Source organism: Acomys minous (assembly GCF_964271855.1).
Source record: "Acomys minous genome assembly, chromosome: 9".
NCBI classification, from domain to species: Eukaryota; Metazoa; Chordata; class Mammalia; order Rodentia; family Muridae; genus Acomys; species Acomys minous.
This window is the reverse complement of record NC_140490.1, coordinates 31,823,059-31,895,147: the sequence shown is the minus strand read 5'-3', so window position 1 is coordinate 31,895,147 and position 72,089 is coordinate 31,823,059.

Here is a 72,089-nt window from a genome sequence, read left to right as displayed (position 1 = left end):
GGCCTCCACACCACTAGTCAAAAACAGAAGTCAAACAAAAGCTCAGAGGAAGTGGCACATTCTGCGCTTATTCTCTTCCTCCACTCCTTTCCCCCAAGCTGAGACATCTGTCCTGTTCTTGGACCTCACAAACCCAGGTCCCTGAGTCTTGGTACTCTGGGACTAGCTCCCGCCACCACTCATAGACCCATTGCTAATTCTCTGACCTTGCTGGTTCTGAGGTCTGTGCACTTGGACTGAGCTATGCTACTGGCTACTATGCACAGCCTCTGCATGCCTGTGTCACCTCTCCTAACGAGACCCTCCTATCTGCCTATCTCTGTCTCCTTCTCTTCCCTTCTCTTTTTCTTGCCTTTGCATTACTTCCTCTTTCGAGAGCCCCCAAGTAATTTAAAAAAAAAAAAATTAACATGCCAGGGCCCAGGACAGAGGATGGAATTAGCAGCTCAGTGTTCGCTGTAGAGCCATGGAGGGTCACTGATGGGATCTGGGCCAACCAGTGCCGTACGCTTGAGCCGCAGGGTCTTCATGTAGTAGACAGAAACAATACTAGAACAAAGCCATGTACCAGGGTGAGACAGGAGAAGAACAAAAATGTAATAGAGTGCTCCAACCAGCAGTGTAAGAGAAACAATATTTTCCTATAGTCTTCTTAAATCAAACTGATAATCCACAACTACGTGTGTGTGTGTGTGTGTGTGTGTGTGTGTGTGTGTGTGTGTGTAAATAAGAATTTATTGGAAGCATGGCCCAAAATAGACTCAAGTAAGTGAAGTAGAATTGGTCACAATTTATCCTTATTTTAAATACTGAGAGTTTATTCAACGTGATTTTTTTTTCATTACTTTTGAGTTTGTAAAGCATTGCATGACAACACTGTTTTCTTGGATGAGTGCATCTTTGGGTATTCACTCGCCTTGCCCTTGTTCTCACCTATGAATGTCTACCTCAGTAGGAAGATCTCTCCTCACCCAGTCAGCTGAAGGCCGGAACTGAGGAAGAGGACCAAAGGAAAGGTGAGTTTGCAGACACTCCCATCCCTCCTTTCATGTTCCTAGGGAGATTTAGAGACTGCCTTCTGGGCATTTCCTCATTCCATGTGCCCCGCCTTGCAGTGAACACTAATGGTCATGGAAGGCTATCAGTCTTTGAACTAGGAGCCTGTCTCCTTTGTCTGTGAGTTTAATAGCTGGGGTGGGGTGGGGGTGTCAGTCAACCAAAGAGGCCCATTCAATATATAATGCTTTCTTTCCAAAGACTGAGGCTACTGTAAGAACCACAGTGAGGCGAATAAAGTGCTTGTCCCCCAAGCAAAATTTAAGGAGATGCCAAAGTTCCAGGTTCCAGGCAACATCGTGTCAGGTGTCAGTTTTTCTTTATGGTTGTGAGCCTAGCCTTTAACGGCTGAGCCATCTCTCCAGCCCTTTCTTTAAAATCGTGAGTAGAAAAGCTTACAGATAGCTTGGAGTCGCGCTTCTCGGGGTGGAGTTGGAATGCAGGCGATCTTAAGTAGAAAACACTTGGGATTCAACAAATGTAGAAAGAAGGCTTCTCAGTGCAACCCTTATCCAACTAACAGCAGAAACTTCTGGGAAATGAGAATGCCATCAATTCCCTCTCCAGGGCAGCTTTCATACACAGGAAGAAGACTAAGAGCAAACCCACGGTAAGTCCCCTCTGGGGAGCATTGCGTCAATGTAGACGATGGACAAGCCAGGTTTGCAGGTAAGGAACAGAGCAAGCCCTGGTTTTTCACTCATTTCTCTAGGAACTCATTCCTACTTCACAGAGAGCCCAATTTGGTCCCGCTGGAGCCTTTTCTCCACTTTTATTTTCTATCCCAAGAGGTGTATAGTAAGTCTTTAACCTTCCTGTCTACCATTCCTTGCCCATGACCTACTACTTCCGTCCTAACCCATGACCAATAAATGTCCTTCCATTGTCCATTGGTCTGTGGTCATGAGAACTCACAGACACCCAGCTGATCATTCCCAGAGGGGAGAAGACTTTCCTCCTCCTTCTTCTTCCTGTGCTTATTTGGGAATCTGCAACCGCTTCAAGCTGAGATTGGTCTGAGGAAGGCAGAGAACTCCTGGCCTCACACATCACCCCAGTAAGGAAGTCAAGCTAGAAACATAAGGGTCTCAAAATTGAACCACAGACACAGGGTGCAGAGAGACACCCCACCTTGCCAGGGACCATCTTCTTTTGTCACTCTCAACTTCCCCAATGGCGTATTGCCTCGCCTATGAAATTATAATGTTTTTGCAATGCAGATAAAGAGGTATAACCAAACAAACTTGGCTCAAAACGCATTTTCCCCTTCAGCTGAAAAGGTATTCTTGCTCTCTTGTTAACAGGCAAAAGGAGATCCAAATACCTGAAAGGGATCACGTGTGTTTTAAATGATCTGTTTCTCCAGTTCAACTTTTTTTTGAAGGAAGCCGGGTGAAGCCTGTTTAAAAAGCACACACATATGGAATGCTTCCTTCTGTGTCTGTGAGGAAAAATGTTGCCTGTCTATAAGGAGCGTCCTACAACACAGAAAACCTAAACATCAGATTTTTTTTTTCTCTCCTTAAATCTTCACAGCAAACAAGACTTTAATCTCTCTTAGCCTGGCTACCGCTTACCTCATTCCTTCCAGAGACAAGTGCTTAGGAAAAGCAGTGGCCGCAGCCCAGAACAGCTGTAGAGGCTGCGTGGAGCTGAGAGGCAAGGAACTGGAGTTTTGCACTTTGCTCTGAGGCTTCCATAAAGGGCATGCTTTCCTAAACCAAATAATCCCGGAGGGCTGGGGAGATCGCTTGCAGTTCTTTGCTCTGTTGGGCTGCAGCTTCTTCTACTGCTTGCTGTCTCTGCCCTTTCCTAGGAAGACTGAATTCGCCCCAGCAGATGTGCCTCACTGAGCTTCTTTCCTCCGGTCCCCACTTACACGGGCCTTTCCCCATGCCTGCTTCTGAGATCAGCCCAGAAGACCATGCTCCAGCCAGGATAGCGTTCACTGCTGCGCTCAGTTGTCAGTCAAACAGTCAAACTGACCTTAGCTTCATCCTATTTGCATACAAATTCTAGGGACCCAGTCCAACTGAGACTCAATACAGAGAAACAGTAGCACCCTAAATTCAGCCACGTTCTACCAGCCTTCCCTGGAATCAGTGCAACCCATCTGGGTAAATTTCAACATTTTAAAAATCGAAACTCGGTGAAAAAGACGGCAACAACAAAAACAAAAATTTAAAGATGAACAAGGGTTTCCTTCCCCTCGGCAAATATATCCTATTAAGCTATGTGAACTTAATGTAAAAGGAAGCCTGCGCTATCCAAGTTAGAAGTCACAATTAAATAAATTTCAAAGGAGCAGGAAAAAAATGCATTAGTTAAAGGGCTAACCACAATTTGTGAGAGTGAAGCAAGCGGGTGCTGGGTTACCCAAATGCATAAAAACTCAACAAGATTACCCAAGCACAAAAGCTGCCTCTGAATAAAATATTAAATAAGTTTATACACCACAAAACGCTAGCCGTTCCAGTGTCGGCTAAATCAGCTGTGAAGAAAATGAGTTGGAAAATTGGCCTTAAAAACAAGTGATGGCTGAGCTGGGAAAGCAAGGTGACTGTCTTGCAAACAGAAAGACTCAAGTTCTAGTCCCAGAATCTATGTTAAAAGAAAGAAAGAAAGAAAGAAAGGAAGGAAGAAAGAAAGAAAGAAAGAAGCTGGGCTTTGTGGTCCACTGTTCTAGCTTGTTTGTTGTGATAAAACACCTATCTAGCAAACCTGAGGGAGAAAGGGGTTATTCAGCTTACATTTCCATGTCACAGCCCTGTCATTGAAGGGAGCCAATCACTGAGCAGGAACTCAGAGCAGGAACTTGAAGCAGAAGCCATGGAGGAACTCTGCCTGTTGGCTCACTCGCCCTGGCTTGCATGGCTACCTCTCTTACACAGCCTACCTACTCACTCAGGCATGGCACTGCACACAGTGGCCTGAGCCCTCCCACATCAAGGAGCAGTAGACACAACTCTCCACAGGCTGGCCCACTTATCTGAGAGAGACCGGTTCTCAGCTGACAGTCACTCCCTCTCTCCTGGTATGTTGAAGCGTGTGTTTTATCTGTTTTATGTATGTTGCATTTTATCACAGCAACAGAAAGCAAACTAGTGAGTCCCATGTTGACAAAAATATGGCTTGTGGTCCCCATGCTGGGAGGGTGGGGGTGGTGGTAAAGACAGGTAGATCAGTGGGGTTCACCATCCAGCCAGCTGAGCCTATTTTGGAGGGCTCCAGGCCAGTGAGAGACCCTCTAGCAAAAAGTAAGTGGCCTGGTGAATAAAAGCACGTGTTGCTCTTGCAGAGGACCTGACGTAATTCCGAGCACGCATATGACATCTCACAACTGTAACTCCAATCCCAAGGAAACTGATGCTATCTTCTGTTCTCTGCAGGTACCAGGCATGTGCTGCACATACAAACATGCAGGCGAAATAGTCATCCACATGAAATAATAAAATAAATCTAAAAAAAATTTTTTTAAATAAAATATATATTTTTTTAAAGTTGGATATCTCCTGACAAATGGCATCCAAGGTCTTCCTCTAGCCTCTTCATACACACAATTGTGCTCCTACAGACACATGAATGTGCACACACATGAACGTGAATAAGTACATGTGCATGTACACACACAAGTACACTTCTCTCACATGCTGGTGTAAGCTAGCCCAGTTGAATCCACTGGGTGGAATTTCCTCTTTGTGTACCATTAGTGCCCTATCCGGAGTGAACAGATGTGTGTTCACATCTCCCCAGCAAAAGCTAAAGCAACACAAGTAAATGCACAAAACAAACCAGCAGGGGGAAGGCACAGCTTTCATGAAGAAAAGCAAGGCAAGGAGCTAGAGGTCTACTTGTAGGCTTCACTATAGTAGCTCTTGTGAGGAGAGGAGAGATCAGAAGGTTCTAGACATATTAGCCAATCTCTGTCTCTCTGTCTCTCTGTCTCTCTCTCTTTTCTTTGAATTGCAAACTGGCTTAGTCTAGTCATACATCAAAGCATCCATCTGGATTAATTTTCTAATATCTTACAGTCTTCCTCTGGGGCCTTATGAAGTGTCTTTGAGGTGGTGGAATGAGGCTCCTGAACACGAGCGATGACGGTCACTAGACACATGCTTCACTTTGTGCTATCCTCGCAGCAACTGCCAGAGACGGATGCCCATTTGCCGTCATTCCGCAGATAAGGAAACAGGGTCAGGGAGGTGAAGAAGTCAGGCTATGTCTCCCAGGGAAGAAGAGGTAGCCCCCTGACTCAGTGTCTATAGCATCACAAAAGCCTCCTTCCTTCACGCTGTACTATACAACACCTTCAAGCTCCTCCGGTTGTGATACAAAGACACTGTGAGCTATTTGGGCTCCTGGGATAGGAAATGACAAGATGAAAACAGTTGCTGGTCAGCTCCCTACCTTTCTCTATTGCTTTTCCACTTGCGGAACCTAGCCAAGCCAGGCAACACTTGCCAATAATATTAAGTTGCTTCCTCATATATTTCCTTCAGTGGTTCCTGAAAAATAAAATGAAATCATCATCCAAGCACAGAAAGGCAATTTATGTATAAACAAGCAAAATGGCAAGGAAGAGAGATGTACGATGTGGGGTTCCATCCTGGGAAGGGTATGAAGAATCACCTTCATCAAATGGGTGCAAATAGCTGCATTTGCTAAGATACTCATGTAGAGTGAGCACAGGATGCGATACACTCTGTGTCCTCACACAGAAGAGTGCATACTGAGTTCAGAGCCCCAGAACACACTTAAAAACCATATGATGGTGCATGTGTACAACCCAGGCGACAGGAGGAAGTGGGGTGCTAACAAGAAGGTCTGTAGGGCATTCCTGCCAGCCCATCTAGCTAAGGGTCACTGAGAGATCCTGTCTCAAAACAAACAAACAAACCAGGTGGAGAGTGAAGGAGAAAGACGCCTAAGGTTGACCTCTGTCCTCCATGCATGCACATAAACACACACCATGCATTATATATATATATATATATATATATATATATATATATATATATATATATATATACACATCAGCAGCAATAATTCATAGTCTCCTAGGCACTCTTAACAAAACAGGAAGTGCTTTGGGAAGGAGGCAGTGAAAACCAGAGACATCTTTGGATAATGGCTGACAGTGCCACTTGCAGAAGCAGAAGCCTCCAGCTCAGCAATGCCCTGGTAGCATCCTGCTGTGACTTCTGACAGCGTCCTCTTCACAGGCTTAGCCTCTGCAAGTACCATCTAAAAACAGCGACCGTGGATGGGAGTCTCCTCAAGGTTAAGACCAGCAAGGCAAGGTCACCAGTGGCTGAGGACTCTGCATGCTGTCTCTGAGTCTCTGTGGAACCGGGTGGTAGACTCTGTCTTGATTGGCTCCTGAGGCTGTGGCCAGTGCATACCTGATGTACAATCAGTGTTCAATAAAGAAGCAAATGAGTGGCATCACCATCAGGTGACAAGCCAGGGGATGCTGTGGGGATGCCACTTACCTCTCTTGTAAGCTCTTCCCTTCTCTTCTCCACTCCCATCATACACAGAGCTGTGAAGTGTGTCTTCTTATCTCAGAGGAAGTCTGAAGCCAGCAGCAACCCGTCTTCTGTGGGAACCTGCAATCACTTAAACAGGCCTGTGGGTTGCCTTGAGCCTTTAGGGAAAAGAAAGTGTAGCTTTAAGGGCTATAGAAAGAATGCAGAGCATTTGTCGAAGAAGATTTAGGAAAGGTTGAGGGCATTCTTTAGAAAGCCAGAACCAACATCCTAGACCTCAGAGGGGATTATTCTAGCCTAGAAGCTCCTGCTTGATCTCAATTCTAATACTCTAATCCCCAAACCGTGCACACACCCCCTCCCCTCCCCACCCCACCCCTCCAACCCCATGTACTCCTCCACACCACAGGAGGCCTAACTTCTCACACTGGGGCTATGAGAATAACTGTGTGTTCATGACAGTAGGTTGACACATCAGACCCACACTCCCAGGAAAGTTTGAAAGATGTGTCTGTCTTTGATCTTTCCATAACTATGCTGTCTGTCGAGCTGGTGGGATGTGGATGGTCACGGCCACTGGCTGGCGGGTGGTCGCAGTGTTGGGGGGCACCGTTCACATGGGCTGTCATCTCAGAGCGGAGACGGCGTCATGAATCTCACCTACCAAATGAACTCACGAATCGAGAGTTCACGATCCTTCCTGTGAACACAAGGATAAAGAGAAGCGTTTAGAGAGTCGTAAGTAGGTTTTGAGACATGGCCAGCATCTGTTTAATTGCCGTGCGATCTCTAGGAGCCTTAGACAATTGCGAGTCATTGCTTACTCACCTTTTTGCTGGAGCTCTGCTCGAAGCCCTCAGACATTCCCGTTTTAGTTTGGGGGCATAAATGAATGCAGATGCCTTGAAATGGGTCCTAGGTGATCTTAGCTGCTACCTGGCCAGCATCTAGAGTATCTAGAGGGCATCTGGTCCTATTCTGAAGGCATTATCAAATTAAATAAGTTCAGCAAGTCTATGACTAAAAGTGAAGCATTATCTCCCTTATTTCACAGGCAAGGACACTGAGACCTGAGAGGTTTAAAGGCTGCACAGCTGGGGCACTTCAGCCTCTGGGGCTCGCTGTGCCCTTCCCATTCTCACTGCACACTAATGCTTTTCTAGACTGTATCTGGAGGACGTGGACTGATCAGATATTTAAATTTTTTAATAGGAATGGACATGAATGAAAGGAATATTCATCAGATCTGTATCCATTATTAAGATGAATTTGAGAAACTATCCTGGCTTATTGGATCTCTCCAGTGTTTAGCTCCTAAGCTGATGAGTTTAGCTCTTGCATGGCCGTTAGGTATGTTACTGCTCACCGGAGTGGCTGAAAGCCAGGATGCCCACTCTGCCCCTAGACTTGTCACTAGAGAAAAGAGGACCAAGATACCCACCCTCCCCTCTAAATTCACTTTTATGACTGTTTCTGGCTCTTGCATAGCTGTCATAGATCATGTGCTAGATCATCTCTCTGGTTTCATTATTTTAAAGGTATGTTCTTATGCATAGTAAAGTCTATTTATATATGTTGGCGTTGAGCATCATCTCTATGGAGACCACTGTCACGCGGATGCTTTTGGTTCCCAAAAGAATCCTTGTTCTATTCGGCACACCGTTGGGCTGTAATGGTCTCTTGGTACCCATATCTTTATGGTTTTTCATTTCTCTCTCATCAGATTTGACACTTTAAATCACAGTGGACTTCTGCCTCCCTGCTTTTGTTGATAAGAGGAAAAAAATGCAAAAACTAGCATAAAGCTCCATGCACTTTACCCAAACATATTGATTACTAACTTTTTATCGCAATTGTTTCCTTTATCTTTCTCTCTGTGTGTATAAATGTGTTTGTATATAATGCACACACAAACACACATAATTGGAATCATGTGATAATTACTTACAGACACTGTAACAAAGAGCATAGCAGGCATCTAATAACAAGAACATTCTCTTTTGTAACCACCATGCAGTTACTCTATTTGAATCCTTTAACTTCAATTTAAGGTAATTAGTTATTTCATCCTGGCAATTCAAAAATAGAGGTCTTTGCTTCAGACATCTCACTGAACTGTGAATGTGGTTGTAGGTCCACGCACTCATCGGACACCTGGTTTGTTCCCTGGACCACTGCAATTCCATACTACAGGAATACAATATGGAGATTGTCTCTGTGTGCTCTGGGAAAGAAGGGCATAATCCGCAGTGCTCCTCTTTTCTTCATGCAGCAATTTGGCCAGACTTCATGGGTACCAAGAACGCCATCTGAAAATTCTGGTTGTAGGTGACTCAGGAGTCATTGCACTGTTCTGGGCTTTAGAAGGAGAGCCAAGTCCTTTCAGAGCTAAAATCTGATTAACTGTCAAGAGTCAGGGACACCCCAAGTGGCATGCTGGGAAGCAAAACAAGTTGAAATGCAAAGCAGGACTAACAATAAAATGTTCTGCCACCTCAAGTTCCTGTTGTGATTTTCCATCACCATCGCATCATTCCTTTTGACACTAGATAGACTAAGCTTTCTGAGAGAGCAACTGTATTTTCCTCACAAACCGAGAAAATTTGCCGTTGGTTGGTGACTAAAAGGGCAATTGTGTGACAAGTTGCCATAACGGCATGATGAGGCTGCTGATGGCGCTTCATTTCTGTCCCCTGAATTGGCTCGAGGTAGTAGTGTTTTAAGATAAAGTCAATACCATTGAGGTTTCGAAGGGAAGATGTAAATGTGAGTGGTGTGTACCGAGTCCTCTTGTTGAAGCAGTCTGCCAGTGGGAGAGCTTCCAATTTAGCCTTCTCATTTCTTCTGTGCACAGATGTAGTTTTCTATCAAGCAAGCTTAAATGCTGTTTCTGGAAATCGGCTTTGACTGTGCATACAATTTGATAAACTCTCAGGTTACACATTGCCATTAAGCAATCAATACTGGGTCTGCCAGCCATTAACAAATTAGTAGGAAACTCAAGTGTTTATTCTCCAAATGTTGATGGCAGTGCTGGCTATGGGCATTTTCAATGTAGCCTTCTATTGATAAAACCATTTTTATGGGGGGAAAAAAGTTCTGTTCTTGCTGTTTTGAGTGCTCTGGTTTTTATTGTGTAATTGACATTTTATGGCTGTTCTGTCATTTCCTCCTCACTACAAATCTTTAGGCCAGAACTTTATATCATCTTCACACACAGGTGAGCATCCCGATGCTGAGAAGGTTAAATAACATGTGTGGTAACTGTTATTATTGGGATTCAATCCCAAACAATCTTTTCTGAAATCCAAGGCTGACTCTGATTCAGATATTGAGGTGGCCTAAGATGCTCCATTTCTAGAAATCTCCCGACAGATGCAGACAGCTGTTGCTGTTGCAGATCCATATGAGGAGAAGCCAGGGTCTATCTTCACAGAGGGTCTCACTGAAGGTCAGAGGGATTTGTTGTACAGTAAAACTCAGAGTCCAAGGAATGCATCCAAAGACTTCAACTACAGAGCACCAGCAACAATTCATCCAAAGTCTTCTACTACAGAGCACCAGCAACAATGCATCCAAAGTCTTCAACTGCAGAAACCAGGAACAATGCATCCAGTCTTCAAGTGCAGAACATCAGAAACAGCCAGATGTTGTATGCTGCTGCATGCCTGTGAGCTCAAGCACTGGGAAGCTGAGGCAGGGGTATGATCAGTTTAAAACCAGACTGAACTACACAGACCCTGTCCCAAAGAGAAAAATAAACATGTATAGTCATCAGAGTGTGATTGATTAAGCTATTTTTCAATCAGGAAATAGAATCCACAGTGAAACTTACATCTCCTTGTTATAGTTGGTAAGGTCTTTTTTAAATGCCAGTATAAAATAGTTGTATAACTGATGACCTGTAATGCGAAATCTATGAATTCTTCTCTGTGAAGCCTAAGTAAAGGCATGGTAGCAGTCCACTGAATGTCTTATGGCTTGTAAATAAATTGCACTGAGAAACACATTTATTTATGAAGCAGCATTCGCCAAGCTTTGCTAGTTGTTGCTCCTCTGACAACAAGATAAGCTATTATGTAGCAACTCCTCTGTGAATCATGATTCTTTCTAGGTGCTTCTGTTGGGATATTTACAAAACAATCATAAAATCTCCATTTTTATATGCTGCTTCCCATTAGTATATAAACAGACATCCATATGGACTGGGCTGGAAGGAAAGATTTTTCATTGTTGACATTCCATCTTAAATGTGCTATCCACCCCCCCCAACACACACACACACTCCTTCTCTTCTTGTAAGAAAGAAATTTGTATGCCTTTGTTGATTTGTTAGGTTAGAGATGACGGTTCTCTCAGTGAGGGGAGTGGCTTTACCACCGATAGGCTGTTTACAAACCAATATAATTGAATTTTACCTAAGAAAGTAGGTCATTCAGTGCCTGCATTTCGTTGAAGGGATGAGGCCCTGGAGAAGAATCTGGTCTGGAGCAGCTGCAGGAGATCGGGCAGCAGCCCTTTCACCCACGCCCACCTCAAGCATCAAGGTGTTCGGTTAAGGGGTTTGGCTTAGAGTACAATAGACCTAGATTGGGACTTTGACCTCTCATGCTGATGAGCAGTGTGGTTTCAGCAAGTCTACCTGAAGTCGTCACCTTTTTGCCAAAAAGAGAATATCCAGGCTATGGTAGACACAGCCAGTGTCTCCTGAACCTGCTGAGTGTCTGTCCATAGCAATAGACGCGACTGCTGGAGCCAGCTCCTGCACTGTCTGCACCTGCAATTTAGCCAGCTCAGCATCTCAGGAGGTCATCTCCTGGCGCAATCTGGCCCCACCCTACTTCCTCATCTGTAGTCAGGGCTAGGGCCTAAGAGTTTACTGCTCTAGCAAGTCAGCAAGTGATGGTGACATTGCTACCAGTCTAGGAACTTCCCTTTGCTGCCACCACCTACACACTAAACAGTGTGCGGCTCTTTCATGACTGGCATAGTTTCCCTGAACAAGATGTGGCTTTTGCAACATACCTGGCCTTGCCTCGATGATGTCATCTCTATCTACTTTCTTATTTCCTCCCCCACACTCATCAGGCACTTCCTAACACGTCCACCTCAGGTAGGAGAACCAGATATAACTTTCTTGCCTTTAGAGTCAGGATCCCAAAGAGATCTTAGAATTTTTATGTTTATTTGCAATATTGGTGGCAATTACCAAAATGTGGAAATAAGTAGACAGATAATTAGAATTTTAAAATGTGATATATGTGCGTATACATGTGTATGTATGTGCATATTCAATGGAATATTATTCATCTTTAAAAATAATGAATTACTGGTGTTTTGAAAACACATGAATAAACCTGAAAGGATATGCTAGTGGTAATAATCTGGATGCAGAAGGAGAAATACCCATGTGGATTCTATATAAAAATGCTCAAGCGTATAGAAGCAGAGAACAGACTATTGCTGGCCAGAGCATAGGGGGAGGTCACCAGAAAGTTGCCTGTGAATGAGTGTAGAATTTAGTTGTACAAGCCAGAGACTCTCTAGAGGTGTGCTGCATACACGGTACCTTTAGATGCTGAGAATGTACCATGTGTCTCTGCTGCCTGTGGGCAGGTTAGAACAATTGCAGCTTTCTGTTTCCTCATCTGGAAGGTGGAGGGCAACACCAGTTCTTTCTACCAGAGGCATCACAGGAGATTAGTTCCTGCTTACAGTGGGATTGTCATGCCCTGGTCTACATAAAGAGGTTAGTCTGTTCCTCATAATGTCACAACTACGTTAAAACTGTTCTTGTCCTTGTTGGTTTTTGTGGTTATTTGTTAGTTTGCCTGATGTTAATGACACTAAGCAATAGATCGCACAGGTCTGTCAGGCCTGTCCCACCCAGGGCCACTGCATGCTAAGTGGGATCTACTAACTCTTCTTGCGTCACTGGGGACAGTGTATCACCAACTGGGGCTTTGTAGCTATAGTTTACAGTGATAAGCCAAACATCTGCCACAGTTGTAAATCTCTATTCCAGAACGGAGAGAGAGACTATCACAGAAGCTGGCTGGCATTACTCAAAACCTACTTTCGACTTTTTAACCAGTTCTCTTTGCCTTTGTGCTCACTGGCAAATGCTCATGGTCTCTTTACATTTGTGTGTGCATTTGGGAGATGGAAATTCATGACACTGCCTTTGCTCTGAGATGACAACCTACAGGGACAATGGGACAACACTGCAGCTATCTGCCAAGCAATGACCACGAGCATCCACACCCACCAGGTTACTAAACAGGTAAATTTGTCTAACAACATCCATGCACATCAGATGAAAGAAAGTAGATATTTCACATAGCCACCCATGTGGTCCATGCCTGCTGAAAATATTGCAGCTTCAAACAACTGAGAAAATAAACAAACAAATGCAACTGGCTTTGTAAACACACAGATTTTTCCATTTACTACTTACTGAAGTAGTAAACACTTAGAAAACTCTGCTGATTCTTTGAAGACACTCTCCAAAAGATTGATAAACTTGTCCAGTCGTGAGACTAGTCCCCAGCAGGGGGTGGAGTGGGACATTTTTAGCATTGTCAACCCTAGGACACAGTCCTGCTCTAACAGTGACTACAGCTCAGCTTTCTTTCTTTCTTTCTTTCTTTCTTTCTTTCTTTCTTTCTTTCTTTCTTTTTTTTAGCCACTATAAACATAATGACACAGTGCATTCTATTTTATTTTGTGTGTGTGTGTGTGTGTGATGTTCAGGGCATACTCTTTTGAAAGCACATTAAAATTTCCAGTGTGTTTCTGATGAGAGAGATTCCTGCGCTCTTCCAAGAAGCATTTTATTATTTTATTTTTTTGTGTTGTTGGGAACTCCTTGTCTTGGTTTCATATTCACTTGTTGTTTGTTTCAAATCAATTCTCTGGACATGCTCTGAAACAAATGGCCTGTATCCAACCATCTTTCAGGAACTAAATGATTACTACTTATGTTGTTCTACTGAAAGGAAGAAAGTATGGGTGTGGGCATTCAAGTACATCTCTGGAGAAAAAAAACACACAAGTGGGTGCTGGGTGCCTTTATATAACGAGTACACATATTCAGATGTAGGAGGCTCAGAGCATTAATGTTTCCTGATGGGGGGAGGGGCGTGAAAATCCAATTATGTAGGGTTTGGAGGAAGAAACCTCAATAAGAGGAAAAAGCAGCTGCAGAAGATAGCAGCGGAAGGGCAGAGTCACCAAAGCAGAAGCTTCAAGAGATGAGGGCAAAGGCTCCTGGGAACACAATAGGATACTACATCCGAGAAAACAATGGCTGCTTTCACTAGACCAGAGGCAACAGATATGATGAGAGATGCACAAAACAAAACAAAACAAAAAAAAGAGTGAAGACAGAGCCACTATTTTGTCTCAGCCTTTAGCACAAGAATGAAGGAAGCTAGAGATCAGCAAGATAAATATTAATGGGTCTCTGGGAATAGGAAGAAGCAGAATTAATAAGAGGCAGGTAAGAGAATAGTTACACAATTTAAATATTTATAAATCAGCAGAGCTAGGTAAGACTCACTTGAACATTTTCCATAGTACGGCTACTGCAAGACTCACTTCCTGTCCTGGTATTTGTTGTGGAGACTTATGTAGCAAAGAAATCTAAGAGGCTGATTTAGTGCTGGAGCTAAAGCAGCCAAGAGCGGATCCAAGAAGAGCTGTGCTAGTTAATGTTTCCAAACTACCAGTCAAAACCATAAATGAAGCCATATATCAGCCCGTGAGCACCTTGAGGAAAATAACATGGTAAGTAATGGCCGAAGAGCCTCATAAAAAACACAGTCTGTCAAAGCAACTTAATCCATTTTGGGATATGCTAAGGAATTTGGGGGAGCTAAAGGATGTTACAAACGTAATTTAGGGAATCCCTACAGAGGCCACCGGACAACCCTTTGGACCAGTCTCGTTCATGTGATGGCTATGGCTCTACCATTTCCAAGAGAGAAGGGAACTCTCACTTACATACTTAATATGCAGGAAGAGGACTCTATTCATTCCTCATGACACCATGGAATTTAGTTATTGGGTAAATGCAGTCATGCCCAAAAGTACAAGTTAAGTGTTTCCCAAAAGAGTCTGAGAGAGATTGATAATTCTGGAGCAAATTGAACTGACATCTTTTGGAAAATCTGTGTGTGGTGGGGGGCTGGGGGTGCACTAGTGCATGCACATGAACATGTTTGCAATTAGCAGTATGGTTAGAGCAGAAACAAACTGTTCATATGACTTTTGAAAACATAAAAGTTTGTATAATGACAAAATCCTTTATGGAAAACATAAAGACCTCACCAAGTCATCAGGTCCCACTGACAGGGCTCAGTGACTTTCTGTTTTTCTTTGGCCAGAACCCTGCCTCATGTGTGCCTACCTCACCTCCTCCACACCCTTCCACTCTCTGAGTAAGTTGAGTTTCTTCTGCTCTTCCAGAACTTTCCATTGCCCTTCACACTGGGGCTCTACAAATGTTGGGCTCCTTTTCATTTCCTTATTGGTCACTTCTTCACTCAAATCCCATCTTGGCAGGGGGAGGGGGCTTTGAAATTTTTCAAGACTATATGATTTCTTCTGAATGTCACTATAAGGAGACCATAGTACTTTTTCGGGCGCACTTATCTTAAAATAATTGTATGCTCATCCTTTAAAACACAGCAGTTTGCGGAGCGCACCTCCACCAGACTATCAAGTATGTAAGGATAAGACTAGGTAACTGTTATTACAAAAGTTCACTCCAGGACTCAGCACACTGCTGAGCACAATAAACTTTGTGATCCAATCACAATCTGAGGAATCCATACACAGAGGCCACGCTTCAGAAGTCCACTGGTGAGGATACCTCTCCTTCCTGGATATTAGAACATTCTCTTCAGCTTTCTTTCACATACAATGCCGGGGAAAAGTCTTTAATGAGTGTCTTGTTGACAGAGGTGTAAAAGCAGGAGGCAGCTAAAACGCGAATTGTTGGATTCTACATTTGCACATTGCATTTACCTCTGATGTGTTCCAAAATTTCATTTCATGGTGATAATGAGTCTGTGGGAAATTAGCATCCTATCACTGTTCACAGGAGAGTGTTAGGGAAGGTTTGTGAATCATGGGAAAACAAAACAGTTTTTCAGGTATCTGACATTGTCACTTCCCTCCCTACCTTAACAGTGTTTGTCTTACACCTCAGAGAAACCTAAAACACCAAAACAGAGGGCACCGTGCAGTTAGGGATTAGGGGACTATATTTCTTTCCTTGGGCTTCAGGGAACTTTCTTTTTACTATAATGTTTAGATTTCTGTCTATAGTTTTAACTAAGAACTATTAAGTAAGAAGTCAGTGAGATTTTGACAGACATAGTCAAGGTCATGAAGAAATCAGTGAGCCTGGAGGGTATAGAACTCCACTTTCTGAGTTCCAAACAAAGCCAAATGGTTTCCAGGAGTCAGCTGCTGTGCTATGCACTCAGAAAACAAAGCTGAAGGCATTGTCCTTGTGCTGTGGAACCAAGAAGAACCAGCGGTCCCCTGGGCAGCCACAACAGGTGCTCATGGGTGGCCCTTAAGCCATACCCCTCCAACCTTGAGCTATGGTCAGCTGAGCACAGCCTGCTGATTGGTTCCTTCCTTCTCTGTAGGAGCTCACTCCTCTATAGGCCTTGCAGCTTCCAAGGAGTGATGAGGCCATCCCTGAGAGCATCCATCAGCCACCATAATCATTCCTCCATCCTTCTGAAAGACACGTCTGAGGGTCATTCTCCATTTTCTCCACTGTAATAGCCAGCTTGATGCTGTGTCCTCACTGATCTGCTCATTTCTATTCCCTTTTCCATTGTGTCTCACAACTACTTCCACAGCCAGAAGCACCCACACATAATGTCTCTGAATGAGCGAACACAGGGGCGACTCTAGAGTCACGGTTACAAACCGGAGCATCTTCTGTTGGCTTTGCGCACAGCCACTGCACACTGAAGAGTTTTTAATTTTGTCTTCCTTGCATTATTAAGCATTGAGAATACAGATGACGCCTGGGGTTGCCAGGTCAAGGGCAAGTTGATGTGCTAACTAGACATGTATACAGAGGAAGAAATGGATGCAGAAACAGACATGGTTAAGCCAGCATTATCTGCAGTGCAGGAAAAGAATGGAGACTATAAATGATAAACAGAAAAGATGCTGGAAAAGACCCAGCTATTGGGAGCTGTCTTTTGAGAAATAAATGTTGAGGTAGTATAATATGCTATAACATCCCCCTGAGCTTTTCCCTGGCATATAGCGGTCCCTGGGTATCTCGCAGGCTCTTGGGACTATGCACACAGGAGCATGGCATCACAGTCACTTCTGTAACCTGAACTGAACCTCCTGTGACCTCTTCTGTTGTTTACCAAGATCCCCCATCACACCAAAGATGGAGAATGAGAAGTCAAATAGGAAAGGTGTGCTGAAATGTTCACAGAGTGCTGGCGTTCCCCTGTTTATATGCCGTGCCTCATAACACACAAATGACAATTCAGAATAAGGAAATAGGCCTAAGCAACACAAATCAAGCCCAATGTGACATGCCTATGACCCTTCCCTTGAGATAGGGTGGCATCTGTGTCAGTGCTCCCACATCCAGCACGGTACCTTGTACCGCACAGTGCTTAACTGGTATGATTGTGAAAGAAAATAGGAAATAACAAGGAAGAGGGCAAGAATTGGATTAGATTTTAAGTAATGAGTCATCCATCAAAAGATTTTAAACAATGACATAAATTCCAGATTAGTTCACAGACCCCAGGAAATTAAATCTTCATGAACACAAAGATGATAACAATCCAGAGTCTTCCTGAGTCTCTTTGACCAGGGATGGGTAGGAGGACTGGGCCCGCTGTGCTTGCACTGAGGAGGGGATGTTTTTCCTTCACAAAACATCAGCGGGTATGACGGTACTCTTATTGGTAATGAGCAATGGGCTTCCATCCAAAACGTGTGGAAATGCATCCAATGAATCCCGGGCCCTTTGATGGGAACACTGCTGAGCAAACATCTTCAGCTGAGTACGAATGGGAAAAAAAATTTGAAGACGGAATTCATGTTCGACTGGCTGTGTGTTTGATATACACAAAGGATTTAGTCCTGGAAGATGAAGATCTCATCCATTTTGCTCTCCCCTGAGGAAAGCTTTCTTCTGCATTTCTCTGTCGGGATACAATGCCAACGAAGAGGTGGTAGATCATAGGGTCTTCTCATTACCCAAGTACTCGTTATTGAAATCTCCATAGGCTACAGATTGCATAGAAAGTAAAACATATCATAGCACAAAATATTTATCAATGGGATTATCATTTAGAATGTTACCCCTGATTTTAAGAGCCTTTGCCAATTACTTAACAACAGTTTAAAGCCAATAAGCCACTAATGGCAAATCGCACAACTCACAAAGAAGAACAGTGTCATGAAGTCAATCAACGTGATTGTGGGAATTATCTGAATATCAAAAGTATGTGATCCTTAGGGAAAATGACAAAAAGTGAGTATTTGTTTTCAAGATGGTCTTTAATAAAACTTGTGTCTAAAATCAAGCATGAAGTGAAAGGTACTGCCTTGTGCCTCTGTAAATCAGTGCTGAAGAACTGAACCCAGAAACTCCTGGCTCTTTCCTAATCTTAAAACACTGGTTTACAACTGTGATATTTGGCTACATAATTCCTAATATAACAAAAAACTAACTTTGATTTAATTTTTCAAGATGAGTTCCAACTAAGTCTTCCATCTCAGTAGTTACTGAAAAACATGGTTGCTAAATCAACCACCTTCCTCTGGGTTGCTTGTCTGAGATGTCGATCCACTGCTTCCCGCACCTGCCTGCTTCTCTCCCAGTCAGACCATCAGCAGTTCTCATCTGGTTAACTACCACACCCTCCTCCTACTCTGCCTCCTGTTGAACCTTCTCTGCATCCTCCCTATGGTGATCAGACACAGTCACAAATACAAGCACAGCAAACCTCTGTCCTATCTGCAGTCCTTGTATGGGACCATCCGGCTCAGTGGACTGAGGCCCTGTTCCCATATGGGTGATCCCCCACTGTAGCTTGCTCTCATCTCTGGGCGCAGAGTTGTCCTGCTGCTCTGGCTCTTGAACCCAGACTACCTGGGTTAGGAGGCCACCCTTTATGCACTTGCGACTTTCTGTGATACCCAGCTCTCAGTGCCTTATGAAGCATCTGGGTAGGAGCAGATGTCTAGGCCATGCTGGGTAAAGGAAGGAATGGGCAAATGTTGAGTAAATGAATGATAACTAGCTGGTACACCAGGCAGACCAAAGCAGAAGGAGTGCTATGTCGGGAAAGGGATTGAGCCACGCTGATAGGCTGAAACATTTTCCAGTCTAGTGGCTAAAGAAAAGGATGACACCAGAATTATTCGGGGTCTAGAGACACAGCCTCAGAGAGAGAAGCCTTGATTATCGTAGGCACAGCCCTGTGTACGACAACAACAACAACGATGATGATGATGATGATGATGAACGAGAATGATGGTGATGATGATGATGATGATGATGAACGAGATGATGGTGATGATGATGATAACCTGTTGCCAGTACTAGTTTCTAGGAAGCAGAATGAGGAAAGTGTGAAAGGGCAATTCTGTTTCTTTTGCATGCCTAACAGTTGCTTGCAGTTTCCCTAAGCATGTATTACCATGACAATAACAATTCTGAATAATAAATTTCTGCAACAGAATGTTTTCTCTTGGTTCTAAATTAGAAATGGTAAATTTCTAATCACCTTCTTCCACCTCTTATTTTGAAGATTTTTATTTAGTTCCACTGTCTAAGTTATGTAAAAACAGAAAAAGATTAAAACTAAAATAAATTAAGTGGTCTGGACATTTACCATACTTGTTGGGTAAGGTTTGTACAAGATCTCAAGGAGTTTTGTCTCTGTACCTCAGGCTGGTCGAAAACTGACAACTCCTCTTATCTCCTCCTCCCAAGTGGTGAGATTATAGGCAAGCACCTACTGCCAAACCTGATTTTGGAATGTCAAATATTATTTTTGCATTTTTTAAAGTAGTGTGTGCGTGTGTGAGTGTGTGTGTGTGAGAGAGAGAGAGAGAGAAAGAGCGAGAGACAGAGACAGAGACAGAGAGACAGAGACAGAGAGACAGAGAGACAGAGAGAGAGAGAGAGAGAGAGAGACAGAGATAGAGAGAGACAGAGAGACAGAGAGAGAGAGACAGAGAGACAGAGATAGAGAGAGACAGAGACAGAGAGAGAAGAGAAAACACGTGTGGAAGGTCAGTGGACAACACTGGAAAACATTTCTTGCCTTCCATCTTGTTGAGGCAGGGTCTCTCTTGTTCCTGCCACACTACACAGCATACTTCAGGACAGTTGACCAGCCAGCTTCCTGTCCATTCTCCTGTCTCCTCCTCCCATCCCTCAGTGAGTATGCTAGGATTGAAGATTGGTGCCCCTGCATCCAGAGACTGCACTTATGTTGTCAGTTTTGCATGGCAAGTGTTTTATCCACTAAGCTGCTCTCCAGCTCCAGGATGTTTTTCACAGCAATGTGTCTTGAGAATTTAACGTTCTTCCTTCAGTGATAGAAGACTGACCATGGGAAAGAACAGGGTGCATTTTGAGAGAAGGGACTTCTCCTTTCCACTGAACACTGAAATGCACTGGTCAAACATTTTTAAATGGTTCAGAAGACGACCCAGTGGATAAAACTCTCAATGTGCAAGCATGAGGACCAGAGGTCAGATCCCCAGAACCTGCATAAAGCCAGATGTTGTAGCAAATATTTGTAATCCCAGCATGTCTAAGACAAGATGAGAGGTGGAGACAGGGGTATCACCAGAAGTTCTTGAGCCATCTAGTCAAGGTCAATAGAAATGAACAACTAAAGACCCTATCTGAAACAAAGCAAAAGGCATAAGACACCCAAAGTTCTGTCCTGACCTCTGAACATGTGCTGTGACCTGCATCCATGCACACTCATAGGCACATACACAATGTGCACTCAAAAAAAAGGGTTTTCTAATTGTACAAGAAGCTCATATTACTTCCACGATAAAATAAAAACTAATTAAAAATGCACAAGCAAATATTGGCAAACATTTCATGAGGCTTTTAAAAAATGCATTAACACTCCTGGCAACTGCAAGGTAGACATTACCTTCATTTTAAAGATGAAGAAACTGAAACTCCAAGAAATTCTGTGACTTGTCCAAGGTCATAAAGTTAATAAGCCGCAGACTAAGGACTCAAGCACAAATCTGATTTCAAGGCCAAGGTAAAAGTCTTTAAAAGAAAACCGCACAATGTTTGTTTTGCTTTATTAAGGAAGCAGATAGCGGTGTGTTCAGAGGGTAAGTATGTTACTTGAGGGAGGGAGGGAGGTTTATTTCCTTAGTTTAGGGCAGTAATAAAGCTTAGGGATAGAAAATAAATGCTTTCCTGGCCCAGGGTACACTAAGAGGAATCATATTAGCTGCCAAATTGGAAATGAATTTCCTTCTAACACTATTATTAGTATCTTAAGCATTGTAATATTTTCTCCATGTTATCGCTCGGCTTTGGCAACAATAAAGCCTTGGACATTGAGCCTTGCATGTAAGAAGCTACTGATTTTCATTGTAAATCTGTTAGAGTAGGAATTGCATATATCTAGATACATGCATATGTGCACTTTCGCATGTGTATTTGTGATTCGCAGGACAGCGTATACTAAATCTCAACTAACTCTGTACTCATTCTCAGGAGCTATAGGTAGTTTCAATTGTCTGAAATTGAGGGGTTTAAGTGCAAAGTATGCTCTCTGTATTTCTTGTGTTTACTTATTTGCAGGTTCTAGCAGTGACTCAGTGTGAAACATACAAAAATCCCTTGGTACATACAAGACATTTGATAAATGCATCTAGCCCCTTGTAAATTCAAGTAAGGGCTGGGATGAGCCTTGGACTGGCAATAGGTCTGAGTGCTTCTGCTTGCTTTGATTTTGAGTCAGCAGTTGTGTGTGTGTGTGTTTGTGTGTGTCAGAGAGAGAGAGAGGGGGGGGAGGGAGGAAGGGAGGGAGGGAGGGGGAGGGAGAGGAAGAGGGAGAGAGAGGGAGAGGGAGAGAGAGAGCGCACACTTGCACTCATAGGCATTTTTTGTGCAAAGGCCAAAGATCAACGTCAGGTGTCATTCTTCGGAACTCAACAACCATTTTTTAAGACAGTATCTCTCACTGGCCTGGACCTTGCAAAGTGATCTCACTGGCTCCTGGCTGGCCAGTGAGCTCCAGGGATCCACTAGTGCTGGAATCAGAAACACCTGCCACCATGGCCAGCCTTTTCACATGAGCACGCATTTACTGACTCAACTGACTCCTCTGACCTCTCAAAACCTCCCTCCCAGCTCCACTCAACATGCTTACTCTCTACACGGAGAGCATTTTCCAAGGTGCTATGTTATGATTGCTACTTTTTGAGTCTGGAAGCCAAATTTCAAGGGCTGACATGACCCACCCTGGGTCACCCACCACAGAAGGAGCAGGTCTGAACTTGAACTTGGATAGTACAACCCTCAAACCTCGAGTCCCCTACTGCTTCTAAATGCCAACGGAGTGAAAAACATCAAGTCACATCTCAGGAAGGATTCCAGAATCTTCCCTCTACCTCCCACCACTGAGGAGTGCATGTGGATGCATTCACGCATATGTGTGCATGAGGCAGGGGGCAGTATATGCACCTGATGGTCAGGTCAGACAGCCTTGGCAGCCTATGGAAATTCTTGGAGGGACTGTCAGCTGTGAGCAGCAAAAGCCACAAATGGTTAACAGCAGCATTCCCTGAAGGGCACCAGAAAGTCAAGTAAGCAATTCTTGACCTTTCAGAAGCTATTATGGGAAAAACATAAAGAAACAATTCTCCAGGCTTAATGAAGGAACGCTGTGAAAAGTGTAATGGGTTATTTGTGCACATCGCAAAAGCATCATATAATTTGGCCCAATTGGCAGCCTGTTCTCCAATGTGGCCAAGCAGGGTGTTGCTACTTAGGCCCAAAGTGCCTTGGCAAAGCCAGGTACCCACCTCCACCCCCTTCTCTAAAACCCAGGGTGTCTATGATTTAATTTTCAAGATTTAAACATCAGTTGCTGAAATGAGACATGGCACAGGTTCGCTTATTTTTCCCAAGTGGCAGAAACATGTTTTATGCTTCAAAATATAAGCCCCATTTTGGTTGGATTCCTGCCTCCCCCGCCCCCCCACCCCACCGCCATCCCCTGCTACAAATACAGAGCTCTTTTTCTTTTTTAATAACATTTTCAGGCAATTAGTTCATTAGGCTGATGCAGCTCTTAGTGATTTTAGTGGGGGTGAGGGTTGGCGGAAGAGCGAGGTGGGAAAGTACTTCATTATTTTTAAAAATGGTTATTGGCCGTGCTTGGTTCCCATATTTCATTCCTGATTTCATAAGGGCATTTAGTATGCAGGGTCTGTGCAAACCACCATCAGCTCCTGCATTAGCACAGTGGCTCTTCTTGGAACCATAACAGTCCACCATGGAAATGATCCGTGGATTATGTAAGTTTATAAGGTCGGATACACTTACAAACAAAGATTTTTTTTTTTACCCTTTTTCATTATTTATTCCTCATTAGGCTCCCCCACCTCTTTCTGCTCTTTATTATAAATGCAAAAATAACATTCAATGCCAGTAGTGGGGGGAGGGAAACACCCCCAAGTAGGTTTAACTAAAGCTCAGAGAAGCCTAAGGACGCAATGGTTTTAGTTAACACTAGGCTGTGATACGCTTCTGTTCACGATCTATGCGGCCTTCCAAACACACAGAGGAGCATGTGATGTTCAAGGCCAGGGCTCGCTAATTTATTCATTCTTATGTATTTCTTGGAAAGGTTTACATAGGACATCCATAGTGTTGTTCTGTTTGCAGTGAATAAATCTGAAGTTCTCGATGGTTCTAAACAGGACAAGAACAACAAAATTCAAATGCTATTGATCAAGTTTCTGAAAACCTGGAAAGCTTGGTCTCAGGATGTCAGACAGAAAACAAATGTCTTCAGTGAAAGGTTAGGATGGGAGCCCACATTTGGGAAAGCAGCCATTCTCAAAGCAGCAGCAAAGTGACTCTAATAACAACAGAGACATGCCCAGGACAGCCGCCACTGCTCGTATTTGACCAGATGATATTTTACTAGCGGTACAGCCTTGCCCTTCACTTCTGACACCAGGCAATAGATTGTTTCCTCAGACATGGAATACTCAAGTGCGAGGTATTATGGAAGTCTCTGGAATGCATCCATCAGGAGCTGAGGGATGGCTGTGAGCGTTTGTCAACTCTCCCTTACAGAACAGAGTAAATGATGGTAAAAAGAACAAACCCATAACCAGGACAGACATGCCCAGACAGAGAAGCGGCTGTTGGTGAATGTAGTACCTCACCAGTTTTTTGATGGATGGGCAGCAAATGGAAGCCTAATGATGGATGAAACTGGGGACAAAGGAAAGGACTGCACTGAGCCGTATGTGTCGGGAGGAACCCATGTGGAAAGAATCTCTTTGGAATTCAGCTTCATTTCTTTCTTCCTGTCTTAGTTGGAGTTTCTATTGCTGTGAAGAGACACCATGGCCACAGCAATTTTTTAAAACTTTTTTATTAATTTATTCTTGTTACATCTCAATGGTTATCCCATCCCTTGTATCCTCCCATTCTTCCCTCCCTCCCATTTTCCCCTTATTCCCCTCCCCTATGACTGTTCTCCCGACCCCCCCAACCCCCCCACCCCCGGTATCAAGTCTCTTCTTGGTAACCTGCTGTCCTTCCTCTGAGTGCCACCAGGTCTCCCCCTCTAGGGGACATGGTCAAATATGAGGCACCAGAGTACGTGAGAAAGTCATACCCCACTCTCCACTCAACTGTGGAGAGTGTTCTGCCCATTGGCTAGATCTGGGTAGGGGTTTAAAGTTTACCACCTGTATTGTCCTTGGCTGGTGCCTTAGTTTGAGCAGGACCCCTGGGCCCAAATCTACCTATCATAATGTTCTACTTGTAGGTTTCTAGGACCCTCTGGATCCTTCTACTTTGCTATTCTCCCATGCTTGTCCCATCTAGAGACCCAATAGAATGTCACAGCAATTTTTATAAAGGAAAACATTTAACTGGGTCTGGCTTATGGATTCTGAGGTTTAGTCCTTTTTTTTTTTTTTTTTTTGTCATGGAGGGAAGCACGGTGACATACAGGCAGATACTGTGCTGGAAAAGGAGCCAAGAGTTCAACATCTGGATCAATAAGCAGCAAGAATAGCGAGGCGCTGTGTCTGAATTGAGTGTCTGAAACCTTAAAGCCCACCCTCAGTGACACACTTCCTCCAACAAGGCCACACCTCCTCATCCTGCCATTCCCTATGAGCCTGTGGGGGCTATTTTTATTCCTGCCATCACACCTCCCATGCCCCAACCCTGTCCCAAATAGTGTAGCACGAGATTGACGGGTAACTGGGACCCCAATATATCACCCTTCCCATCCCCCAACAAGCCAAGCTAGGCTCCACCCTACATCCATCACCTTCCAACGCTAGAAGTTTTATCCCCCCTCAGCTGAAAATCACATTAAAGCAAAGCTTACGTGGCTGCCCGGAGAGGAAGGAATGTTCGGGTGCACCCTGGTGCTCCCCCAATACAGTGCTCTCCTGCCATTTGCAGGCCTTCTGCCTGGGAACCAGCCCCTGCCTACTTGTCTAGAAGTGAAGCCATCCCAGCAATAGTCCTCATCCATGTGCCCAGACCTTCTAGGGAGCATGATAATTTGCAGAATAACAGGACTCAGATTCCTATGGACCAGATAGCAGATAGCACCATTGTCATCCGCATCGTCAAACACTTCCTGCGTGCTCCGTGGCTATACTTTCTGCATCTCTTGAGGGCTTTAGAAGTTCTTGTCCCCAGCTCTTTCCCTTAATGGCTCCTCTGCCAATATGCCTCCTCTCCGAGGACATAAGGGGTACAACAGAGAACTTATTGTATGCCGTACTCCCCATCTCAGGACACCACAGGCTAGTGGGTAGGTATGGAGAGACACATACATCGATTCATAGTTCCACAGATGACAGATGTCAATACGTTGAAGTGGAGGACAGCTGTAAAGCCAATCCCGTTAGGGAGTTGGGTTTTAATGTGTGTGACAGAACTGTGGTTATGTCTTTGTTTAATTCATGGTCTCACTGAAAGTGTAAAAGAAACAATGACCATACAATTTAGCAACATGCATACACCCAGAAGAAAAGCTGAGACCTGAATGGATTTTTACACACTCACATCTCTGGTAGCATCTCATGCACAGTAGGAACAAGGTGGTGATCACCAGCATCCCCCCTCAATGGCTGAGTGAAAGAACAGCTTCCGATGTGCTTGTATAGCGGGCTGTCACTCGGCTTTTTATAAAGGAGGACGTTCTGATGAACGCTGCAATAGGAATGAACCTTGATGACATTATACTGAGCAAATGACAAATTCAGTAAGAACTCACCAGCACTGGCTGGGTTTGGTTGCCAGCATACACATGGCAGCTTACAACAGTCTATAACTTCATTTCCAGGGAATCTGGCACCCTCTGCTGCCCTCACAGGCACTGTGTACACATGGTATGCTTACACACATGCAGGCAAAACACTCATACACATAAATAAAAATAAATAAAAATTTTAAAATGACATCTGTAGTAAGTATCTACAATAGTGAAATTAGTACAAGTATAAAGAAGATGAGTGGCGAAGGGCAGAGAGGGCAGTAAGGGTCAGAGCTTCCATTTTAGAAGCTGGGAAGTTCTGGAGCTGCTGTGGATATAAAGCTCTTCATGGCGCTGAATCATGCACAAAATGGCTGAAATGCTGCACTTTCCATTGTGCATATTAGTTATTTTTACAATATTTTCATTAATTCTACGAAAAGTTCATAGAATGTACTTTGATCATATGCACCCCTCCTCCTAATTTTGATTTATCACCCGACTCCCTACCCCTTCCCATCTTTATATCCCTTTTTTTTTCTCAAATATTTCACCGAGCCTAGGTTTCTATTACCCATACATTCACAGGTATAGAGCTGTGTTAATTACTTTTCTACTGCTATGACAAAAAGTGACCAAGGCAACCTTTTTTTTGGGGGGGCGGGGGAGTTTATTTGCTCTTATGTTTCCAGAAAGCTGAGGTCCACAGTGGCATGAACAGCATGGTAGCAGATATGTCAGCTAAGCTAGGAGCTCACAGTTTGAACCACAAAAACTACCCAGAGAAAGAACACTGAAAGTAGCATGAGGTTTCAGAACTCCCAAGGCTCCCCCAGTGGCACATTTCGTCCAGTAAGGCTACACCTCTTGAATGTCATCTGCACAGTGCCACTGAGTAAGTAAATGCCAGAACCTCTGGGGAAGTGTTTCATTTAAGCCACCACAGGGGCTGCTCCCTGGAGAGTGATTGATCTACCAGGACCCACTGACTCTATTTCCCTAGAAGCAAACTGAGTCTGCTTCCCTCGGATGCCGTCTACTAAAGATAGTCCCCCAGTTAAGGGTGGGACTAATGGATTCTTTCCCCTTCTGTGGCCAAATACTGGGAGTATTGGTTGACTTGATCTTGTGCGGTCAGCCAACCTTGCTCACAGTGCAGAAGTGCAGTGGCCCTGTCATGTCCAGAAAAGAGTTTAGCTCTGGTTCTTATTGTTTTTGTTTTTTGTTTGTTTGTTTGTTTGTTTTGATGCAGCGTCTCACTATGCAATCCTGACTATCCTGGAACTCCTTATGTCATCCAGTGTGGCCTTGAACTCACAGACATCCACCTGCCGCTACCTCCAGAGTGCTGTGCAAGTGCATCAGCATACCTACTTTAAAATTTTCCCACCTCCTTTTCCCCTGCTATTCCTGAACCCTGGAGGAGGGTGTGTCCCTCAGCCCTGGGGGAGGGTGCACTATAAACATCCCCTTGTGGTGAGCACGCCACAGATGGTTATTCTTGGGCTTTGACCAGTGGTCAATTTCTGCACTGACCACATTCACTGCACAGAGAAACTTCTCTAATGAGGTCAGTGGCCCTACTCCACAGGCAGAGCAGTGAATTCACAGGGAGGTCTGATCCTGTGTCCACTTAGCAGAGCCCCCATAATGTATATTCATATTGCAACAAACTTATTGAGCATATACTACGGATACGAGAAGGTTCTTAGTGCTAGGAGCTAAGGGGACTCACTAGGGCCTAGAGTAGGTACAGAGATGACTTTAAAAGTCATGTGAGACTCAGAGTATGCAGAAAGAAGCTGCCGTTTGTAGCTTCCCTTATCTGATCAAACTCAGAAACTTCTGGAAATGAGGCTGTCATAAATCCTCTCTTCAGGGCAGCTTCCCTTCCAGGAAGGAGACCAAGTAAACTGACAGAAATCCCTCTGCAGGGCGTTGACAGCAGCCAGAGAGAAGGTGGAAAGGCCACTTCATTTGCATAAGCAAACATCACCACAGACCTCCTTATCTCAATTTGTTCTCCTGAAAGTCCCTTTGCCTCCAGGAGAGAAACCCATTTGCTCTCCCTACATGGAAAACTTTTCTCCCAGCATCCCTTCCCCTGATCGTAAAGGTTACACAGACCCTGTCTTCCTCATCTGAAAGAGTCAGGTTTTCCTGTGGTCTCCACTCATACCCTGCACCCCACAGAAACACAGATGCTAGAAATGCCTTTTCTTTGACTCCTCTAGGTAACAACATTTTAATCCAGAAGTTCTCAAGCACTGACCGTAAGAGACTACAATGAAAGCTCTCCTTTCCTGATAGATGAATGAGGCCAGGCCAAGTCTCAGTCTTGGGGAAACTATGAGAGAATTCACTAGAAAAAAAGAAGAGTTATGTGGATTAATACCCAGAAATTTGAATGACTGCCACAGAGCACTCAGGTGGATTAATAAAACTTGCTACCTACCAGCAGTTATCCCCAAATTGAGAATACTATTGATGCCATTCAAGGGCGCATGGAGGGGTGGATTGTGCTTTCTCCACCAACTCAGGTCTCAAAAGATAAAGGTTGCAAGTCAAGCAAAGCAAAGGTTTATTCAAAGAGGACTATTTTACTAGAGTTTAAAAAGAAAACCCAAAGGGCAGGCAAATTGTGATCCAGAGGAAGGAGAGTGGAGAAGAGAAAGGGGAAAAAGCCAGACCTCTCAGTCGACAGGGAGCACGGTAACTTGGCAGAAGGCAGCCTTGTTGGGGAGGGATAAAGAAAGCGGAAAGCCTAAAGTGTTAGGGAAGGCCCAAATGTTAGAGAAAGCATGCTTTAAAAAGGGAGAGAGTGAAGTAGTTCAGGCCTACTACAGAGCAGCCGGAGTGTAATACTGCAGTAAGGGGCGGGGTCCTGGGGAGGAAACTTAGGGCGTCTCAGTTGAGGGATGACTATTCTGCTGATTCCTCTAGAGTTGCTTACAGTGAGCCTGCCTGCTTAGGAGTACTTCCACCTTCCTGAGGGGCAACTGGTGGGCCCAACTGAGCTAATTCCTAGATTAATTCATTTGGTTTTTTTGGTAACTTGGGACACTAGGTCTCTATCCAGGCCAGCATCCTCCCCATCAGAAAGAGCTAGTTTTCCCCCATGAGGTCTTTACTGTTGCTGTATCACTTGTCCGTGCAGGCGCCTGTTTGGATTGACTAGCACCTATGTGGTTCTAGTTTTGGGACACTTGAAAGAGCCAGCTTTGAGGAAAAAGAAAAGCATTCCAGGAAGAGGAAGGAGCATATGTGTCCCAGGTGGAGGGTCACTCTATGCAACATGGCAATGTCTACCCTCAGGACTGCAGAAGGAATGACTCTTCACTAGCATCCCCTTATCCAAGCTAGCATGTTTGGGGTGTGGCAAGTGAGGTTTTCAGGCTAGTAAAGGAGTTGGCAAATTACAAGAGACAAGTGCATCTTAAATCAGGAACTCCATCCAATAAAAATGAGGTAAGCCGTTCAAAAACCAGGAGCACATGGCCCCTGCTCACTTCAACTACAAACTGGCAGCTGCCTAATCTTAGTGACTGGTGGGGCAAGATTCCTAGAGATATGAACACTGGCGAACGTGTCGGGGGACCTGATTCCAGAAGCAGAAATTTCAAAACCAAGGCATTTAGCACCTTGGAGAATATGGCCCCCAAATATATCTGACACACCATTGTGTGTTAGCTTTCCCCTTTATAGGAAGTGTACAGAAAAATAGGGTCACACATTAATCATTTTTAGACTCCAGAGAAACATTAGATTGGCCTCATCACCTGCGTTCCTTATTTTTCTGCTACTGTGATAAAACACTTTGACAAAAACAACTTAAAGAAGGGAGGCTTGTTTCATGGCGAAGAAGCCAAGGCAGCAGAACCTTGACTTTGCATCCACAATGAGAAAGAGAGCGCAATGAATGCTTCCCTACTAGGGTCCCCTGCCCAGGAAATGGTCCCACACCCACCATTAAGATGAACCTTTGTGCACCAATTAAAGTAGTAAGGCTCATCTTCCACCCTCCCAAGTGAGTCTAAGATCTAACAAGTTGTCAACAATAACCTTCATGTCACCCCCCTCCTCCAGTGAACACTGACTGTCCTGACAGCCTGGGAACAGCCCTGGCACCTCAGGCCTCTGGGTTACAGACAAGGCTGCATTAAAGCACTGTCAAAGGGGAAAACACCCAAATTTACATGACATCTCATATTCCTAGAATTCTGTCTGGCATCGTTTGCTAAGGACTTGGATTTATTTTCTCTAAAGAGAGTGCATTTTATGTCATCCTTGAGGAAATGCAGTATTTAAGGTTAACCTTATTACAGGAGGGTTCCTGGAAAGACATAATAGAATGCAACAGTTGGCAGATCAGAGCTGGAGGTCACTGTAATTAAGAAAGGAAAGAGTAAATGGAATGCAAACAATCCTATTTCACACTAAACAATTCGACGTGGGGAATCATTTTAACATAATGACTCAAGGGCAGATTACATCCTCAGATGCGCAGGCACAGCCCCCGTTGACTTCCAGCACAGACACTGATGCATAGCTAGGAACAGTCTGGGGCCTGCAGGCTGCTGAAATAAATCGTGTGAATCAATTTAAAATGCAGCCAGATGTTTTTTGGCTCCACAAATAAAAAGACATGGGATGAGGTGTGGGGAAGCCACCTCATAACCCTCAGAGCAAAACACTGGTCCAGCAAGCTCTCAACAGCCAGGTGTATCTGATTAGTGTGGCTTCTCATACATCGCTCTCTAGTCCTTTCTTAACCTCAGGGTCACTGGCTGCCATCTTTTAAATGAAAGAAACATATTTTCACATTGCTTTGTTTGCCTAAAGGGCATAAAGAATATGAATCATTAATGCTTATTTCCTCATACTATAATTATGAATTCTGTACATTATTTTGCCTTTTTCTTATATATATTTCCACAGTAACTGTACATAAACTTACATAATTAAAATAATAAAAGTATTAAAATGAAGGCTTTTCAAAGAGGGTGTGAATGTGGTTTAAATGGAACTGGAGATGCAGGCACAGACTGGAGAAGGTGATGCTGGAGCTGGTCAATGAGGGAAAAAAGAAAGAAGAGTGTTTGGGGAGATGGCGCTGCTGGTAGAATGTGCAATCATGGGGCCCTGAGGTCAATCCCCAGCAGACACGTTAAAGCTAGACATGATAGCATGTATGTAATCCAGTGCTGTAGGAGGCTGAATGATTATTGAAGCTCAGAGGCCAGACAGCCCAGCTGAAGCAATGAGCGCAGGTTTAGCGAGAGACCCTGCCTCAAACAATAAGGTGGAGAGAAATCTAAGAAAGGCAACCAGTGCTGACTTCTGCCCTGTAGGGGCAAAATTAATGCCATATCCTATATGTAATTTATATTCTGCATTTAATACCATGTTCTATATAAGAATTTGTCCTCCAAGTAACTTCACTTCTTCCTGCATTCCGGGAATGACCACACACTGCCATAAACTAGACCTGCTAGAAGTTTCCAGAAATTCCACCTGAGCGATTGGCTGAGATAAAACAACTTCCCTGGAGACTCAGTCTCCACCCAACCTGCCTAAGGAACTGAGGTTTCCGCAGCCTCAACTGTCCCACCCCTCCAGGAACCGTGACCAAAATGTGCCCAGCCTAAAAATACAAAAACCCCAAAATTCTATTCAGGGTCACCTGACTCCTGTGTGCATGTGGACCCCAGCGTGCTGGAACAATAAAGTCTCTTGCTTTTGCATTGACCCGGTCTCCATCTCTCTCACTTGTTGCTTCCCGATACAGACTCTCCCGATCAGAGTCTTACAGCCCCATCCCACAGACACAAACAAGTACACACACCACACACAACCAATATACCATACATACTGAAAACCTCAATGCACACATAGAAACAAAACACACCCAAAAAAGGGGGGGAAATGGAATTTATTTCTGTCATGAGTCTCACCATGCTCTTTGAGTGGCCCTACTTCACAAAAATACTTCCTGGTCCTCAGTGCTGTGCACTTGCCACAACTGGTTGGTGGAGGATAGAGAACAACCTTAGACATCCATCCATCATCACCTTCCTCCTTGTTTGAGACAGGCTCTCTTAGTTGTTTTTCTGCTTCATATATCATACCTGGCCTTTAAGCTTCTGGGAACTCTGTTTAGGCCTGCCATGTCCCTGTAGGAGCATGGGGGCTACAGACACTCATGCTACTGTGTCCAGAGCGTCTACCGACTCTAGAGATTAGTGCTTAGAGCCTCAAACATGCAAGCAAGCCCTTAGCCACTGAGCCAACTCCAGCCTAACAAATATTTTTGATTTGCATCCTAATCAACATTTTCCTTAACATCATTCCATAAACAATTAAATGTAACTCCTTACACAAGGTCTACAACATATTTGGTATTACAAGAGGTTTTTTAAGTATAAGAAGGTGTACATTGATTATATGAATCATTATGCCATTTTGTGTCATGGACTTGAGCATCCCACAGGTTTTTATATTTACAGCAAGTTTTGAATTCCATGAGATGATACTATATAGTGGCCACAGCTCTTGTTTCTTGTTTCTTGTTTGTTTCTTGTTTGTTTGCTTGCTTGCTTGAGGGTGGACAAGGTCCCACAGAGGCCAGAGAAGGGTATGTTGAATCCTCTTTAACTGGTGTTACAGGGAGTAGTGAGCTACATGTGGGTGCTGTGAACCAAGCCAAGGTGGTATAAACCACTTAGCTTCCTTTTCTGCCTCCTGCCTATACACTATAGGCAAAACATCTACCTTGTGGGGCTCACAGTTATTCCTCGCTGTGTGTATGTGTGTGTGTGTGTGAGAGAGAGAGAGAGAGAGAGAGAGAGAGAGAGAGAGAGAGAGAGAGAAGAGAGAAGAGAGAGAGAGAGAGAGAGAGAGAGAGAGAGAGAGAGAGAGAGAGAGAGAAGTGGAAAGAGGGAGAGAGGAAGAGAGAAGGAGAAAAAGAGGTAAAGTATGGAGCATGTTTTTCCTCCCACTCCAAGCTTCCATAATAATGACTCATGAGATTCAAAATACCTAGGCCATATACCTAGGCTCTTCTCTGACTAGTTCATAACTTTAAATAACTCATTTATATTAATCTACATTCTGCCACATGGCTGGTTACCTCTTCTCAGGTACCATGTGTCTGTCTTCTTCACATCTCTAGGGTGAATCCCCCACTCTCACTATATCTCAGAATCTTTTCTGCCTGCTGGATGTCCCACATTCTGGTCTACACTTTCCTAAAGACCATAGGTTTCTTTGATTTGCAGGCAGTGCATCCACGTAACACACAAGGTATTCTCTCTACAGAGAAGTTCAGGAAGAAATCCAACAAGTATGTTGACTATACTGGAAGAGGCTTAGGGCTCTATCTATACCTCTGGATACTTGATGGAGACAGGCTTACGGGGAGAATTCAGGACTTTCCTACTTTCCCCTACCCTATTTCCACAGGTAGCTATGTAGTTTGCAGGTCCAGTGTAAAAATAAAACTGTGAAGCCCTTTCTTATAACAGAATAGGAACAAGAAATATAAATGGACCAAAACAAAAGTCAGGGAGGCATAAAAATCATCCCGTAGTGGAGACATTTGTAACTTGGTAAACTCAAGACCAGACTTTGTTTGATCAACTTTCTAAAACCTTAAAACAAAAATAATGCTGGGGGATGTGGGAGCATGGGGTTAGGATGGAGGGTAGGGTGGGGTCTGACTCTAGCTGCTAGAGACGAAAAGTTGATGCCTGGTTTGGGAACTGACGAATTAGACCTCACTTTAATGCCACCTCCTGTTCCTGTCTCTTCTCCCTTTTATGTCCCTCTGTCACTTTCCACCTTTCCTGTCCCTTGAAATTCTAACCCACCACCCTTGTCAGACTGGAACTTAAGCTGAGCTTTGCCACTCCTTTGAGTCACACTTTCCTGTTAACTCCTGTCCTTCAACTGACTAATTTGTCCTTTTCATTTTGGTTTCAAGGCCGCCAACTAACAAACAAAGAAGGCAGAGGAAAGCCTTTCCCTCCCTGGCACGATGAAAACATAAAGTTCTTCCCTTTTCTTCCGGGATGTCTGTTCTGATTTGCCTCAATGTTTTTAATCTGCCTTTTAATGTCATTTGTGGTAAAGACAACTTTTAAACTTTAAAATCATTAGCGTTTGTTGCACTATTTATCACTATATTGGACAATCCAGATTTCAGTATAAGCAAAAAAGCATTTAATTTATATTAAAAAATCACTGAAGTTCTCCAATTTTGTAGCTCACACACACATTTTATCCTTACAAGAACAATAGAAGTCTTGCACAAAACTGCCTCAGTTGTCTCTTATTTGACACCTATGTTCATTTCCACATGAGTTAAGAACGTTAAGAATCAGAACTAAAAGTTGGTTCATCTTTCCTGACCCTTTCTTTTCTCCTTCCCATAATCAAATTGCCCACCCCCCCCACACACACACACACATACACACACACTCCACATATCAGCATTAAGAGGTTGGCTAGCACAGACAAAGAGCAGAAATAAAGATGTGACGGACTCCGTGGGTCGCTTGCATTTTTTTGAATGCCTTCTCGGTGGCAGAGGCAGATTGTGGCGTAGGTGAGCAGTGTGGCTTAGCAGCTACGGACTCTGTGCAGCTGGAACACATTTAGACGGTGACAGCTTCAAGTCTCACTAACTCCCATCCATGCTGGGTCAGCTAGAATCCATTCTCTGGTGGCATCACCTAATGCTGCACGCAAAGAAGCAAAAGGAAAGGAAGAAAAAAAAAGCGGCAAGGAACAGGCTGAAGGAGTCCTGTGCCTGTTGCCTCCATCCTCTCCAACAGCCTGACAGAGCAAGACAGGAGCCCTGTGCTTAAGGACATCAGATGAGTGACAGCAGCCCTTTGAAACTGGCCATCGAACCTTCTCAACACAGACCTGTACAGTGCTGTACAGTTGTTTAACTGTACAGTTCACACACCAGCCACACTCTGAGCCTTGCACACCAGAACAGCTTCAGAATTTCACATAAAATCTAATGTAAAAATATGACATGAAGATTGTGCCAGCAGAGGCAGGCAGATTTCTGTGAGTTTGAGGCCAGTCTGGTGTACAAAGAGAGTCCAGGACAGCCAGGGCTGTTACACAGAGAAACCTTGTCTCAAACAAAATAAGCAAAAACAAAAACAAACAAACAAACAAACAACCTCCTCTCCCAAAAAAGAAAGAAAATTGTGCCAAAAAGAATTATCTATACTCAGGTAATCAATTTTATTTCTTCTCAAGTCTTTGATGGGGTTGAAGATCAGGTAGTTTAGCTTTACAATTAAGCTTAGCTGTTCAGGGCTTAAGATGTTTTTTGCTCTAGATAGATGTATGAACTTGATAATGATATGATAGATTTACATTTAGTATTTTAGATGCACCAAGATAGGAAATATATTTTCTTCAAAGGTGCCAAATACAAATAGCCAAAACATGAAGAATGTAATATTTGTATAATTCCTGATTGTGTCATGGTTTTTCTTGCTATAGATAGTCTGTTATATATGTGTGTGATAATATAATTGTATATATAAAAATAAAAACAGTAATAAAAAATAATTTTCTATAAGATTTGTAAATCAGCTCTGAAGACTGTGGAGAAGGCTGTGCTATTAACAACACTTGCTGTCCTTCCAGAGAACCAATATTCGGTGTCCAGCATCCACTTGAGTCTTCAGGTGGCTCACAATAACATGTAACTCAAGTCCTAGAGGATACGCATCCTCTTCTGGCCTCTGTAGACACTTACACATATGCATCACACACTCATAGAGACACAAACAAAAATAAATCTTTAAAAAATATATACATAAAATGTGTGTGTGTGGAACTACGACAGTACATAAAAGAGGCCGTATCCTTCAGCCTCCCTTTTCCTGGCTGTTGAGAGGCGCAGGGGTAACTTCATTCTGCTTCCGCTTAACTCTACTATGAGAAAAATTGCAATACTTGTGCCATAAGAAAAATAGCTACTGACCCCTAGCTTCAGAGTTTGGGGACCCTGGAGACTGCTGAGGACATTTGGAAAAGATGACCTCCTGGCTCTCTGAAGAAGCTGCCCCTGCTCAAGGCCAGCTGCTGACTGACACTAGAGAAAGTAGACCCCAGGCTGCTAGATCCAACAGTTTCTCAATACCAGAAATCCAAGCTCTCTGTGCTACCTCCCAATATTTATTATTCCCAGTGTTTTTTTACTGTTGGCTAATTAAATTTAATTTTATGTATGGGACCTTAACACAAAATAACATGCCACCAAAGGAACAGCACAAATCAATGCAATAAGGATACAAATTCGGTAGATAGTGTTGGGAAACTGGTTCATCACATGGAGAAAAAGAAGGCTGAACTCTAAGATGAATACAAATGAGTCCTGGGATGTGGAAGGTTCTGTGGTAGAACATGTGTTTAGCACGTGGGAGACCCTGAGTTCAATCCTTGGCACAAAAACAAAAAAGAAAAAATGAATCCTGATGTGATTCACCATACATAAAGAATGCAAAATCTAATGTAATCAAAGTAACAGGAAAAAAATATAGAAAAATATTTCTGTGACCTAAGTATGAAGAATGAACTCTACAGAAAAAAACTTCAAAAGCACCACTCAGAGGAAATGGATGGATGCAATTACGAGTCACTATAAACAGAGTAAATGGGGCTGACAGCTCAGGGGACATTGGTAATGTCTACCCAACACAGATTCACAGAGTAGGAGTGGGATGGGAGGCACTTACATAGATACACTACAAAAGGAAGTGAAGTGGACTGTTCATTTGTAAAATGTATTGTTTCTATCAATCTTCTCAATATGTTTCTTTTTCTCAATATGTTTCTTATAAACACATTGCTCAGATCTTTTACATCTTTCAAATCTTAAATCTACAAATTTATATGCATGTTTTATGTTCATGTCATGTCTCAATTTAGACTAGCTGCACTTCAAGTGTTGAAAAGCCACGTCTATAGCATGTTGGAAATATCTAGAATAGAGGAAGAATTCCTTCCAATCAATAATAACAGGACTCTTTTTTTTTTTCAGGTGCAATATGTACACCTTTAACCTCAGCATGCAATGGGAAGCCATCCTGGTCTCTAAAGCATGTTCTAGGCCACCAGAGCTACACAGTGAGACCCTGTCTCAAATAGTAATAATAATATTAATAACTTGATGTCAATCTCCATAGGAAAATGAATGAAGACTATAAACAGGCAAATTATACTACGGGGAATATTACTAAGTTGTAAACAGATGCTCAAAATCACTATTAAGGCTAGTGAGATGGCTCAGGAGGTAAAGGTATTTGCTGTCAAGTCTGATGACCTAAGATCCCTAAGATCCACATGATGGAAGGTGCGAACGTAGTCCAGCAAGATGTCCTTTGACCTCCACACTTACACCATGGCCATGGCATGAGTGCACACACACAGACACACACATGCACATACACTCACTCATGCACACACGCACACATGGTAATAAAAATAATAAAGCATTTTATTAAGTCCATACATCCAGAAAAATCACAATGGTGGGTATGTCAAGAATTGGTGGGGTTACTGGTATAAAGATTTTTCATTTGCCAGAGGGAGGCAGACAACTACAGACACTATAAATATTCATTTCCTCAAATTAAATGGATGACAGCAATTAATTTTGCCATTAAGCATTGATCCTAAAGAACTCCTAACATCGTTTGTACATTTTTAAAATCTATCTTCCCCAATGTGGTGGGTAACATTATCAACTTGACAGGATTCAGGATAATCTGAGGAAAACGTCCAGTCAAGTCTTTGAGGAGATTCTAGACTTGATTAAGTGAGATGGAAAGACCCATGTGAATGCGGGCAGCACTTTTTCCTGGGCTAGGATCCCACACTGAACACAAAGGAGAAGCAAGCAGAACACACTGGTACTCTAGTGTCTGCTTCCCGGCTGCACTCTCAACGTGACCAGCTGCCCCTGCTTCCAGGTGTGATGCGTTGTGCCCCCTCAACCTGCAAGCCTGGATAAGCCCTTCCTCCTTCAAGCGGCTTTGTGTAGGATAACTGAGCAGAGCGGTGAGAAAAGTAACTTACACAACCACTGAAAACTTGGGAGAACAGAGATTTTTGGTTTGGTTTCTTGGTCTCAGTCTTGTTGATCTTAGGGAAGACACTGCTGCTGAGGATGAAAAGTGAAGCGACCATCCAACAACACTGTGTGTTTAACAAAGCCTAGTGGCCCAGACGAACTGTGACGCCCTGTGCATTAAGTATTACAACATTGCTTCTTGATGATCTCATACAGAAAGTTCATTCATAGGGACAACATCTTTACTTTTTTTTTTTTTTTCAGATTAAATCAGAGCATAGTTACACACAGGAAAAATTCCCTCAACTCCTTCAGATGTTCTTGGGTTATGCCTTTTGTGAGAGATTTTATTTTTAAAGGAAAGCAAGAGAACTGTAATTGAGGTAATGCCTCTGTTCTCCCCACGTTTAGCCACTGAACAGCAAAGCAGGCCGTCTTAGTGAGAAGCAAATTATGGCTTTCTTCTGCATCCTTAGTGCTGTAAGGGTTAACAAGCCTCCAGCTTGCACACCCTGAATTCCTGCCATCCCCCTTTCTCTCCATCGCTCTGAGGAGCTGCCTGGAGGAGCTCACTGGGATACTTACTTCATTTTCTCAGTCCTTTTTGGCCGTCCATTCCTCGGCAGGTTTCACCCTATTTGGGTCTAAGTGCCCATTCCACATCTCCTTTCCACCCGCTATTTCATGAATCCAGTGTTAACTAACTTTGTAGCAAAACAAATCCATCTGGAAATTGGCATTTCTACAACATGTTTTTAAAGCTGCTGTTCATCATTCTCAGTATGTACACATGTGTGAAAAATTCCGAATATATTTAAGCACAGAGTCCTGGAAAGACTAGGTGCACATTTCGAAGCCAGACTGCTTGCCACAAGGGGAGGGAATGTTCTTGGGGGTGCCAAGGGCTGGCTAGCACTTACATCATGTACACTAAATATTTGATTATTTTGACTGAATGCTATTAGTCTAAGCGTACTCCATATTCTCTGTTTACCTAAAGATTATCCCTCAATTGCAAAAAGGATTACTGTTGCCCAAAGTCCAAACACAGATCTCTTTTTCTTCATTAGTTAATGTATTTATACCCAGGCTTGCTTTTTTAACAAAAGGGCTCGAGGTAGCATATAAACAATTTGATGGAGTAGATTATCTGTGCAAAAATTCCTGTCCAGTGTTGATTCCTACTTCCAAATGCATGACATGACATCAGTAGAAGCCACAGCGAAGTCATGTTTCTGAATCAGTACCTTGCTTTGAGCACCTACCGTGTGCCACATTCCGAATTGCGCATCTCACACACATTTTCTCATTTAACTCTTACAATTCTGAGATCATGCTCTAGTTTTATTTCATGCACAGACGGGGGAAATTGGTTTGGGATAAGCGGGGTGCACGACTGCATGTAACTAAAGCGGCTGGAGCTGGTACTGGAAACCAAGCCTGTTCTAGAAAACTCTCTCCCTACCAACCCTTCCCACTACTTTCCTGATGAGACATAGTAGAAAAGTTCCTGGCCTATCCCTTGGGCTCGTGTGACCTCTTAGCGATTATCCAGAGAGACAGGTGACAAAGACGGAAGGAGCAAAGCAAAAATGTGTGATGGCCTTTGATTGCGCATATTGGAGAGGGGGCTGCAGGGAAACATAAAGAGCTACTGCCTACTGTTGGGGCTCAGGATTCCTGCTAGATTTAGGCGGTGACCGGACCTATTTTATTTACTGTTCTCTCTCCAGTCCATTGCATATGATTGGCATCCAGTAGATGCTCATTGAATTACTTGAAGTAATATACCACTGGGTCATCAAATCAGAAAAGAACCCATCAGTGGTTCCTTGGATGAGAATGTCCCCTACAGGATCGTGTACTTGGTCTCCAGTTGGTGGTGCTATTTGTGGACTTTTAGGAGACATGGCCTTGGTGAAAAGACTATGTCCTTAGAGATAGGCATTAAAAGTTTGAAGATACACCGTTTGTTAGATACCTCTGTGCTTTAAGATTTTACATATGTGATTCAAGTTGTGAGCTCTCACCTTCCTGCTCCAGCTCCACGCCTGCCTGCTGCTAGGCCTCCCTACTATGATGGTGACGGACTCTCATCACCCTGGAACTATACGCCCAAATAAACCCTTCCTCTGTAGGTTGTCCTGGTCATGGTGTTTTATCACAGCTACTAAGACACCATCTAGTACATGTATTATATGAGTATATATACATATGTATTATATAAGGAGATACTATCTCCAGGAATCAAAGCATTTAACAGGAGTATAAATGATGGGCCACTTCTAAGGTATCCCTAGTGATCCCCTGTCCTGGTAATCATGTCTTGTGGAGTATAGACCCTTTGAGTGTAGGCCAGATTTACTGGCAGCTTGCACCAGATAGCATATGGCATAAATGATAGGATGCCATTTCCAAAATTAGGTAATACATAGACTATGCATTTTTTAAATTAATTTATTCAGATTACAACTCAATTGTTATCCCATCACTTGTATCCTTCCATTCTTCCCTCCCTCCCATTTTCACCCTATTCCCCTCCCCTAGGTCTGTGACCGAGGGGGACCTCCTCCCCCACTATATGGTCATAGGCTATCAAGTCTCATCTTGGTAGCCTGCTTATTCTTTCTTTGAGTGCCACCAGGGCTCTCCACCAAGGGGAGGTTGTCAAATATGGGGCACCAGAGTTCATGTCAGAGTCCCTGCTCTCCACCCAACTGTGGAGAATGTTCTGTCCATTGGCTAGATCCGAGTAGGGGTTCGATATTCACTACTTGTAATGTCGTTGCTTAGTGCAATAGTTTGAACAGACCCCCCTGGGACCTGATCTACCTGTTACAAGGTATTTCTTGTAGGTTGCTAAGATCCTCTGGATCCTTCTGTTTCCCCATCGTCTATATTTCTTTTACCAAGAGTCCCAGTATGATGACCTCACATCTATCCCAATATCCTGATAAGTGAATTCTTTCATGGGACATGCCTCTTGGGCTAGTGCCCAATTATAATTGAGTATATACCATGTGATTCTTTCTGCTTCTGGGTTAACTCACTCAAAGTCATCATTTCTAGTGCCATCCATTTGTCCACAAATTTTGGAATTTCCTTGGTTTTTATAGCTGAGTGGACTGTAGCTTTTAAGTCAGTCTCTTCCCCACTTTCAGGTTACTATTGTCACATCATGTGGACACTCAAGCAGCCTATGGGGCAGTCCAGATGGTGCAACAACTAAAGCCTAAAAGCAAGCTTCCGAGGAAACTCATTGGCTTTTCACAGGCTTGTCAACAGCCACATCAGCGAGCCTGGAAGTGATTCTCCAGCCTGTTAGGATTCTGCTTCAGTCGCCTACCTGTGATGTCATTGCCTACCCGCCACAGGGCGTGGCCCTGACCAGTATATAAAAGGACAGCCCCACCTCACCCTTCCTTCTTACCACCTTTCTCTCTTACCTTTTCTTCCTCTCTCTCTCTCTCTCTCTGTTTTTCTCTGGGATGCCCCTTGTCCCTTTCCTTCTCTCCCCATGTTCATTTAACAAACCTCATATAATATCTGTTGCCTGGCATCTTCATTTGAAAACATAAAAGTGTTGGCCCGTATTGGGAAGGCTCTCCCAGAATTGTCCGAGTCCGGAATCCTTTCTACCGGACTCGTTCTATCTAACACACTTTCCTTCTGTTCTAAACTTCACTCTAAATCCCCATTCATTCCCATCTGAACCCATCACCGCCCTGCCTTTAGACCGCGATTCTAAGCTGAGGTAAATTTCTGGGGCTCTGCTCTCTTCTGGGACCCACCCATGGTGATTTCCTCTGCCACGTCTGTTCACTGCACACATCACAGCTCTCCTTGGCTCTGGAGGGTGGACCAGCAGGCTGCCGCTGGCCTGGACTCAGAGTAACCTGGCTGCCGTCCAGATGCCCCACCATTAAACAAGTACCACAGCATAGTGTGACCAATTTCAGGTCCCTCTGGTATGAGCTACTTTGAGCTGGCCACCCTCCACCAGCTGTGCATAGTACGTAGGTGATTCCTCTGGCCATCATGGCTGGAGCCCCCTGAAGTGCCAATCACAGCTCCCCTGCTGCTGGCTCCTCCTGTCACCTGGGCTGGCCCTCATGAACCCCAGCCTCAGGCACTAAAGAATTTTGGGTCGCACCTCGGGCTTGGGTCACTCCTGCTGAGCTGGCAGCATTCGGGCTGCACAGAGCCTGGACAGGGTCAGCAGGGATCAGCAGGGAACCAGCAGCTACCACCGCCTCAGCGCTTCCAGGGCTGCTAAGACACTGAGCAGACTGGTCACTGCAGCCTGCTGTCCAACGTGCCCCTACTCTGGCAGCTAAAGCAGCTGGACGTCATGGCAGCCTGATAACATTTTCAAATCTGCCCGCCCGGGTTGTTAACAATATTCGGCAGCCGCCACGTTGGTTTGGGATAAAGGAGGTGGAGTTTTTGCCCTCCACCCATGTTTAAGGGCAGTCATGTGACTAGCCGCCATATTTGTTTTCAGCTATCTTAAATACGCCTACCAACCCTGTTCAAAACCTGGCTAAACTCCAAATACAGCTTCTAGGTTTTACAATGGTTAACCTGATTTTGACTTTTACATTTTCAAAGCTATGTTTTTTAAACTGATCCAAAATCTTTTTGTTTCTAACTTGCCTCTACTAATTCCTAGACAATTAAATAAATCCTGTTGCTCCTGTCACCAGCTACCATGGTGACTATAGGCTTCCTGGCTAATGAGTTTGATACAGTTTTTAAATTATTCTACAATATTCTGCTGTATTAACATTCTTTTTTTACGATGTTAAAACTTAAACCACCGCCTTATAAATATATTTAACATTATTTTCTAAATATGATATTATTGATCACACACACACAAAAAAACTATTCTGCTTTTTTATGGACTGTACTATACATAGCTTCAAACTATAAACAAAGTTTGTCTATCTAAATATTCTTAAGATCGACTGAGGTCTCACTGCCATCTTAACTAAAAGGCTGAGGATGGTTCCTAACCCTCCATATAGGAACCGGTAGAAGTAGTTAAAAAAAAAAAAATCTTTAAAACCCAAGTGGAGCCTTTCTGACAGGCTCAGCTACAGAAGAAAAAAAACAAACAAAAAACAAACAAACAAACAAACTATGCTCCAGGCCTTAGCTACTGCCCTGAGGCAACAAAATAGAGGTCTGCAATGCTCCCTCCTGCCAGGGTCCAGCCTGAGCCTGCTCTGCCAGGGACCTGTTTCAGATGCAGCCAGAAAGAGGACATATGTCCCACAGCTGTTTAAGAGCCACATAACCTGCCTGTCAGTAGATTGGACTATGGATGTCAAAATGCTCACATGCAGGCTTGTGCCTTCTGTGCCTAGCCATTGGAGGTTCAACCAGCACAAGAGCTTTAGACAGTTCGGCCTTCAAGCTCCTTGACCTAACAGAGTACAGGTGGCTCTTAGATTCAGCAGCATCACCAAACCCAGGGTAATGCTACAGGTCTATTTTAACCTCATACTCGAGCTCCACAGTCACATTGCCAGCTTCAGATACCTTCCCAGCCCTCTTCATATGCAGGAGACAAAACTTTAGCTGTCAGGTCTAGATACAGTCAACCTTGTTACCAGACTTCTTTTTACCATTCTTTTAGCTAAAGGACAGTGACTGCTTACAGCAACTTCAGCTATTGCTTAAAGCTTCCAGGAAGGTGTTTTACGAATGTTGGAGGATCTAGAAGTTGTTTTAAAGTTGATACATGCAAGTTATAAATGTTATAAAGCCTAAGAAGGTGTTTTATGAATGCTAGAAGGTCTAAGAAAGTGTTTTAAGTTGGTAAATGCAAGTTGTAAAGGTCAAAATGTCTAAAAGGATGTTTTATTTCTTCCTGTTGCTATGCTATTGTTGTAGTAACTGTTCAGAGTGTCGACACTGATCAATGGAACTCTGATTTATTAGTCTAACTATGGTAAAACTTTCCACTATACAATCCTATCATAGTTCCAAACTCAAGATTTTCAATTTCCTTTTGTTTGTCTTTTTCTTAAAATGTTTCTCACTGTGCCTAAATTATATACATCCTGTCTTCTGACAGACATCTTTCATGATGTGTACTGATGCTGAAAATCAGGATCAAGTAAGTCTTTTCCCTTTGACCCTACAGGAGATTTATTTCTTCCTCATGTTACTGTTCCACAGATGTCAGAAAGATCCACACGCTTCTGCCTTTCCTAAGCTCACCTCAAAGAATATACATGCTTTTAACACAAAGTTCTTTCCCTAAGCCTCTACTATGATATACATCTACTGCCTTTTCCTACAATGTGTACATGTCTAACAATGTGTATTTCACTGCAGATTTCAAACAATGATGGTACGAATGTGTCTACAATTTATCTCCCTTAATGAACTTAAAAGGATTCTTGTAAGCGACACACACACACACACACACACACACACACACACACACACACACACAAAATCTCTCAGGTCAAATGGGATCCAGAGAAGTACTATCAATCCAAAGCCTGAGTTTCCTACCTTTCACCTATGTCTGAGGGTGGGAGTCCTCTCCCTACCCTGGTTTTGGGACTCCCATCCTACCTGATTGCTACCTTTCTGCACCTAACACCAGCTGAATTCTCCCTTCCTAGTCGTGTAAACACGTCCCTTTGTCCGAGAGACTATCGATACCTCTCTGGTTCACTGGGAACAGAGGTACCCAACCTGGTCTACATCACTGTGGCTGGCTCTTCTTGCTGACCTACAACTAGGACTACTCCCACTGGGTGAGATCTCTGACACAGTCTCCCCCAACCCATGCTGCTCCCTGCCATTTGGCCTCCGAAAAATCCCAGTGTCCTAGGTGGCTGTGTCCCCAGGCTAGCTCAGGTGTGGAGCTGAGCTCTTTTGGTCGCTGACCAGCACTGATGAATGGCTGAAACAGTCTGTGTACCTGTCTTTTGAGTCACAATCCATTTCTGGGGATGCCCTAATGGATTACTGGCTTCATCTCCCCATGAGAACCAGTCCATTCACCACCTTACCAGGCTCCTCTGGGATGCATTCTGGAGAATTTCAAGTCCCTATGCCTACATTAAGGGCTACTAAGCTTACGCACCTCTGCAACCAAACTTGGACAGATGTAAAAATAAACCTTTTTAATTATTGCCAGCAATTGGGTAAAATGGAAGGAAACTCCCTATATCCAAACCTTCTCTTTGCTCTCCCAAGAGTTTCAAGTGTACACCTTGGGTAAAATGAAAGGAAGTTCCCCACGGTCAGACCTTTTCTTTGTTCTCCCAAAATTTTCAAACATTGTCTCTTTCCTTATTTTCAAGCCTTTTCTCTTTGCTCTCCCAAGAGTTTCAAATGTACTCTTAAAGAGAACTTTCTCCCTAACCTTTTAGCTTTGTCTTCTGCCCACATATATGTTCCAGTATCCTGCCAGACTTCCTGAATTCTGGGCATCATCAAAGCCACTTCCCACAGATGCTCCAGTCCAACCTCACACACCGTGTCAGCTGAACCTGCTTTGCCCCTCCTAGCTGTAGATGTTCTCAGACCCTAAACAGCAAATGCAACAGCCTGCTCTTCCAGAACCTGGCCTATGTTTCAGTCTTTTAACCCCCTGTCACCACCATACTGTCAGCAGGAAGCAGTCAAAGACGTTGATTACTTCACCCCTTATCCATTTATAAAAGACTGGGACAAACAGCTCCAGTTTCTCCCAGCATTCCTCAGTCCCTATGTGCTGCAGGACATGGCTGACATAGCCTGCCCTCTACCCTAAACTTTCAGGACAGAGCTTTTCCTTCCCCTTCACCATATCATCTGGACATTTTGTTGCTATTGCTTTTCTCTTTCTTTTCCCCTTACATGGCAGCCAAAGCTACATCCAATGAACCCACAGATATATATTTGAACTTACCTTACATAAGAAACAATCCAACATCCTCACTTTTTTAATTATAGGAAATGGGAGGAATGTTAGGATTCTGCTTCAGTCGGCTGCCTGTGATGTTATTACCTACCTAGCACAGGGGTGTGGCCCTGCCCAGTATATAAAAGGACAGACCCCTCACCATTCCTTCTTACCCCCTTTCTCTCTTACCTCTCTCTTTCTTCCTCTCTCTCTGACTCTTTCTGGGTACACCTTCCCCTTTTTCTTCTCTCCCCATGCTCATTTTTTTTATACAGTACTCTGCCAGAAGAGGGCATCAGATCACATTATAGATGGTTATGAGCCACCATGTGGTTGCTGGGAATTGAACTCACGACGTCTGGAAGAGCAGTCAGTGCTATTAACTGCTGAGCCATCTCTCCAGCCCCTCCCCATGCTTATTTAATAAACCTCATGTAATATAGTATCTGTTGCCTGGCATCTTATTTTTGAATAGTAAAGCAGCCCACCATGTGAGTGTAGAAATGACAGCAGCCTCAACTATAGACAGGATGACTCAACCTCACAGGACACCACCCCAGCCCCGTGCTCATGTTCCTCACACATGGAAACTGTGGCATAGTAAATACTTGTTAGGTTAAGCTGTCAGACTTGGGGACACTTTGTCATGCATCAGTAAATAACTGATCACAGCCCTAACAATATCCATCTACCCTGTCTCCTATTTCCTAGATCACCTTCCCAGAGCAATGTGTGACACCACCCCCCAACTCCTAAACCCCACTCCCCGGGAATTGTCCACAAGGGCAAAGGGGACAGAAGCAACAAACTGGGGATTCGGTGGCCTGGGAGCCTGAATGGAAATGGCAGACTTCCGGGGATAGCTTCAGTGAGGCAGTTCAGTTTCATTTGGGGTGAATAAGGATTAAACAGAACTTTGGGGGGGGCAGAGGGATATCTAGAATGGGTGTAGACCATTGGCTGGGGGCTAGAATACCACATTTACAAGGAGAGGCATCCCAGGAATCCCAGGTGCTTGCTGAAGACGTTCTTATCAAGAGAAAGGGAGTTGGGCCTGTCATTTCCCTAAGGACTAAGTGGCATTCCTCAGTTAGAGGGTGTGGGGATCTAAGCTCCTCAGACAGAGAAAAGGAAGCCCCATTGACAAATGGAGTCCTCCATTTTGTGCCCAGCTCAGGGCTTTCTAATCAAGGTGAGTTGCGACCTTAGCAGCACAATTCCCTAACAGCAATGGACTATAACAAATTCTTGAAGCAGAAAAAGACCTTATACAGGGGCAGCAAAGAACTGAGGGCAACTGGGGACACTGAGTCTCACCTCATATAGTTAAGAGTTTTGGAAAGGAAGGCAAGGCAGGCATGGGTAACATGCGTAGGACTAACAGCCCTATGGAAAATTCATATCTTCTCCCAGTTCTCTTAGCACTGTACCTGGGTGATATGAGTAAGCAAGATTCAACTATAAGAAAGGAAATCCCAAGTAACAATACCTTAAAAGAAAAGGACGCCTTTCTCTGTCACGCAGTAAGTCACTTAAAAACTCTTCTGGCCTCTCTATGATGCCATCTAAAAGCAGGTTCTTGGCATCCATAGTCAAAAGAACATGCATGGCTGGCAGTGCCACCTTCATAGTCCAACATGGATCTTTGATTTATAAATTTATGCCTTCATTCCATCAGTGGATGGAGGAAAGGGCAAAGGGCACATTGATGCTTCCCGGACGCCATGTGACTTTCTGATTGCTGAATCACTGACCGGGACTCATTCACACAGCACACTTAGATGCAAAGGAGGCTGCGCAGTGCCTACTTACAATAAAATCATGTGCTACTAAAGGGAAAGTGAAGAACAAGTAATAGGGAGCAATGACTCAGGACCCTCCAGTAACAATGGCTTACGTTGCAACCAGCCAACTGCTAATGGAAAATATCTTAAGTCACGAATACTTTCACTATGTCTAATCCTCTTAGCACCATGGCCTAGCACCGTGGCTCAGCACCATGGCTCAGCTCCGTAGTACACTGCAAAGGATCAATTTTTCCCCCTATATGAAGCCTGGGAGCCATGTTTGTTGCAGCTTCACAGCATAGCACCCATGAGATGGGACTATACCACAAATCACTACCCAGGACAAGATCAAAATTCAAACTGGCAAGTATCGTTCCTGCTGAATGCACATTGCTTTTAACCATCACAGAGTTTTAAAAATCATAAGTGGAAAATGTATTAAGCCAAAGCATCGGGTGCCATCTGGAGTAACCTATGATCCAGATGATGAGACTGACAGACCACCAGAGGGCTTGTCATTCAAAGAGCTCCTGATGGGCACCACCTCACATTTCCAGGTTTGCCCCTCTTCTTTCATTCCTCTCATCAAGGCTGACCTCTGCTCTATGATTCCCTATTATTAAGCCTTTGGTCCTCTTGCTCCTGCTGCTGGGGCCCAGCCTGGTTACCCAGAATAATGCTAGCATTGCATCCACTGTTATTCTGTCCTCATCTCTCTCCTGTGAACATGTACTGCCTTGATTTATAACTTTATCTAAGGTAAAGCTGTATCCAACACACTAAGTGCCTGGCAGTGTGTCTCAGATGTATACTTTCTGATTTTAGTACATGTGTCCACCATGCACTACATGCTCATCACTGTCCGACTCATTGTTGCATGAAAGGAAAGCCATGAGCCCTTTCCTCTGAGAACTGGAAACAGGGACTATGAAATAAAAGTATTATGGTATAAATAACAAAGAACTAGAGTGGCCATGCATACAATGTGATAAAATTACTAAACCTCGCTTGGTGTAGTGATGCAAGCCTTTCATCCAAACGCTTAGGAGGCAGAGATAGGCAGATCTCTGTGAGTTCCAGGCCAACGTGGGGAAACATCATCTATCTACAAAGGCCCAGAGGCAAAAACAAACAAACAAACAAACAAACAAACAACAACAACAACAACAACAACAACCAAAATACAGCTTTTATGAGACAAGAAGCAATTTGCAAGAACCAGAATTAGGAAAGTAGAGGATCATGTTAGAGGTAGATATGTGTCCCCAGTTCAGTAAGGAGCTACTTTTGAATGGGACAGATCCTCTAAGGGAGTTCCTTAAATGGTTAATATATATATATATATATATATATATATATATATATATATATATATATATATATTATATATTATATATATTATATATTATATATATATTATATAGGAGATATATATATATCCTAATCAAATGATAGTGTCTAAGGTATGCCACTTAGGACTGGTGTAGACATCACACACCCATGAAGGATTTGAGGATCTCCTACTGTTCTATATAGCATCTCTGAGCATGGGCTTGACCCTACAGCCACAAGATGATGACTCCACCTTCAACGTCTTCTCTCCGTACTTGGCAGGAAGAAAGTAAAGACATACAGTAACAGTTAGTACCAGGAAGATCTGCTTACCTCTCTAAGAAGTCCATTATTTTTAATTAGCCCAAGCTATGCCACATGTCTCTTACAAAGCCACAGCTGCTGCAGATTCTGGTAAGAAGAATTGTGCCTGGGGCCCATCGATGCCCTTAACCATCAGGACTCTGAAATCAGGAAGAAGAGATGGTGGGGACAGTCAGCTGGGAGCTCCTTCCGCCAGCACACCGAGATCCTACTTTAGCCCAACTACAGTCTGAAGTCCATCCCTCTGTCATGGGGAAGACATGGGCCTAAGTAAACAAGGGGGTGAGGGACTGACCAGAACATCCCAAAGCTTAAGCAAAGATTGGGAGTAGGAGAAAAACAAGGTGGGAGACAAAACAATTACTGTCAGGACTCTGTTGTGGGAAGGGCTGGAAATCACAGTGTAATCATAGGGTGAACAGTTTGTGTAGAGGAATCTCAATCCAGCAACATGGCTGCTCTGGCAAGGGATCACATCCAAAGACCATCTACGTCTGTGTGCTTTGGATTATAGGTTGATCTGGCTGGCATACAGACATGCCCTTACCACACACCTTTAAACCACCACATTGAAGGTAAGGTTCACTATGAAAGGAAGCATCCATGTTTGAAACTGATATCTTTGAGAGGAAGACAAAGTGACAAACCAAAATCAATGAGAGAGATGGCAAATTGAGTCAGAGATAGGATACTCCCAAATCTCACAAGAACAGGACAGGAAAGAGAGGCTACTTAAGAACAGTGCAGGGAGAGAGAGAAGAGTATTTTGCCAAGAGTTTGTTGTTGTTGTTGTTGTTGTTGTTGTTGTTTTGGTTTTTTTTAACCAGGGCAGTTTTACACAGAGAGCAAGCTAGACACAGGTGAAGACAGAATGATCCAGAGAATGAGAAGGAACCAGAAGATTAAAACATATTGCCAGAATTAATCTGAGGCCAGGCAGAGCAATTCAGTCTGAATCCAAGGGAAGCCACTTTGAGTCAGTCAGCTTGAAGAGGCATTTCAGTCAGGACAACTGAATTGAACCAGCCAGCGAGAGTTCAGAAAGACCTAAAAAAGGCTTGGGAATGGCTTTCATCTCATCCCTTCATGTGAAGAAATAAAAACAGCACTTACGGGTTTGTAGTGAATTAAACTGTAGCTCTCACACAAAATTAATGTTATCCAGGAAGCCTGTGAGAGTACAATTAAGGTCTCTCAGAACTTCCTCAAAGCATCAACCTCACTAATGTCTTGATTTTGAACTTCTGAACACTTGACCTTAAAAAAAATTAATTTAGTCTGCCTTACAGCCACCCAGCTTGTGCCCATTTGTCACGGCAGCTCTACATGATGTATTCAAGGTCTGAAAACATGCAGACGATGGCATTGGGAGGACTGCATAAGCAAGAGCCAAGATTCCTTGGTTTGCACTTTGGCTAACTGAGCAAACATGAATTCACAGAGATGGAAGCATGAGGAGAGATAAAGGTGAAACAGTAAAGGATTGTGTACACAGTTTGCTTTGGGCCCACACGAGGAACCTTCGGGAGACAAGCTGAGGAGGAAACTCAGGACTCTTACCACTCCAGGGCCCAGACCTTCTCCTTGGTGGCCTAACCTTTTCTTCCACGCAGATGAGCCTTTCAGGTGGTAGAGAATTCAAAAACATGATTGGAGAGTTTGAGCTAAATTACGAAAATGTGGAGCAAAACTATTTCAGGAAACTTGAATTAAAGGCAATTAATGTGAGGTGGACGAAAGGACCCGTATCTCCATGTTAACAAGCAGCTTTCCTCCATTACTTTTATTAATTGGCACAATCCTACAATAGCCTCTCTGACTACAGTGGCTCTTCTAGTTCCAAGACCAGTTCTATCATATGTGGGGGTGTTCACAATATGTTACAAATAGAAGATGTGTCGTATCCAATCTCCTCCCACACATAGGGAAAGGAGGACCTCTAAGTCAGGACCAAGTGAGATGCCAGCACAGGCTTGGCTTCCTTCTTAAAACTAACATCACAAAATACATCATGGGAAAAAAAAAATCTCATGGGAAGGAACAAAAGGTGTGGTCTGAGCTATAAAAGTCAAATGATGAGGAAAATGAGCAAGTAAAAATATCAATCTTTAGAGACAGAAAGATTTAGTTTCATATCCAAATGTCACCCATGCATATCAGCAAGGAAACTTTGGGTTGGGTTTTTTGGGGAGGGAAAAGGCCAACTAGTAAGAAAGTGATTATCGGCATCATTGACAAAGTCCATCAGTATGGAGGGCTTCGGGTATGATTTGAGCAAGGCTCAAGTTTGGTTTATGCTGTTTCTGAGGTGCGGACATTTTAGTGGCACCCCCAGGCTGGTTTCCCAGAGAAACCACACATAAGCCCAGTTGAGCATCCAGAACGCAGGACTTCAGCATGGGTGGGAAAGTGGAGCCTCCCCAGGTGGGGGTGTGCAATAAGGAGTAGTAATAAGTGTAGAGGATTTTAAAACAATAATACCACCAACAAAAAAGGGTCCACAAGCACCATAGCCACACAGCAGGTATGTGCACAAGCCACTATGAGCACAGTAACTGTCCTGGATGACAACATGAAGGGGACAGGGGATGATAGAATGTGCTAATTGGCTATGCCCAGAGCCTTAGAGTATTCTAACTGATCCTTGGACAGGTAGGGCCATAATTCATGCATCACAGATGGTTGAAAATACGATGTAATCTTAGCTTATATCCTGACCCAAGACTCTGTTATAGCCTAAGCATTTTAAAGATGTATAAACCAATTTAGCCCCAACACCATCCAAGGATATAGCTACTGTGATTGTTATTTGTGTGTTTGTTAGGATCCCAACAGAGAACAAATATCACACTTGAGATTAAACTGTTAGGAGGACTTATTTACAGAAATACTATTTATAAGAGCACAGGAAGCTAGGCTCCATCATTACCCCCTGGGCCTGCACTGCCTTTGTCCTCTAAACCTGGTCTCATCAAGTTGAACAAAGCTGGTTCAGATAAGTTTATAGTCAACCCAGGGTAATACCTTCAAGGAAAGCCAGGGAAGAAAAAAATACCATAACATTTCTCTCTTCTGCCCTCCCAGAAGAGGGCAGAGTGTGCCCATTGGCTAGCCTGAAAAGGAACAGAGGCCTCAATAACCTATTTTCGCAGATGTTGGTGTTTTTTTTAAAAAAAAAAAAAGAAGAAGAAGAAGAGCCAAATTGGAGGGTCAGTGTGACGCTAGCTATCCAACACAATCCATCCTACAGATGGGAACACTGGCACTCGGAGAGGTTTGATCCCTTGTCCCATCTGGAACATGTGTTTTTCATGACCTTTGCAACTTCTCAGAAAAAGATGCCAAGCAGAAGTGTGTGTGTGTGTGTGTGTGTGTGTGTGTGTGTGTGTGTGTGTGTGTGTGTGTGAGTGAGTGATACACTTTATAGATACCATTTCTCTGCTTCCTTTTAGCTTGCACTGCCGAAGGGAAACTACTGATAAAATCAGAGTCAGGATGCTCCTTCCAAGCACTGAGCTGAGCCTCCCCTACACAGGAAGCAGGCTGTGTCCCACCATCCACACAGTTTCACAGAACCCTGGGGACCACAATATAAATGTAAATGCATGCTTCTCTTCCTCCTTGCCTTTCTAAGCTAACTTGAATTGCGGGCGGTACCACAAAAGTAAATCAAAATGTGAAAATCTGTGAAGAGTTTCCATTCAAGGTGCAATTGATTTGTTACACAATGCACGCAGTAGCCAGAGCCACACAGACTAAGTAAACCTGTGACTGACAATATGCATGGATTCCAGCAAGCAGTGCCTACAGATCCCCTCTCTCTAAGAAAATCAAAGTTTTCAACTGCCTTCTTCCTAATCCAATTCAAGCTTGCCTCGCTCTTGTCAGAAGGGTGGGTGGCAGGTATTATTTATCATCCCAGTGTCAGTGGTAGGCTAGAAGGGTGACATGATTTAGCTATTGTCAAACCAGTTTTCATAACAGCTAACTCTGTTTGACACATTCCTTTCAGCAAGCCAAATATGCTGTCGGTCCATACCTTGAATGTGTCAAAATAATTTGCAAGCAACACCCACATCCCGGTCCCATTTGATACTGTTGGGTTAGTCACTCGGGAGAGTTACTAGAGAGGTTATTCAGGGAGAAATAGAACTAGACAATTGGTGTTCCAGGCGCTTTGTCTCACATGGAAGAATCTGGAATTTACAGTAATGCCATGTGCAGAGTGAGGTCTGCGACCAGGGCACTGCTGCAAAGTCCTGGCTCATGGGAACGCCCACATAGACCATAAGTGTGCTATGAGGGGGATCTGACTCCGTGGTCTTACCCAGGAGAAGTTTGAGTCAGTCTAGAGGGATGCCATAAAGCGTTGGAGGCAGGGCTCTTGGTCTAATGGTCTCCTGCTGCTGTCCTGAAATTGTGCATGATTTTTCTTGAAGTAGGCGCATGGAAGAGGAGAGGGCCTAGGAGACATTGAGAATTGGGCACCATGGAAGGCATGGGAGCTTGTCTTTGAGGTTCCTGCCATGGGAAGTAATGAAGTGACAAAAGCTGATGTCCGTCTTCTGGAGATCACTTGGGTGATGACTATATGGAGAACAGATTGAGAAAACAAGAGACACGACAGCAAAGTGCAAGAGGTAATCTACTGTACTCATCATGGCTTTCTCCAGGACAAGTGGGACAAAATACAAGGAGGCTAAGACACCCAGAAAGCCTACATGTAACGGTGTGTGAATTATAGGAATGTCCGTACATAGATACATATGTAAAGTGATCCAGAGAGAAGCCATATGTAACTTATTTGCTGTCATATGCATATGAATTCACACATATACATATATTTCAATGTTAAAAACAATATACACATAACAAAGACATTCTATCCCAAGTTTACATCCGGCCTACTAATCTGTGGTGTAGGTTGAACTTGTTTCTATGTAGCCCAAGATTGGAATTCCTTTGCCTTCCCTGCTGGAAGAATCTCCTGGGGTTTTAGGATGAAGTGACCAATGACAGCACCACTGTCTATAGTCTGTTTGTCTAGCAGTCCTGGAGGTGACACCTGAGGACCTCTATGTGTGACTAGGTAAGCGCTCTGCAGCTGAGTCACACTGGCATCATTACTTTGTTTGTTTGTTAATTATTTCAAGTTAGCATACAAGTTATCATAGTGCATGTGAGAGAGTGTGTCTGTGTGTGTGTGAGCATGTGAGTAACTGTGTGAGCGTGTGTGAGCATATGTGTGTGAGTGTGTATGAGAGTGTGTAAGCATGTGTGTAAGTCTGTATGAGTGTATGTGAGCATGTATATGAGCATATGTGAGTATGTGTGTGTACAAGTGTGAGTGTGTGTATATGTGTAAGTGTGTGTGTGCAGGTGAACATCTATTATCTTCCTTTGTCACTCTTTTACCTTAGTTCTGGGCAGGGTCTCTCAGTGAATCTGAAGCTTACTCATGATGAGACTGGCCAGCCAGTGAGTCCTCAGAATCCCTCTCTCTCTCTCTCTCTCTCTCTCTCTCTCTCTCTCTCTCTCTCTCTCTCTCTCTCTCTCTCTCTCCTTCCCAGCACAGGGCTACAGGCGTGTGCTACCATGCACACCTTCCTACATAGGTGCTGTAGATTTGAACTCCCAGTCCCCAGGCAGGATAATCAAACTCTCAACCTACCACCTCCACAGTTCCCTTAAAACCATTTTCAGACTCTAGTATGTACCCAGATGAGGATAAAGTGATACTGGGGCCTATGGATACTCTAACCTTTCACCCCGAGACCCTAGTCCCACAGATGGTATTCTCAGCTTATCTGACTACTTTTAATGAAAGTCAAGTACTTACTCTTCACTTTTAAATAGTTATCTGTTCATGCCAACCACTGTTCCAAGCATGAGGAAACTGCGAAGAAGGAACCTGCTTTCAGTGTCTGTAATCATAGTTACAGGACTATGTGTAGGTGTCAAGGAGCAAGTGCTCTGCTTCTGCTTATTTGCTTGCTTGCTCTGGTGTGTTATGCTGTGCTGCGTTTTGCTTTGTCTTTAGCCCTGACTGTCTTCATGTCATTATGTAGACCAGGCTGGCCTTGAACTCACTGAGGTCCACCTGCCTCTGCCTCCTGAGTGCTGGGATTAAAGGTGTGTGCCACTACACCTGGCCATGGTGGCTTTTTTTCTTTCTGGCCTGTTTGTTTAAATAGTACCTGTTGGAAGACAATCCTTTGCCATCTTAAAATTTCTTAATTACACATTCAGAAAATAGTAATACAAGGCCGCTCCTTCCTATATACACATATTAATGAAGTCCCAATAATTATCAACTCCCTCCCTGTTCATGAACCTAGGAACCATGTCACAGAGACCCTCCTAGTGCACGGCATTGATGATTTCATCACAGAATCACATAGGTAATGAGCCACCGTGCCAAGACACAAATGTGCACGTGCCAGCTGAAGAGTCCAAGCTCTGAAGTGGGGTTGACAGGAAGGGTTACTAAAACGCAGTCCATGAGCAAACTCCAGTGCTTGGCCTGTCTTTGTAAATAAAATTTTATTGGGCTCAGCCATGCCAGTTCATTTTCAAGCCAAAGCCTGCTTCCAGTCAACGGCAGAGTGGGTTACTTGTGTCAAAAACTTTATGACCTGAAGACTAATGTGCTACCTGACCCTTTTCCTTTTTTTCTTTTTCTTTTATTTCTTTCTTCTTTTTTTTTAAATTCAAAATTAAACCCAATGTTTCCACAATGCTAGGCAAGCACTCTGGCACAAATTCCTATTCCCAAACTCACACCTTCAAAACACCAACCCTTACTGTACCTACACTGTGCCAAGCACCATTCCAGGCATAAGGGAGCTGGTACCAACCAATGCTAATGTGGTGTGGTGTGGTGTGGTGTGGTGTGGTGTGGTGTGGTGTGGTGTGGTGTGGTGTGTGTAGTGAGAGTCACAGGACGATGCAGATGAGTGTCAAAGGGAAACTGCTCTGCTTTTAACAGTGTTAGGCACTCAGGGTATCCCTTCTGCCTTAGTTTTTGTTTAAAAAAAAATAGTGAGAGCAAATTTTTGCCCATCTTAAATTTTCTTTAGAAAAGGAGCTGATACAGTTCTAGAGGCTTCTGCCATTGGCAGGAATCAAAGAATGTGGCTCTGACCTAGCAGGGTACTTCTTATGTATAAAATACACCTGCCTATTAGGATGTACAGCTGGCTCGTTCTTGAAAAGTGTGCCAATAAAAGGATAATTAATGGAAACAAAGATTGCTGTAATTGATAAACGTTTATAATCATCAAGTCTAAGCCTGTAACTAAAAAGGAAATGGGGCTACTGCTGTAGGAATTAAAAGTGTTCCTGATTCCAAACTCTACCTGCACTATTTCTTTTTCTCCCACACTCAGCTGGTGCTATTAAGAGTTTGTGATTGTCAACATTACCATGGCAACCTGTTTGTGAGAGGCTACAAAAAAAAAAATGTAACTCGGGCTGCCTTAGAGCTGCTGTTCGCCAGTCCTGCTCAGCCTTCATGTTAAAGAGGTGAAGTTCAATCTCTTGTTGTAACCAACTACCCAGGCCAAACAACTTAATGCTTCCTTCCTTTGTTTCTTCCTTCATTCGTTCGTTCCTTCCTTCCTTCTTTCCTTCCTTCCTTTCTTTTAAAGCAGATTATCACATAATTAAGAAAACCATTGAATTCTTAATATGATCTGAATCCTGATAAGATTTCACATTTGTAATCAAAACATGGTGAGAGATCCATCAATAGAGAGCAGTTTGCTGATCATATTTTCATAATTGTTGATTGAGTGATAGATGACATTAGCAGTCTAAACACAGATTCTCTTCTCTTTTTAAAAATTCACTCTTAATTTCAACTTATGGCCTTACCTCATGAATTTTGAAGCCACTAATTTGGAATTTGTGATTCAAATTCAATCAAAATGTATTGAGTGCCTACCAGGTGCCTTCTGTTGCATCTTTCATTTAATTCGTAGAGCTCCACAACCATTCTGAGAAGTAGACATTATCACATCTATTTTGCAGATGAGTAAACAGAAACTTATTGAGGTTCAGTAAGTTTCCCAAGGTCATCCAATAAGGAAAATGCTGAGCCAAGTCAAACACTGGGATACTTTTCAAACGCAAACCAATCTCTACCATGGCTTAGCAGTATTTCCATAATTACCTATCATGAAAGGCCAGGCCGGGCATTAGAGTAAGAGAAGAAATTATTTTCAAATATCTTAACTCTTAAAATATAATTTAAATCCCTACAAATTTGACCCTCACAAATTGCTGATTTGCTTAGGTAGCCCAGAGATGTTTCTTTATAAAATATTCGGCCTTGCAGACAGGAGCCTAGTATCAATAACTGCCTTCTGGGAGGCTTCATCCAGCAGATGATGGAAACAGATGCAAAGACCCACAGTCAAACAGTAGGCTGAACTCAGGGAGCTTGTGGAAGGGTTCAGGGGCTGAGACACACAGAGTAAACTAAACTGGGCCCTTGGGGGCTCACAGAGACTGCCCCTCCCAGTGCACCGCAGTGCAGCTTCCTCTCACCTTCAGGCCAAAAGGTGTGATTGTCTCCTGCTGCAACCCCTGAGAGGTGCAATGTCCTTTACAAGTTCCCTTTTACAGTTCCCTAGGAGCAACCACCTCCTTTTTACCTTAAGAATATACATTTTTAAAATGATTCAACAGTTGTTGAAGTAAAATTCAAATACGACTACAAGATAGAAAAGACTGACTATAATAAACGAGATTGCTTAATTGGGTGTAAGTGGAGGGGTGTGGTGTGTAGTGTGTAGTGTGTGTGTGTGTGTGTGTGTGTGTGTGTGTGTGTGTGTGTGTGTGTTACAGAAACATACTCCTGGCTCCTTTAAGATACTAAGTAAAACAGGTTAATCCATGATTGACTGACAATTCGGGGTTTCCTTGCATCTCTCTCAAGGTCTACCTTTTTCAGTGTTTGTTCGTCCCTCGTTTTTTTCCACTACTTCTAATAAAGTGTTGATATGCTGACATTTGATACACAATTTTTGCTTATTCTTATCAGTTCTTCAAAATAAAATTTATATCAAACCACAGAACACACTTTTTATAGCAGAAGCTGGTAAGGCAGAGACATCACACTGTTTAATTCAATGGCTATTTTTAAAATGAAAGCACTGATGAAAGTTCACTTGCCACATCAAAGGACTTCACGCTACCAAGTATTCTGTTTCACTTCTGTGCTCTGAAATTACTCACTAAGAAAAGAAACAGACTTCATTCCTAAAGATTTAGTGTATTTTTTTTCTTAATTTCCTGAAAACTGGGACTTGACTGAGACTGTGGCTTAGGCCATTTTTGCAGATAGTCTGAGTTAGTTCTACTACCAATGCTATTTTCATCTCCCAAATCGTCTTCATCATCACCACCCAATAGGTCCTCCGGGTCACAACAGCCAAGCCCTGTGTGTCCCACTATATAACACCAGGGAGCTGAGGAATTCAGGCCCCACGCTTTCACCAGGGGCATTTCCAACAGCAGGCTCTGGAGGGGATTGGCAGAGAGGCATCATCAGCATCTCACAGGGCACTTGAAGTTCCCTTCCATCCCAGTACGCTTCCTAGAAAGTGCAGCAGTGACTGTACCTCTTGAAGAGTGTACCACAGAAGAGTGCCATCCCTGGAACAGAAACCATTCCCAGACAGACATAGATGACAGGAAGACACAGAGTCGCAATCTGGACTCTATGCTCTCAAAGTAGAAGCTTGGATTGCTGACTGAAACTTTTTCTTCCTCCTCTTCCTCCTCTTCCTCCTCCTCCTCCTCTTCTTCCTCCTCTTCTTCTTCCTCCTCCTCCTATTTTTCCTCCTCTTCCTCCTATTTCTCCTCTTCCCCCTCTTCTTCCTCCTATTTCTCCTCCTTTTCTTCCTTCTCCTCCTCTTCTTTCTCCTCCTCCTCTTATCTTCCTCCTCACCCTCCTCCTCCTCCTTCTCCTTCTATTCTAAGTTGACAAATTTTAACTGTACATGTTTTTGGAGACCAGCATAGCATTGTAGCTTTGTAACACAATGTGAAAAGCCAAATCAAGCCATCCAGCCTATCTATTTGATGGGTTGACATTTGACATCCACCGTCCCTGCCAACACTAAAATGTAGAATAATAAGCTATATTCCTCTCCATATACAACAAAGCTTAAAAAGGAAAAAGAGAGGAAGAGAGGAAGGGAGACAGACCAGAGATGAGATGAAAGCCTCCCATCTAACTGAGGCCTTGCATCCTGTGACGGTCATCTCGTTCTTTCTACAAGAAGCCTCTGGTAATGACCTTTTGACTCCAGTTTCCGAGTGCAGTCATTTCAGAATCCACATAAACAGGAGTCACCTTTCTGTTCGGCTTATGTCACTTAGCGCATTTCCAATTCCATTCATGTTGTAGCAGATGGTAGGAATGCTTCTCCTAAGACTGCTTGCTTTCTCTTTATCCACTTGTCTGTTAATGGACACACAACTTCATTCTCAAACTTGAATACTATATTTTGATTTCTTCTTTATTGTTTTTCATTTGTATATAATAGATCTTTGCTTGGAAGCCAACATGAGGTTTTCAAAAACTACATTTTTATAATAAGTTATTATAAAGTGATATATATAATGTTAAAATTTTAAAAAGAAAGCGCAAATGTACTAATAAAAATACACTAACAGGGGCTGGAGAGATGGTTCAGAGGTTAAGAGCACTGACTGCTCTTCTAGAGGTTCAATTCCCAGCAACCACAATAGCTCACAACCATCTATAATGAGATCTGATACCCTCTTCTGGCCTGCAGATATACATGCAAACAGAGCACTGCCTACACAATAATAAATAAATGAATATTTTTTAAAAATATACTAACAAAATACATTCATAAAAAGTACTGATAAAAAAGCATACTAATACAAATTATACATTTGTGCTCCATTACTGCTCCATTGTAAATGTTTAATGTCCTCTTTTGCACTTTGTGTACTGCTTATCTCTAAACATTAATATGTTAATTAATTAATATAATCATTTTGGTTTTTCAGTCTTCCTTCTAGCAACATAAGTGGCTTATCACTATGCTCACAGTTTCAACAATTTGAATTCATAGTTACTCGTGTAATTTCTATACTTTCTAATGTGTACCTTTACTCATCAAAATCGCTTTCTTTAAGCTTAGAAAGCCTCATTTAGCCTTTCTTAAGTTGCGAGTTTGGTGGAGATATATTCTCTCAGCTAACGTCTACAGGGTATCTTTGTCGGCTCCGCACTCTTGGTTGACAGGTGCCCTGTTTCTTTCCGTCAGCTCGAGCCTAGACGCGTCATCAGAAAAAGGAATCTCAATTGAGAGGTTGCCCAGATCACACTAGCCTGTGAGCATGCCTGTGAGGATCGCGGTGATTAGTAACTGATGGACGACAAAGGCCCAGCACACTGTGGGCAGCACCTGCCGTTGGCAGGAGGTCTGGGCTGCAAGAAATGGAGCTAAGCTGCACCTGAGCACTCCAGCGAACAGAATTCCTTCATCCTGCCTGCCTTCCCTCAGCGTACGACTGTGCCCTGGAAGTAAATGCCAAATAAAGCCTTTCCTCCCCTAAGTGCCTTTGGGTCAGAATGTCCTATTTATAACCAGAAATCAGACTAGAAGAGGTTTTCTATTTCAGTGTGGAAATACTACATCACTGTCTCCTGGCTGATGAAGTTTCTGCTGACTGACAGCCTTACCTCTTCCTTTTCCCTTGTTCACTTGAGAAGTTTCTCTTCATCTTCAACCTTCAAGAGCTTCTTATACTAAGATTTCATGTAGATTTGGTTGAATTGAATCTGATTGATGAATTTAGAACTTCCTGGATGCAGATGCTCTTATCTTTTTCTGGGTTGGGGACCCTATCTGTTAACTCTTTAAACAGCTTTCTCCCCTTTGGCACTGGCTGAATGACTCTGCAGTGGACATGACTCTCCAAGCCTTTCCTCAATTTATTGATTGTAAGTCTTAACAGGTAAGATTGCTGCATCATATGCTAATTCGTTTGGCTTTTTTTTTTTTTTGAGGACTTCCCATACTGTTTTCCAAAGCAGATAAATTAATTTACATTTGTTCCTACAGATTGTGAAGGTTTTCTCTACCACATCCTCATCAAAGCACATATTATCTTTAGCATTTTTATTAATAGCTATTCTAAGAGATATATTTTAATTCTATTCTCTATAATTATTACTGTCAATCATTCAGTTCATGTATCTGATAGCTAGTCATATCTCTTTTTAGAAAAATCATCTATTCAGGTCCTTTATTTTTAAAAAAACATTTATTTATCTTTATTTTATGTGCATTGGTGTTTTGCCTACATGTGTGTCTGTGTGATGGTGTCAGATCATTGAGTTAAAGACAGGTGTGAGCTGCCATGTGGGTGCTGGGATTTGAACCCAGGTCCTTGGAAGAGCAGTCAACACCCTTAACTGCTAAGCCATCTTTCCAGCCCTTCAGGTCCTTTCTTAAATGGAGTCTTTTAGTTCTTTTTATTTGAGTTTTTCATTATTTTGAATATTAATTCCTTAGTAGATTACAGTTTACAAAGGTCCCCACAGTTTGTCTCCTCCCAGGGTTGCTTCTTTTGTTATATAGAAGATAATTTGAGGTAACCTCATTTGTTCACGTTTTTATTATGTTACTTGTGACTTCAGGATCTTATACAACTTAATACACAGAATAGTTTCCTGTGTGCATTTTCTCTGTCTTCTGTAACAGTGTTTCTATCATCTCAGGTCACCTCCAGTGTTGGTGAGCTACAGTGTAGCCCTGGCCAAGGTGCTCTCAATTAGACAGGGTCACTGGAGAGGACTGGAGGGGCCTGGAGGTTAAATGGCTCTGAATCGGTGAGGTAATTGCTCCGCTCAGTAGGAATGCAAAGACACTCTTTGCCTCTGTCCCTGAACAGGGTCTGGAGATGGCCTTTGGGGTTGTCAGGAGCACTGATTAAAGTCTCAGGCATAGTGCAAGTGAAGTTGAAGGGGAAAAAAATCGCTTTGCAGTTTCACTTCCTTTGTGTGATCCCAGGCTCTGGTCCAAGGAAAGGTCCAAGGAGCCCTTCTAGGGCTCCAAGCACTTCCTTCCTCTTTTGAGACCAACAAGCACAGCTACGAGCATGGGCTCTTGCTCTTAGCCAGTACTGGTTGATGACCAGATGCCTCTGGTGGCAAATGCATTGAACTTGTACAAAATCTGCTCACTGGCTCTCCAGGTATGCCTCCTGGCCTTGCCACTGGACTCCCAGTGGCCTAGCAAAGCAATTTCATCCTAAATCCTTAATCTCTCATACAATGACAACAAGGTAACATTCCTAAGAAGCTTCTCAGAGTGATGGGGCAGCTAGGTACTCTATTCCCTGGATGGCCCATCTAGAAACCAAGAAGCCCAGGAGCCCTCTCAGTGTGCTGCCTTTACGGAGGGGAAGAAGAGGAAGAGGATACAGTGAAGGCGATACTATGCTGACTATTTGTAGCATGGATATTCACTGGGGATGCCGGGTGCTGGGTAACTTGGGCCCATGGTATTTTTGGTGCTCTCAGTGGTGTTTTGTTTTGTTTGTTTGTTTTTGTTTGTTTGTTTGTTTGATTTTGTCTGTGAATAGCTGCCAATTGATGTTTCTGTCTGGAAAAGTGAAACTACTTTCTTTTGCCACCTTGATGACTTCATTTGACGGTTCCTTCTTTCCTAATCTAAGCATTTGCACAGTAGAATTATCTTTCATTGCTGCTTTCATTGTGTCCCCTATGTTGTGTTTTCATTTGCTTCAATGAATTTTTTATTTATTTTGAGGCATCATGGACAACTGGGTTTGTTTAGAATTGTATTGTTCGATTTTCAAGCCTTTTCTACTTTCAGTATTATGATGGATTCAGTTCTGATTCTCTTGTGATCAGAGTACGCTCTCCACATGATTTCAGCTCCTACACTTTCTGAGGTTGGATTTATGATGTTCACTGCACCATGAACAAGAAAAACAAATGTATATGTTCTGTTGTTGATAGGTAGAGTCTGTTATAAATATCTATTTGATTCTGTGGGTTGACCATGATGTTGAGTTCCATTTGCAGGTTTTCTGTCAAGGAGTTCTGTCAGTTCTTGAGGGAGGAGTGTTGAAGTTCTCAACTTTCATTGTGGATTTGTCTAGTCCACTTTGCAGCTCTATTGATTGATCTCTCAGTTGCTGCCTGGAAAGAAACAGGACCCTTGGGCTTTCTAGTCAGCATTTTCTTGGGAGAGAGAGAGAGAAAGACAGAGAGAGAGAAAGAGAGAGAGAGAGAGAGAGAGAGAGAGAGAGAGAGAGAGAAATATTCTATGATATTTGTCTACAATAGAGTAGGTGCTATCCAAAAGTGTTCTTCTTTAACAAGTTGTCCTTTGCCTGTGTTTTGGTTAAAGGGTGTAGTAGGCCCTTGTTAGAGATTTAAGGACAATACACGTGGTAAACTTTAAACCCCTACCCAGATCTAGCCAATGGTCAGAACAGTCTCCACAATTGAATGGAGAGTGGGATATGACTTTCTCACGTACTCTGGTGCCTCACATTTGACCATGTCCCCTGGAGGGGGAGATCTGGTGGCACACAGAGGAAGGACAGCAGGTTACCGAGAAGAGACTTGATACCCTATGAGCATATACAGGGGGAGGAAATCCCCCTCAGGAACAGTCATAGGGGAGGGGAATAAGGGGAAAATGGGAGGGAGGGAAGAATGGGAGGATACAAGGGATGGGATAACCATGGAGATGTAAGAAGAATAAATTAATAAAAAAAAAAAGATTGACAAATTAAAAAACAAAAACAAAAAAAAAGAGATTTTTATCTGTACCTCTTTGCAGAAATAAGTAACTAGTGTCTTCAGTGTCTGATCTCAGGTATGGGGGTGTTGGTGACATAATACAGCTTACCATTATAGGTAATAAAGTTCTTATACCCCTGACCAGTCTGCCTCCACAACTACATCATCACTGCCATTGTCATCCTCTTCTTCTCCCATCTTCATCTATTCCTTTATCTTTGACAATCCTTTTATATTTGTTTCATGCATTGTAGCCAAGGTTTTCAACTATATTTAGCAAAAGAAACAAACTAAAGCATATCTATTCTGTGTTCTTGTAACTAGGAGTCTTCATCTCTGGTAGAACTTTTATTTTAGTGTGTGTGTGTGTGTGTGTGTGTGTGTGTGTGTGTGTGTGTGTGTTATTTATTTTTTATTTATGTTTTTTCTTCAGGTATATCTGTATACCATGTGCATGCATGGTACCAATGGGAGCATCAAAAAAAGGAGTTGGGTCTCCTGAAACTGGTGTTACACATGGTTGTGAACTGTCATGTGGGTGCTGGAAATGAAACTTGGGTCTTCTGAAAGAGTATCAAGCACTCTAAGACACTAAGCCATCTTTTCATGCCAATTTAATACAAGGAATTAGATTGTCAAGCTGAGAGAGCTGAAAAGCCAAGTGGTGTATTGGTATATTTGCAAACAGAGAAGTGGATATTACTGTAGGGCAAAATTGAGACAAAGAGCAGTGGGGCGATAATAACAAAGCCAAGAAAGAGAGATTGAGAAATGAGTGTGTATCACTGAGAACTCCACTAACAAAGGAAATCCAGCTTGTGTTGGACTTCACCCACAAAGTCAAGAGATTAAAGTACCCTGACTTCTCTCCCTGTGTCTACCTCTAGTCCCTCTCAATGGCCAAACACAGACAAAGGCACTTGGCAAGGGTGACAGGGAAGTGTTGTTTACAGAATCAGGATCCTGGACACTGAACAGAGAGGAGAAGTAGAACATAGTTGTGTGGGGAAAGGTGACTGGCACATGGCTGTGGACATAGAACTGTGACTTAGAATTGTTTCCAATTGGAGTCAAAAGCCCTTAACAAAAGTAAAGGCTAGAGGGAAGAACACAGTACATGTACCAGAGGCAACAGGAAAACGTGACTATCCGGTGTCTTCATGTGTGCTTTGAATAAAGAGGATACCACCCTTCTATACCCTGAAACATGCAAGTAATTTTCTTAAGAATCTGCATACTTTATTCCATCTGTAATGATGCAGCTTGAAAAAACTATCTGCACTCTGAAGTATACTATCTTGAGACTCTAATGTTCTGATGACTAAGTGGGAAAAGTAACCCTGGTTTTCTGAGGTGCACATCAACCTGCCATCTTGTTCATGGGACTGGATTCTTCTGAGATATTTTCATTCATTAATGAAATTAATGGCAAGCAAAGTTGTCTCCATGGACTTGGGCAATCAGAATGGAAGTCAGAATGGAAACTTCTGAATGGTTTCATGAATCCAAAAAAGAGCACTGTAGCAGGTTGCAGTATGTACCAACAGTAGATTTCTCACCTACCTGCATGAAGGCCTTGGGTCCTATTATCAACACTGAAAGGCTGTGTGAACGGAAAAAGTCAGTACTACATACACATGGATGTTTAAGGTCTGGAAGTCTCATGTGTAGCTGAGTCCACAGAGGAGAGCAAGAGGCTTTGATGCACACTATGACTGCCTCAGCGCCATTAGCTTGGTGGTAACTCCTGCTAAATCTCAGGTGCCTTGGAAAGGGGGTAGGTGAATACTTCTGACTGGCAATCCTGTGCTGTTAACAATAAAAATAGTGAAAAACAAGCATTTTAAAGACTGTTTTCAAAATGTCACTTTTAATAAATAATCATGACGGTGATCACACTTCTTAGGGTTTTTACTGTACTTTCAGAAACATATTTCTAACTCTGAGAGCAATGAATCAATATTTCTACAAAAATACCTCATAACTCAGGTTTGTTAATATACATCATTCAATAGGTTAGGAAATTGTTTCTACACCGTATGGAGGAGTTTGTGTTTAGAGAAACACACACTTTTTTCTTCCTTGTGTGTGTGCGTGTTTGGCAGCTACATGTATACATACACAGGTATGTGTATGGAGGTCAAAGGGCAATGTCAGGATGTCCTCGTCCACCAGTCCCATCTTAGTTTTTGAGATGGGCTCCTCACTGAACTTAGAGCTCAGCATCTGGCCAGCTAGCTTGACAGGAAGCCCTAAGTGTCCTCTTAGCTCCGTCTCCCCACGCATGTGCACAGCCACACTCAGCTTTTTGTATGGGCTCTGCAGAACCAAGCTCAAGTTCTCACGATTGCACAGCAAACACTTTGCCCACTCAGACCTCTTCAAACCCCCTAATTTTTACACTTTCAAAAGAATAACTCCCTTTATTAGTAGGATTTCTTTCATTATCACAGCAAACCATAGCTATTACAAGCTCATTACAATAAAGTATGCTTTGACTGTCAATCAAAACAAAGTTTGAGAAAGAACTCAAGACTTGAGTTGAGGGGGCAGGCAAACACAGTGTGTGCAGCTGATTAATAATGCACTAAGAGGGTCAACACAGTACTCCAACAAGATGGGGTGACAAGAGTCAATTAAAACCTTGAGACAGTTTCCGAGACGTGGAATATTAATTACAGAAAGTAACCACAAAATACTGACATCACTAGGCACACATTTGAAATCATGTTTGTGGTTCAAGAAGCCATTTTAAAAGGAGCTCTTGAGAGACTGAAAAAATGCATCTAGAAAAGAAAGCAATTAAAATAATCCAGAGCTAGAAGACGTTAGGTCAACCTGGCCTGCACCGTGCAAGAGCACGTGGTGGCCATCAAGGCTCTCTGAGGGACGATCGGAATAGTGGCTTCTGTGAAGCTCTGGTGTTGCTGTTGTCTGGAAAAGTCCGCTCAGGGAATGGGAGCAGGAGAAAGGCAGTTATGAGCAAGGAGCATTGCACACTGTTATGAACTGTCTCTTTCATTTGTAAGTGGGCGCAGAGCCAATTCCGAGCTGGGTAAGCAAATCGTATTTGTCTACAATAGGATTAGAGGTGCCACCAGCTAGGAAGCTTGGCTATGTTTCTGTGGCAGGATATTTGCCCTGAAAAAATAAAAAATAACATCTTTTGGGAGACTTCTTACATACCAAGCACTGTAGCATGATTTATTTCTTTCAGAAAGAACAGCACGTGGAAGCAGGGATGCTTGCTCATAGTAGGCTTGTACACACTCAGTAAGTATTCTGCCTATGCATGGTGCATCCATAATAGGTGGATTTTTGTGTGCCCATTAGGATCTGGAAAGAAAATGAGATTATGATTTTACCACCTCTTGGCACCCATGCCTTTGTCCAAGATCCTGGTCTCGGGGACCAGCTAGATTTAGCACCCCATCTCCAATGAGTGGAGTACAGAAAACCTAACACAAAATCACATATAAGACTCATGTCTCCATCTTGCCCTCTTCTCTGTCTCACTTTCCCATTATGAAAGGCTGCCATTCTTTTTAGTTCCAAGTGTCAAGAAGCCCTACAGCCAGGACTCGGGGAGCTCTCTTAGCAACAGCTAGAGAGGACATCAGTCCTCAGGGCAGTGGCCCATGGGGGAGGGGGCCGTACCTATCCAATAGCCATGTGGGTGAGCTCAGAAGTAGTTCTGAAGCCTGGGTGAGCCTCGAGGGGATCTAGACCTCAGCTACGCTAACTTGTGAGCTAGCCTGAGCCATCCTAGGTTTCCAGAACAGCTGTGCTAACTTGTGAGCTAGCCTGAGCCATCCTAGGTCTCCAGAACACTCCAAAAATTTGCTGTTTTAAGCTTCTTAATTCGTAAGGAGTCTAAACCAAAGATGACTAATGTGTTAATCTATAGAAGAGTGGGGTTCTCCAACCGTGTTATCGTTATTTACTTTCTGATCTTTATGGAATGCATTCTCAGAATCTGAAACTGCACCGGCGATGGAATGAGAAGCTGCTTCTCCCGTGGCCAGTGGATGAAGACAATGTTATAATTAAGATCGTATTCTCCCATTCTAATGTGCTGCCCCAGCATGTTGACAAAGAGATCCCAAACAGTTCCAAGAAAACCAGAATTGAGTCTAAGAGGGAAAAATAATTTGAAATCCATTAGGCTTATGTAACTCAGCATTGTATGCATCCCAGTGATACTGGTTGCTAAAATTAGTGTCTAAATACCTTCCTGCTGAAGCTAAATAGGCTTTCACTGTCTAGATATATTTATGGCAATAATGATACCATCTGATTTTGTATTTGTTTTATAAGAGGAACAGGAGCTATACAAATGAGTCCTATGGCTTCACACCAGCTCAACATTCCATCCTAAGCACGGTTAACACCACTCTGTCTAATTCCAACAGTGCCTACACATTATAGTTCAATTTTACATTACCAACATATAAGCTCTCAAATTCTCTAAGTGTAGTACTATACTAGAAACAAAATAGTCATTATTTGAAACTTAAAGATTACTATATGAGTTTCCATCTGGGTATAGTAAGTCTTATCCTAAGCAAGTAAGGTGGAGCTCTTATCATGTAATTTTATATCGGACCTTTAATTTACTTTCCTTTCGACTATCTGTTTTTGCATTGAGAAGCATCTGGCACACAGCACACAATCCAAAGCATATGTGTAAGCCAGGGGTGGTGGGGTATACCCCTAGTCACAGAACAGGTAGAGGCAGAAGAATTGGAGTAAGTTCAAGGCCAGCGGCAACCATGTTGTGAAATCCTGTCTCAAAACAGAGAAGTTTATGCCTAATGAGTTGGTACATGAACCCTTCCCTCACTCATTACTCCTCAGCATCATCCTTAGCCTCGTGGACTAGTAGGGGAAAGAACTACACAGCCAGGACAGAGGACAGAAGCAAGTGCTTTGTGAACATCAACGTAATATTGGCAATTTCTCCTAAAATATGCTGATCCTTGGACTCCAACTGAATGTTTAATTTAACATTAAATGTTTAACTTTACTTTGGTTTAAGAATCATGGCATACAGGCCCTGACACTATTGGTGATATTCTGCTATGCTTTAAAACAGCAGCCTAGCATAGCGGTCCTCTGAGAAGCTCCACCCAGCAGCTGTTGGAAACAGATGCTGAGACTCACAGGCAAACATTAAGCAAAGTGTAGAGTCTTCTGGAAAAGTGGGGAAGAGGGGACAAGAGCTCCACAAGACCAATAGAACCAGCTAAACAGGCCCAGAGATGCTTGCAGAGACTGAAGCACCAACCAAGGACCATGCATGGACTGAACCTAGCCACCTACATAGATGTCGCCAATGGGCGCCTCTGTCTTCATGTGGGTCCTCTAGTAAGGGGAGTGGTGGCTGTCTCTGATGTGGACTCTCTTGCCTGCTTTTTGATAACTTTTCCTTGGTGGGGCTGCCTTTCCAGGCCACAGGGGAAAAGGATATGCTCAGTCCTGATGCGGCTTGCTTTGCTGGAGTGGGTCTGAGGAGTAGGGGAAGAGGGTTAGGGGGAAGAGGGATGCAGGGTGGGACCAGGAAGAGAGGAGGGAGAAGGCTAAAATTGGGATGTAAAGTAAACAAACAATAAATAATTTTAAAAAATATGGCGTAGATCAGAGACTGATACCCTTTTCCTATAGTGGTGTAGAATTAGGTGTGTCCAGCCTGTATCCATGGGTCACAAGTATCCCAGGATAGCTAGGAATCAGCGTAGCACACTTATACCTCAGTTAATATTTGGGATTTGGAGGCCATATAACCTTTGTTGAAGCTACGCAATCCTGATTCTGTATGCAAAAGCTGCTGGCAACAGCATGTAAGTGAGTGGATGAAACTATATTCCAATAAAACTTTATTTACAGACATTGAAATCTAAAGTCACTAATTTCACATCCTTTCACTCCCTGTGAAATTATTATCGTATCTTGATGCTTGGGCTATAAACCAGTCAATCGTCCAGTCTGGCTTTGCAGGCTGTTCTTCACTGAACTTAGGTATAGATAAAAAGCACAGGCTCCAGAATCTTCTCCATATAAGTCTATATTCCAGCTCTTCTGTTTACTGAAATGACTGTGGTATTTATCCCACGGAAGCCTTGCTCTTCCTCCCCGGAGACATTGGTAACAACAACTTCATCCTTGAGGTAGCAACAATCTTTTTTTTTTTTTAATTTATTTATTACATATACAGTGCTCTGCCTGCAGGTACATCTGCAGGTCAGAGGAGGGCATCAGATCACATTATAGAAGGTTGTGAGCCACCATGTGGTTTCTGGGAATTGAACTCAGGACCTCTGGAAGAGCAGTCAGTGCTCTTAACCATTGAGCCATCTCTCCAGCCCCTGGAGCGACAATCTTGAAGGCCAAAGAGAAATAGACAGAGATGGGCTAAAAAGCCTGTGTGTTTTTTAAAACAACTGTGCCGTTCGAACATCACAGTAAACATGTTTTCTTCTTACATGCCAATCAGGGAACTAATTTGGACACGGGATTTAATTAAATGCAGTTGGCTGTGTCGCTAATACACTCCTCTCTCTCCATCATATTCTATTACGCAGCAGTCACTTCTTTCTGGCAGTTGTTATTGTAATGTGATGAGACCCCACCATAACATGTCATGGGGTGTACCAGGCAGCATCTTTTATTTTTTTTATATGACTGGATTTTAATGGGATTTTACGACTCAGCTCTAGGACAACTAGCCTGCCAAGTCACTCAGCAAAAGCTGAGGAAATTGTCTTAACTAGCGCACTGCAAGGAAATGGTTTAATTTAATACATCATAAAAATAATAAAAAGAAGAAAATAAAATGGATAGGGAAAGGGGGGAAATTGTTTGGGGGGGGAAGTCTGGCTTTTTCCTAGATTAAGATATTAGGAAATAAAGTTTATCTTTTATTTCTGACAGAGTTTATAGCTACCGTAGTCATGATTTTTTTTCTACCACCACCCAAAAGAAGACAGATTTTCTTTTTAATCACATTTGCTTTATACGGTACTCAACAAGTAGGCAGGCAGGCAGCCTCATTCTAGACCTGCCGGTAATGGAGCATCATAAAGAAACAACGCTTTAACCAAGCGCACAGATATCTAAATGGCACAGTTAAACTCATTTAAAGAGAAGCAAGGCAGCAGTGATGGGGCAGAGAAACGGAGTTGAAAACGAAAATAATCCCAGCCCTTTGATGGGAGGCACCCAGGGAAAAGGCACACGTGTGGCCACAAGTCATGAACTAGTCCAAATCCTAAACCACTGGATAGTTAATCTCGCCTGAGTGTTGAAGGCCTGATGCGCTTCACGTGGCACAGGCATGCTGAGCAGGGTGGCACAGGATCTGAAGCTGGGCTCAGGCCAGGATGCCTGGGTTGTGACTACACTAAAAATGATGGAAACTCATAATCATGTTCAGTATCATTGTGGTATAAAAATCAATATACAAAAGTCAATTGCACTTCTGGGCACTAGCAATTAAGAATGAAAAAAAATGAAATTAAGCAATCCTGTTTATAACACAAAAAATAATGAACTGTTGTACTTTGGTGTAAATTTAAAGAAAGTGAAAAATATAAATTCTACCAAGTGAAAAACATTTTTAACAGAAATTTTAAATTTTAAATAAATGGAAAAACACTTCTAACTCTTAGATTAGATTAGAAGTTTTGATGGTAATACCTTAAGCTTCCAAATTGATCTACAGATTCAGCAGGATC